Source organism: Oncorhynchus gorbuscha, linkage group LG24 (genome assembly GCF_021184085.1).
Source record: "Oncorhynchus gorbuscha isolate QuinsamMale2020 ecotype Even-year linkage group LG24, OgorEven_v1.0, whole genome shotgun sequence".
Lineage (NCBI taxonomy): Eukaryota > Metazoa > Chordata > Actinopteri > Salmoniformes > Salmonidae > Oncorhynchus > Oncorhynchus gorbuscha.
Genome location: NC_060196.1, coordinates 41,805,513 through 41,877,601, shown reverse-complemented (window position 1 = coordinate 41,877,601; position 72,089 = coordinate 41,805,513). Strand labels below are relative to the sequence as shown.

The window sequence follows — 72,089 nt, the reverse complement described above, 5'->3', positions numbered from 1 at the left end:
CCTTCTCTCTTTCTTTCTCTCTCTCGGAGGACCTGAGCCCTAGAACCATGCCCCAGGACTACCTGACATGATGACTCCTTGCTGTCCCCAGTCCACCTGGCCATGCTGCTGCTCCAGTTTCAACTGGCCTGGGCCCTAGGACCATGTCCCAGGACTACCTGACATGAGGACTCCTTGCTGTCCCCAGTCCACCTGGCCATGCTCCTGCTCCAGTTTCAACTGTTCTGCCTTACTATTATTCAACCATGCTGGTCATTTATGAACATTTGAACATCTTGGCCACGTTCTGTTATAATCTCCACCCGGCACAGCCAGAAGAGGACTGGCCACCCCACATATGCTCTCTCTAATTCTCTCTTTCTTTCTCTCTCTCGGAGGACCTGAGCCCTAGGACCGTGCCCCAGGACTACCTGACATGATGGCTCCTTGCTGTCCCCAGTCCACCTGACTGTGCTGCTGCTCCAGTTTCAACTGTTCTGCCTTATTATTATTTGACCATGCTGGTCATTTATGAACATTTGAACATCTTGGTCATGTTCTGTTATAATCTCTACCCGGCACAGCCAGAAGAGGACTGGCCACCCCACATAGCCCGGTTCCTCTCTAGGTTTCTTCCTAGGTTTTGGCCTTTCTAGGGAGTTTTTCCTAGCCACCGTGCTTTTACACCTGCATTGTTTGCTGTTTGGGGTTTTAGGCTGGGTTTCTGTACAGCACTTTGAGATATCAGCTGATGTACGAAGGGCTATATAAATAAATTTGATTTTGATTTGACAGCCCACTTGGAATTTGCCAAAAGGCACCTAAAGGACTCTCAGACCATGAGAAACAAGATTCTCTGGTCTAATGAAACAACGTTTGAACTCTTTGGCCTGAATGCCAAGCGTCATGTGAAACGTCTGGATGAAACCTGGCACCATCCCTACGGTGAAGCATGGTGATGGCAGAATCATGCTGTGGGGATGTTTTTCAGCAGCAGGGACTGGGAGACTGGACAGGATCGAGGGAAAGATTAACAGAATAAAGTACAGAGAGATCCGTGATGAAAACCTGCTCCAGAGCGCTCAGGACCTCAGAATTTGGCCAAGGTTTATATTCCAAAAGGACAATGACCCTAAGCACACAGCCAAGACAACGTAGGAGTGGCTTCGAGACAAGTCTCTGAATGTCCTTGAGTGGCCCAGCCAGAACCCGGACTTGAACCAGATCGAACATCTCTGGACAGACCTGAAAATAGCTGTGCAGCGACGCTCCCCATCCAACCTGACAGAGGATCTGCAGATAAGAATGGGTGAAACTCCCCAAATACAGGTGTGCCAAGCTTGTTGCGTCATACCCGAGAAGACTCAAGGCTGTAATCACTGCCAAAGGTGCTTCAACAAAATACTGAGTAAAGGTTATGAATACTTACTTGATATTTCAGGTTTTAATTTTTTATAGATTTGCAAAAATGTCTAAAAAACTGTTTTTGCTTTGTCCTTCTGGGTTATTGTGTGGAGATTAATGATGGAAAAAATTGAATTCATCAATTTTAGAATAAGGCTGTAACGTAACAAAGTGCGGAAAAAGTCAAGGGGTCTGAATACTTCCCGAATGCACTGTACATGTAGATACACCAAGAGCCCTTAGTGGTGGTCAAGAAATATCTAACTGAACATTCCTAGATAACCTCTACTTAGATGGTGATGGTTATTATCCCTCACTTAGGCTTTTTTTCTAGAATGGCTGTAAAATTCTGTCTACAAATGTGTAATAGAATGCGATTCTATGGGGCCTCCCGAGTGGCGCAACGGTCTGAAGCCCTTCATTGAAGTGCTTGAGACGTCACTGCAGACCTGGGTGTGATCCCAGGTTCTGTCACAATCAGCTGTGACTGGGAGTCCTATCAGGCGGAGCACAATTGGCCCAGCATCGTCCGGTTTAGGGGAGGGTTTGGCTGGGGGGACTTTACTTGGTTCATCGCTCTCTAGTGACTCCTTGTGGCGGGTTAGGCGCCTGCAGGCTGACTTTGGTTGTCAGTTGAACAGTGTTAATTAAGGAGCGTGATTTGGCGGATCATGTTTCGGAGGATGCATGACTCAACCTTCACCTCTCCCAAGCTCGTTGGGAAGTTGCAGCAAAATAATTCATTCTCATTCCTTATACCATGGCATTATTGAATACTAATTTCTGATTGGATTGAATGGCATTCTAGAGTGTGCATTATTTCCTTATAAAGCATTGGTATATTTGCACGGTATAATTCAATGACTATAGTTCATTTTTACAGGTTTTGTTTGAGCTGCTTTAAAAAGCAAAATATGAATTGAAACCTGGACTGGAGTATGGACCTCAGTTCATCTTTCAATCACCCATGTGGGTATATGCTCCTAAAAACCATTGAGGAAATGGCATGTGGGTATTTGCTCCTAAAAACCAATGAGGAGATGGGAGAGGCGGGATTTGCAGCGTCAGGCGCCACATAGAACCAAGTTGTAACATGCTGACCACATCACTCGTGTCGAGTTGCAAAATAAATGAACACACATATTATTCAATCATTGCACCCACATTGCTCGTGCGCGTCAATGCGGTTCTATTAGTTTTACTCGTGAATCTTGATGTGCTGCAAGTCCCACCTCTCCCATCTCATTAGATTTTAGGCGCATATGCCAATGTGGGTGATTGAAAGATGAACTGAGGTTCACACTCCAGCCCAGTTGGTGGTGGTAATGTACCTTAAAGTTGGTTGCCAACCACCATATAAAGTCCAAAGAAGAAGAAGAAGCCTGAAGGAGGAGAGATTACTAGAAATTAACTCGTTTTACCCTTTTATCTGTGGATTAATTGTCTGAGTAGAGGACCTTGTGCATTTCAGGTAAAATAACAACCCAATGTTTATATCCCAGGACAAATGAGCTAGCAACAGCAAGCTAGCTAGCTAAATTGCCATTAAATGTTTAATGCTTTTTGATGTATCCCCAAATTAATTTAGTTGGTTTAGTGTTCATTTTGATATTTCAACCTTCGTGTCTTGATCATGTCTGGTGTAGGTGGACAAAATCAACATGTGTGCGATGGCGCACGTGGATGAGCTGTCTGGTCAGCATGTAAGGAAGAATTTAACATCCTTCTCCAACTGTTTTAGAAATGGGCAGGGTGAGCAGTACAGCATAAGTAGCTACCTGGCACTCCGGAGTGGGCTGAACCAGTTTCTAACTGACCCACCCATCGGTCACAGCTGGTGCCTTATGAAGGACACTGAATTTACCACCTCGAATCATGTATTTCTGGGAAAAATCAAACAGCTAAGAAGGCAAGGAAAATATGTCACAAACAGCCACCCTCCCATCACCGATAAGGACATGGCCCAGCTCCAAAACTCTCAGGCTCTGAATCCCGCAACACCAAGGGGTCTGGCCCAGAAAGTGTGGTTAGACCTCCAGTTACATCTGGGTCAAAGAGGGTAACAGACAACTAAAGCCCAACTCGTTCCTGGTAAAAAAAGATGAGAACGGTCTAAGGTATGTTGTTCATAGCCTGTTTGTGTTATTTCTAAGTTGCACTCATAATGAGGCTACTAGAAAACTATATTATAACAATGCATTCGCTCTCAGATACATCACTTTCCCATATAACAAGGCCACAATGAATCATCTGGACCCAAGGGGAGAGGGCACAGGGAGTCCAAGAGGGGATTCTGGTTTGAGCAGCCAGGGGAACCCACTATGCCCGGTTGCATCACTGGGGAAATATCTATCGAAATGCCTGGAGAACGCCCTTGCATTTTATCTCCACCCAAGGAGAGGGGATCGAGGACTCGATCTGGTACACGTCAGAGCCAATGTGCGTGAACTATCTGGCAGCACTATTACCCAAGATCTGCAGGAACAACTATATACACAAATCACAGCATCAGGAACATGACAGTCCAGAAACTGGCCAATGTTGGTTTAGAAGCGAGGGAGATTATGTCAGTGAGTGGGCATCGGTCCATAGCTACTGGTCTCCCTCAGTTATAGACAGAAAATCCTGGAGCAACATCCTGGCCGAAAACAGAGTATACTGCAGCACCATCAACACCCAAAAGGCTGAAATCAAATCAAATTGTATTTGTCACATACACATGGTTAGCAGATGTTAATGTGAGTGTAGCGAAATGCTTTTGCTTCTAGTTCCGACCATGCAGTAATATCTGCAACAAGTAATCTAACAATTTCGCAACAACTACCTTATACACACAAGTGTAAAGGAATGAATAAGAATATGTAGATAAAAAGATATGGATGAGCGATGGCCGAACGGCATAGCAAGATGGTATAGAATACAGTATATACTGTATGAGATGAGTAATGTAGGGTATGTAAACATTATATAAAGTGGCATTGTTTAAAGTGGCTAGTGATACATTTATTATTAAAGTGGCTAGAGAGTTGGCAGCAGCCACTCAATGTTAGTGATGGCTGTTTAACAGTCTGATGGCCTTGAGATAGAAGCTGTTTTTCAGTCTCTCGGTCCCCGCTTTGATGCACCTGTACTGACCTCGCCTTCTGGATGATAGCGGGGTGAACAGGCAGTGGCTCGGGTGGTTGTTGTCCTTGATGATCTTTTGGCCTTCCTGTGACTTTGGGTGGTGTAGGTGTCCTGGAGGGCAGGTAGTTTCCCCCTGGATTGTCTTAATTTTGTCTGAACAGTGTCTGGACAAGAGAGCACATTTTCTCTGCATGGCAAAATCGCTCATCATAAGCTCATTGATATACATGTATCCACATAAATCTAACTAGGAAATAGCTACTTTGCTGTTATTCTGTCTGCACTGTTTGACGTGACTGTAAGTTAGCCGTAGTTGCATAAATAGCAAGCAGGGAATAAGGATGTCAGCCAGTATGGCAATGGAATATTTAGAACAAACAACTCGGTCGCGTCCATAGATATAGTATATATGTCATCTATAGAGGAAGAATGATTTATTCAACAATGATGCTTATGTAGCGCCCTATGGTGTAGATGATGGATTGGGCCTTGGCACACCTCAGTTATCCTGGACCAAAGTCTAAACAATATTTTATATATTTTTTTAATGCATTGGGAGTCCTAACTTAGTCACACGAGTATACATCCTATTTATTTTTAATGCACTGGGCCGTGATCTCACTCGCAAAAGAACACAGACAATCTTTTTTTTTCTTCATGTAAATGGTTTCACTACACTGAACAAAAATATAAATGCAACATGTAAAGTGCTGGTTTTATGTTTCTTGAGCTGAAATAAAAGATCCCAGAAATGTTCCATATGCACAAAAAGCTTATTTCCGCAAAGATGTTCCTCCTGACAGGTGTGGCATATCAAGATGCTGAATAAACAGCATGATCATTACACAAGTGCACCTTGTGCTGGGACAATAAAAGGCCACCCTAAAATGTGCAGTTTTGACACACACCACAATGCCACGGATGTCTCAAGTGTTGAGGGAGCGGCCAATTGGCATGCTGACTGCAGGAATGTCCACCAGAGCTGTTGCCAGAGAATTGCATGTTCAATTCTCTACTATTAGCCCCCTCCAACGTCAGAGGATTAGGAGTATTTCTGGCTGTAATAAAGCACTTTTCTGGGGAAAACAAATTCTGATTGGCTGGACCTGGCTCCCCAATGGGTTAGCCTGTCTCCCAAGTGGGTGGGTCTATGCCCTCCCAGGCCCACCCATGGCTGCCTAATGAATTACTTTAAATTGACTGATTTCCTTACAGGCTGACTACAGCGCTCGCATCGCAAAAAAAAATTTGAAATCTATATTATTCAATTATTGCACCCACACTGCTCGCATTCTTCAACGAGCGTCTGGGTTGCCAAGGGCTAAAATAGAAGTCAGTTTTATTTCTGACGCAGATCGCGCTGCAAGTCCTGCCTCTCCCATCTCCTCCTTGGTTATACCCATGTGGTTGACTGAAAGACGAAATAGGTCGGTGGCGGTAATGCACGTAATTTATGAAAGTTGCCAATCGCAATGTAAAGTCAAGAGAAGAAAAATCCTGGAAGGAGGAGAGATGACTAGAAACAATTCGGTTGACTGTGTTATGTGTGGATTAATTGGTGGAGTTGAGGACCTTGTGCATTTCAGGTAAAATAACAACTCAATGTTTATATCCCAGGACAAATTAGCTAGCAACAGCAAATTAGCTAAATAGGGCAAATTAGCTAGCAAGTGCAAGCTAGCTAGCTAAATTTCCATAAATGTTTAATGCTATTCGACCTGTCCCCAAATTAATATAATTGCTTCAGAGTTTGTTTTGATATTTTAACCTGCGTGTCGTGATCGCGTTTGGGGTGGGGGGACAAAATACAATTATGCACGATGGCGCACGCGCGCGTGCAGCCGGTTTGGGATCCGTGTTATATAAACTGTAACTAAGCAAAATCTTTGAAGTTGTTGCATGTTGTGTTTATATTTTTGTTCAGTATAAACAATAATTTACTGGTATTCATGTAACTTTTTATCATGTATTATGTCATTCAGAATGAATTGTAAAAGTCTGAAATGGTTATGGATGTAGACTACCTGACCAAAAGCATGTGGACACCTTCTCATCCTACAACTCATTCCAAAATCATGTACTTTAATATGGACTTGGGCCCCCCTTTGCTGCTGTAACAGCCTCCACTCTTCTGGGAAGGCTTTGGAACAATGCTGCGGGGACTTGCATACATTCAGCCACAAGAGCATTAGTGAGGTCAGGCACTGATTTTGGACAATTACACCTGGCTCTGAGTCTGCGTTCCCATTCATCCCAAAGGTTTTCGATTGAGTTGAAGTCAGGGCTCTGTGCAGGCCAGTCAAGTTCTTACACATCAATCTCGACAAACCATTTCTGTATGGACCTCGCTTTGTGCACTGTGGCATTGTCATGCTGAAACAGGAAAGGGCATTCCCCAAACTGTTGCTACAAAGTTGGAAGCACAGAATCGTCTAGAATGTCATTGTACAGTGTCCATCCCCCTTGGCGTTTTTCCTATTTTGTTGCATTACAACCTGTAATTGAAATTAATTTTTATTTGGATTTAATGTAATGGACAAACACAAAAGAGTCCAAATTGGTGATGTGAAATTAAAAAACTAACTTGTTTAAAAAAACATGTAAAAAAAAAAAACGTAAAAGCGGTGCATGCATATGTATTCACTCCTTTTCTATACAGAGCCTTTTCTATACAGAGCCTTTTCTATACAGAGCCTTTTCTATACAGAGCCTTTTCTATACAGAGCCTTTTCTATACAGAGCCTTTTCTATACAGAGCCTTTTCTATACAGAGCCTTTTCTATACAGAGCCTTTTCTATACAGAGCCTTTTCTATACAGAGCCTTTTCTATACAGAGCCTTTTCTATACAGAGCCTTTTCTATACAGAGCCTACAGACCTGGTGCAATCAATTACCTTCAGAAGTCACATAATTAGTTCAATAAAGTCCACCTGTGTGCAATCTAAGTGTCATAAGAGCTGTCACAGGAAATCAGTATATACAGTTGAAGTCGGAAGTTTACATACACTAAGGTTGGAGTCATTGAAACTTGTTTTTCAACCACTCCACAAATTTCTTGTTAATAAATTACAGTTTTGGCAAGTCAGTTAGGACATCTACTTTGTGCATGACACAAGTAATTTTTCCAACAATTGTTTACAGACAGATTATTTCACTTATAATTCACTGTATCACAATTCCAGTGGGTCAGAACTTTACGTACACTAAGTTGACAGTGCCTTAAAAACAGCTTGGAAAATTCCAGAATATGATGTCATTGCTTTAGAAGCTTCTGATCGGCTAATTGACATCATTTGAGTCAATTGGAGGTGTACCTGTGGATGTATTTCAAGGCCTATCTTCAAACTCAGTGCCTCTTTGCTTGACATCATGGGAAGAATCAAAAGAAATCAGCCAAGACTTCAGAAAAAAATTGTCCACCTCCACAAGTCTGATTCATCCTTGAGAGCAATTTCCAAATGCCGGAAGGTATGACATTCGTCTGTACAAACAATAGTACACAAGTATAAACACTATGGGGTCATGCGGCCATCATTCCGCCCAGGAAGGAGACGCGTTCTGTCTTCTAGAGATGAAAGTACTTTGGTGCGAAAAGTGCAAATCAATCCCAGAACAACAGCAAAGGACCTTGTGAAAATGCTGGAGGAAACAGGTACAAAAGTATCTATATCCACAGTAAAATAAATCCTATATCGACATAACCTGAATGGCTGCTCAGCAAGGAAGATGCCACTGCTCCCAAACCGCCATAAAAAAGCCAGACTACGGTTTGCAACTGCACATGGGGACAAAGATCGTCCTTTTTGGAAAAATGTCCTCTGGTCTGATGAAACAAAAATAGAACAGTTTGGCCATAATGACCATCGTTATGTTTGGAGGAAAAAGGGGGAGGCTTGCAAGTCGAAAAACACCATCCCAACCGTGAAGCATGGGGGTGGCAGCATCATTTTGTGAGGGTGCTTTGCTGCAGGAGGAACTGGTGCACTTTACAAAATAGATGGCATTATGATGGAGGAAAATTATGTGGATATATTAAAGCAACATTTCAAGACATCAGTCAGGAAGTTAAAGCTTGGTCGCAAATGGGTCTTCCAAATGGACAATGACCCCAAGCATACTTCCACATTTGTGACAACAGCTTAAGGACAACAAAGTCAAGGTATTGGAGTGGCCATCGCAAAGCCCTGACCTCAATCCTGTAGAAAATGTGTGGGCAGAACTGAAAAAGTGTGCGAGCAAGGAGGCCTACAAACCTGACTCAGTTACACCAGCTCTGTCAGGAGGAATGGGCCAAAATTCACCCAACTTATTCTGGGAGGCTTTTGGGAGGCTACCCGAAACATTTGACCCAAGTTAAACAATTTAAAGGCAATGCTACCAAATATTAATTGAGTGTATGCAAACTTCTGACCCACTGGGAATGTGATGAAAGAAATAATAGCTGAAATAAATCACTCTCTACTATTATTCTGACATTTCACATTCTTAAAATAAAGTGGTGATCCTAACGGACCTAAGATAGGGAATTTTTACTCGGATTAAATGTCAGCAATTGTGAAAAACTGAATTTAAATGTATTTGGCTAAGGTGTATGTTAACTTCCAACTTCAACTGTATACAATTGTTCTGAAAGGCCCCAGAGTCTTCAACACCACTAAGCAAGTGGCACCATGAATACCAAGGAGCTCTCCAAACAGATCAGGGTTGGGTTATAAAAAAATATAGGAAACTTTTAACATTCCACGGAGCACCATTAAACACATGATTTAAAAATGGAAAGAATATGGCACCACAACAAACCTGCCAAGAGAGGGCCGCCCACTTAACCACACAAACTAGGCAAGGAGGGCATTAATCATAGAGTCAACAAAAAGACCAAAGATAACCCTGAAGGAGCTGCAAAGCTCCACGGCGGAGATTGGAGTATCTGACTCTGTATCTGACTCTGGTCAGATGAGACTAAAATTGAGCTTTTTGGCCATCAAGGAAAACACTATGTCTGGCATAAACCCAACACCTTTCATCACCCAGAGAACACCATCTCACTATCCCCACAACACCATGCTGTGGGGATGTTTTTCATCGGCAGGGACTGGGAGGGATACTTCTTGAGGAAAATCTGTTTTAGTCTTCCAGAGATTTGAGACTGGGGCGGAGGTTCCCGTTCCAGCAGAACAATGACCCTAAGCTTACCGCTAAAGCAACACTCGAGTGGTTTAATGGGGAACATCTAAATGTCTTGGAATGGCCTAGTCAAAGCCCAGACCTCAATTCAATTGAGAATCTGTGGTCTGACTTAAAGATTGCTCTACACCAGTGGAACCCATTCAACTTGAAGGAGATGGACTAGTTTTGTCTTGAAGAATGGTCAAAAATCCCAGCGGCTAGATGTGCCAAGCTTATAGAGATATGCCCCAAGAGACTTGCAGCCGTAATTGCTGCAGAAGGTGGCTCTACAGAGTATTGACATTGGGGGAAGGGGGGGGTGAAGAGTTATACATGTTTCTGTTTTCTGTTTTTTTGTCTTATTTCTTATTTCTATTTTGCATCTTCAAAGTGGCAGACATGTTGTTTAAATCAAATGGTACAAACCCCCCCCAAAAATCAATTTTCATTCCAGGTTGTAAGGCAACAGAAAATGAAAAATGCCAAGGGGGGTGAATAATTTCGCAAGCCATTGTATGCTATAGTGTTAAGATTTCCCATCACTGTAACTAAGGGGCCTAGCCCGAACCATGAAAAACAGCCCAAGATCTCCTCCACCAAACTTTACAGTTGACACTATGCATTCGGGCAGGGAAACTTTTTCTGCATCTGCTGAACCCAGATTCGTCCTTCTGACCTGCCAGATGGTGAAGCGTGATTCATCACTTCAGAGAACACATTTCCACTGCTCCATTGTACAATGGCGGTGAGCTTTACACCACTACAGCTGACATTTGCCATTACACATGGTGATCTTAGGCTTGTGTGCGGCTGCTCGGCGATTTCATGAAGCTCCCGATGAACAGTTCTTGTTGCTTCCAGAGGCAGTTTGGAACTCGGTAGTGAGTGTTGCATCCGAGGACAGACAATTTTTACACGCTACTCGCTTCATCACTCGGCGGCTTACCACTTTGCGGCTGAGCTGTTGTTTCTCCTAGACGTTTCCACTTCACGATAACGACGCTTACAGTTAACCAGGGCAGCTCTAGCAGGGCAGAAATTTGACTAACTGACTTGTTGAAAAGGTGGCATCCGATGACGATGCCACATTGAATGTCACTGAGATCTTCAGTAAGGCCATTCTACTGCCAATGTTTGTCTCTGGCGATTGCATGGAGGTGTGCTCGATTTTATACACCTGTCAGCAACGTGTGTGGCTGAAATAGCCAAATCCACTCACATGAAGGCGTGGCCACATACTTTGTATAAATAGTGATATTTTAGTTATAGTGTGATGACAGAAGTCTACATGATATGTATATAGTGACATTGAGAGAGTGAGAGGCTAGTGTTTTTAATATTCCTAGGAGGTTTCTAGGCTTTCTCGGTTTAACATCTCCAGATGTTCTTCACAAATTCCAGAGCTCTGAAATATTCTATTGTATTCTATTCATTTGTACTTTTTTCTATTATTTTCTATTCAGATGACATGTGACAGGTACATGTGAGATGTACCCTCTCTACTGTAAGTGACTTGGCTGTATGTGTACCCGTAAATGATGATATTAAATCAACCAATAAATATAATCAATCGACCACTTCCTCTCTGCTGAGCCAATCCAACCTGGCACAGCTGGCTGTGAAGGACTCTGGGAAATCTCATCAGCAGTCTATGGATAAACAGTGAAGTCACTCAGCTAGTCACATGTAGTATAGCTAATGCTATTCTGATAGGGGTTGCCTTCTCTCTCTTTCTCTCTATATTTCTATCTCACTCCCTACATATATATCTCTCACTCCCTTTCTCTCAATCTGTTTCTCTATCCTTCTCTCTCTCTGTCTCTCTCGCTCTCGCTCTCTCTCTCGCTCTCTGTCTCTCTGTCTCTCTGTCTCTGTCTCTCTCTCTGTTGTTGTTGTTTTCTATGGTTCTTGTGTCAAGGTAACCTTCAGGGGCTTGTTCCTTGTCTTTGACATTTTAGTGCCTTGGTGTGCATCACAGTGTGTGTGTGTGTGTGTGTGTGTGTGTGTGTGTGTGTGTGTGTGTGTGTGTGTGTGTGTGTGTGTGTGTGTGTGTGTGTGTGTGTGTGTGTGTGTGTGTGTGTGTGTGTGTTTTGTCCTGTTGTGAGAGAGCCACTGCCCAAACAGAGACACAGCTCGGGCGGACACTATTAACTGCTGTGTAGAATAATATAATAATATCACAATAATATGATAATCAAGTCTTATAGCTGATTGCTAATTTGTTGTTTCCTCTTTAGTGAGCACAGTGTGTTGTCATACAATACAGCTGCTCTCCTTTCCCTCTCTCTCTCTCTCTTTTCTCTGTCTCTCTCGTTCTTCTCTGTCTATCTGTTTGTCTGTCTCTCTCTCTTTTCCCTCTGTCTCTCTGTCTGTCTTTCCACACTATATTTCTCTCTCTGTATTTCCCCTCTGTCTCTCTATATATAATTGGGTGATGATAGAGAGACAGAAACAAGTGTGCCCATGGATCAATTAAAGGTTTGTGTGTGTGTCCTTCTGCAGCTAATGAAGGTGACTATGTCACTGTTCACTCTCCTGACACTATCAGTTAGACCGTGATGTGCTGAACTTGTGTAGCCCACAAATGAGTCACACACGCACGCACGCACGCACACGCACGCACGCACGCACACACACACACACACACACACACACACACACACACACACACACACACACACACACACACACACACACACACACACACACACACACACACACACACACACACACACACACACACACACACTTGAAGGCACTCTAACACCAGCAGTCCTTGAGATATAGTCATCCATTCCACATAGTCATCCATAAATGATGTGTTAGTGCAGTATGAAGCTATTACTCATCCACTACGTGCAAAACTATCTCCCTGTGCTGCACCATGTCCTCCTGTTTTCAACTTCCCTAACTGAGCACCCTATCAGTCCACTGGGGCAGCTATAAACCTGAGCTGCTTCACTGTTTGTGTATGTGTACTGCATTTTTGGTATGACACCATCACCTAAAAAGGCATACACAAGACCCTTAGATAGAGAACCACTGAGCAACTGCAATATTTCATTGTATGCCTTGGAACGTTTTATTTGATTTTTATCCCTAATTACTCGTTCCTTCTTGACTTTTCTGGGTCATGGTTATTGACAGTACTTCTTTGTGTTGTGTTGGTGTGTAGACGGTTGGGAGTTGCTGCCCAGATTGGGATGGAAACTCCACTCTCTGACATGTATTTGAGAGGATGAAGTAGTATGACAGGTAGCCTAGTGGTTAGAGCGTTGGGCCAGTAACCGGAAGGCTGCTGGATCGAATCCCTGAGCTGACAAGGTAAAAATATGTCCTTCTGCCCCTGAGCAAGACAGTTAACCCACTGTTCCCTGGGCGCTTTGGATGTCGATGAAGGCAGCCCCCTGCACCTCTCTGATTCAGAGGGGATGGGTTAAATTTAGAGGACACATTTCAGTTGAATACAGTCAGTTGGACAACTGACTATTAATAGCTGAGCGACTGTAGAAACATAGCGTGCTAGCCTAGTGGGTTAATACACACACACAGAGGATGAAAGCTCATAGAAGACATTCTGTTCTGATACCACTTGAACCAGACCTGGTGACTCTTCAGATAGCAGAGACAAAAGATGAATTTAGCTAAGCTCTGAGACAATGGAGAAAGATCCTGTGTTTCAATATAAAACTGGAGTACAACGGAGACCAAAGTGGGTCTAAAGTGGGTCAAGAAAATGTGTGCAGCAGTATGTAAGCTTATCTCTTCAGGAATAACTTTTCCCTCTGAAAAACAGGTGAAAACTTGGTAAGTCAATGCTTAGTACATTTTTGGTAGAGATCCTAACATTGGACGCTGTTGGCTGTGCCTCCACTATTCAATGTACCATAACTACTCCGGAATAGCTCTAAAGAAAAACAAAGATCTTGGACAGTGAAGAGATAATGATTCACATGGTCATGATGACATAAAAATCATCAACAAAGATCTTGAATAGAGAAGAGATCAATAGATAAATGTTTGTGTATCATGTGAGTGAATACAAAACAAAACCAGGTCCATTCATCAGTTTCAATAAGCTGTAACTTTTATTGCACATTCCTGTTTGGTCTTGCAACGACCTTTCACCTTTTGAACTTTTGACCTCGGCCTGGACTAGACACTTCAATCGGGAGTAGGGTGAAGTTGCCCCAAGAAGCTGATCTAGGGGCAGATGTGCGTATTCCATTGTAATCGTGAAGGTTAGAATTTAGGCAGGGTAAGCTGATCCTAGATCTGTGCCTAAGGGCAACTTCTACCCGAGCAGTACCGAAGTCTGGAACCAGGAAAAGAAGGATGGACATCAGTGATATCACAGAAGGGAGTAGGGAGCAGAGAATCCCGATTGATCCTTCAGTTCCAGTGGGTTCCATAGAGTTCTGCTCCCAGTGAGATGAGTTCCTGGAGAATGTTGACATCATTGTCTAGTCCTTCTTAATCTGGTTCTTTGAAAGTCCCCTACAAAATATACAACTGAACACCCTCCTTCTGACACAGATAAGCATCATCATTCTTAGTTCGGATTTATTTATCTTTTTCTGTGACAATACCTGCGACATGCTTCAACATCTTCATTTTGGCAAACCACAAGTAAATTAAAACACAGACATTCAAAGAACATAACGTGAAAGTATTTGTTCGGAAGTCGGAATGAAAAATATAAATAGAGAAAACGGAGAACAAGAGAAGAGAAGCATTTTGCTGTTCGTTTTTTACCCCGTCGTCCTTTTTCCCGTTGTTTTTCTTGAAAAAAAGATCGCTGGCTACCGATCACTTACCACATGCAGATATAATACAACACAACTGATTCACCCAGTTAGTGTCTGCAAACTAACGATCTAAACTATATCACAAAATGATTCTCTTTAAACCAGCAAACACCCAATTTGGAGATATTTTGTCTTATATTAATTCTTAATTTTACAGTCGTTTTCTCATCTCATCGTAAGCACAGAGAAACGCCCACAGCCCACAGCCACAGAGAAACGCCCACAGCCAACCCTGACCTGACTGTCCCCAACAGAAAAGGAAGAAGACCGTCAGCACTGACTTAGGCCTCATCCCATTGGCACCCTATTTCCTACATAGGGCTCTGGTCACAAGTAGTGCACTAGATGGGTAATACAGTAGGGTACCATTTTAAAACATACCCTTTCTCATGATTAGATACCAGATGGGGATGTCTTTAACTGTGTCCAAGAGACCGTCACACACGAGACAACCACTATCACACACATATCATCCCCCTGATGATGAACATAGTCTATAAGGATGTACTGTATAAACATTGCTTTACACACAATGTAAAACAAAAAGTGAGTTTGTCTAGAACCCCCCGACCCAGCAGTGCAGGATGTGTGTGTGTGTGTGTGTGTGTGTGTGTGTGTGTGTGTGTGTGTGTGTGTGTGTGTGTGTGTGTGTGTGTGTGTGTGTGTGTGTGTGTGTGTGTGTGTGTGTGTGTGTGTGTGTGTGTGTGTGTGTGTGTGTGTGTGTGTGTGTGTGTGTGTGTGTGTGTGTGAGAGAGAAGGAGGTGTGATGTCATCACTCTCACTAGTTATTAATCTGACAACTCTCTGGTCAAATGTCACAGCAATTAGCAACTAGCTCCTTGTGGTGCTCATTCCCAGCCACACATATACTGTACAGCATAACAAGAGGGATGTGGAAGCTACAGTGTGTGTGTGTGTGTGTGTGTTTGTACACACACACATGCTTTTTTTCAGCCATTCTGGATTCCAGCTGACATTTCGAGGAGCTGGCGGTAAACATCAACGTTTGCATCCCTCTATTCCTCCCTCTCTTCCTCCCTCTCTTCCTCCCTCTCTCCTTCCCTCTCTTCCTCCCCCTCTCCTTCCCTCTCTCCTTCCCTCTCTCCTCCCTCTCTCCTTCCCTCTCTCCTTCCCTCTCTTCCTCCCTATCTTCCTCCCTCTATTCCTCCCTCTCTCCTTCCCTCTCTCTCCTTCCCTCTCTCCTTCCCTCTCTTCCTCCCTCTCTCCTTCCCTCTCTCCTTCCCTCTCTTCCTCCATCTCTCCTTCCCTCTCTTCTTCCCTCTCTTCCTCCCTCTCTTCCTCCCTCTCTTCCTCCCTCTATTCCTCCCTCTCTCCTTCCCTCTCTCTCCTTCCCTCTCTTCCTCCCTCTCTCCTTCCCTCTCTTCCTCCATCTCTCCTTCCCTCTCTTCCTCCCTCTCTCCTTCCCTCTCTTCCTCCCTCTTTTCCTCCCTCTCTCCTTCCCCCTCTCCCCTCCCCTCTCTCCCTCCCTCCTCTCCTCCCCTCTCTCCCTTCCCCCTCTCCCTCCCTCTCTCCTTCCCTCTCTCCCTCCCTCTCTCTCCTTCCCTCTCTCCCTCCCTCTCTCCCTCCCTATCTCCCTCCCTCCAGACATTAATCAGGAGCTCACTGAGACACAGGGCACTTGTTTATTATTCCACCACTCCATCCTCGCCAGAGTTCTGCTCTGTCCATCCTAATTTAGGGGTGTTATCATCACACACAGCCACGCTGGCAGGTGTGTGCGCGCGAGCCAACGCTAAATGCTGAGTGTGCATGTGATGTGCCAATGCACACACCTTTCAGGGGCCTGATTATTAGCTTGACCATCTGGTACCTAAATCATGGATTATGAATTATAGCTGCTGGTCTTCATCTATACATGATAATGTGACCAGAGAGAGAGAGAGAGAGAGGAGAGAGAGAGAGGAGAGAGAGAGAGAGAGAGAGAGAGAGAGAGAGAGAGAGAGAGAGAGAGAGAGAGAGAGAGAGAGAGAGAGAGAGAGAGAGAGAGGAGCAGAGAGAGAGAGAGAGAGGAGAGCGATTGCTGTGGTTGACTGTCATTCTATTAATCGTACAGTCTCTGCATATAAAGCAAGTGATTTTCTTTCTCGTTAGAAATCAATAACCGTCTAACACACTGAGGTCTAAATTTAGCCACAAAGAGAGAGAGAGGAGAATTAACGATAGAAAGCGAGATGGAGAGAGAGCACAGCTCTAACATACATTACAATCTTCATGTTGCGTTGAACTGTGAAAAAGAAAAGCACAGTCAAAAGAAAAGAACAGAGGAGAGAAGAATCAAACAAAAAAGAAGGGGTGAATGAATGAGCTGCCGTCCTGCACTGCCTGTCTATTAAACATCAACAGCCTGGTCAGGATTTAAATGATCAGGCAGACTGGATGGACTTCAGTTCAGTGCATTGTAGTGTCAGCTTAGAGAGAGCGATGAGGGATAAGAGGAAGGAAGGTGAGATGAGAGGGTGGGACAAAAGAGGAGAGGAAGGAAGGTGAGATGGGAGGATGGGACAAAAGAGGAGAGGAAGGAAGGTCAGATGGGAGGGTGGGACAAAAGAGGAGAGGAAGGAAGGTGAGATGGGAGGATGGGACAAAAGAGGAGAGGAAGGAAGGTGAGATGGGAGGGTGGGACAAAAGAGGAGAGGAAGGAAGGTGAGATGGGAGGGTGGGACAAAAGAGGAGAGGAAGGAAGGTGAGATGGGAGGGTGGGACAAAAGAGGAGAGGAAGGAAGGTGAGATGGGAGGGTGGGACAAAAGAGGAGAGGAAGGAAGGTGAGATGGGAGGGTGGGACAAAAGAGGAGAGGAAGGAAGGTGAGATGGGAGGGTGGGACAAAAGAAGAGAGGTGATACATCTCCCTCTTCTCAGTAGTCTTTCACAGTCTTTCTACAGATCCCTACACAGTCAGTGTGTGTGTGTGGTTGGTGTGTGGTTGGTGTGTGTGTGCGTGTGTCGGAAACCCAATCCATCAACCGCTGTGACAAATACTCCGCTGACACACACACACACACACTTTCCTGAATAAGTCAGTTCACGCACATCCCGCAGAACCTTCTACTCAGCCGACGGAGGGATGAACGCAGAGAGAGAGAGAGGAGGGAGGGAGGAGTGCAGTGCAGGAGGGAGGCTTGATGATGACGAGATTATGACGATTATCGGCAAAGTGAAGACGAAGTAGGCGAGCGTTCCTTTATTTGTTCCTTCTGAAGTCTCAGTGAGCTGATGAAGACAACAACAAGAAAAAACCCAAAGCAACCGAAAACAACTGGAGCGGTGGAGTGGTATGGTCAAGGAGGAGGAGTCGAGTTAGCGTGGTGTGTCATGGTTAGCATGGCTAGCTAGCGTCATGGCCGGGCCGTCACCTCAGCCGTCAGACACAGGGGGGGAGACCCAGCCGTACTTCTCGTGGGTCTTCACCAGACTCTTAAAGGTGGCCTCCGCCTCTTTGCGGCTAAACGCCTTCTTGGACTTCCCTGATTTTCTGCAGATACGCCCCTACGGAAAGAGAGAGAGAAAGAGAGGGAGGGAGAGAAGGAGAGAGAGATGATTAGTAGGGAATTGACGTCATTGATACGTTGAAAACACACCCACACAGAAAGAGAGCGAGAGGAGGGAGTGAGAATGAGTACAGTATCACCTGCATTCTACACCCCACTGAGTCAATTATTGCTGAGAAAAGAGAGACCCACAACCATCAACCATCCTTCCACAAGCTCCCTTGGTCCAACTCCCCAAGGTGACTGACTACTAAGTCAGCTCTTTACATTAAAAAAAACTTCCTTGTCACAGATATTCGACACCCTTATGTCACCAGTACTGCATCAAAAGGATGAATATCCTCATAAGGATGAATGGTAAAAGTATTTTACAGGTGAATAATAACATACACTACATGACCAAAAATGTGTGGACAGCTGCTCATCGAACATCTCATTCCAAAATCATGGGCATTAATATGGAGTTGATCCCCCCTTTGCTGCTATAACAGCCTCCACTCTTCCAGGAAGGCTTTCCAATAGATGTTGGAACATTGCTGCGGGGACTTACTTCCATTCAGCCACAAGAGGTCAGGCACTGATGTTGGGTGATTAGGCCTGGCTCACAGTCGGTGTTCCAATTCATCCCAAAGGTGTTCGATGGGGTCGAGGTCAGGGCTCTGTGCAGGCCAGTCAAGTTCTTCCACACTGATCTCAACGCTGATCCCCACACTGATCTCAAAGGAATCCCAACTCTGATCTTTTGCCAATTATTTGTCATATTTGATATGTATAAACAGCAACAACAACAAAAAACATCTGATCTTTTGAGTTCTGATTTGTACCACATCTGTATGTGCTTCCCAATGATACGTTACGCAACCTCAGTCTGGAGGCAGATTTTTTTTTCCACACGACTTGCTGTTACCAAAACAACCACCCAAAATGTAATGGAACAGTGACAGAAAATGGACCGCCAAAAAGATCAGACATGAAGAACAGAAATGAAATTGGGTTTCTTACGGCGCTGCTATATATCAGCCATCAGGGGAACGCCTTTAAACAATGTTATGGAAGCTGCTACGCTGCTCGCATTGCGATGCGTCCAAGCTCAAGAATCAGCCAGCTTTAATTCTCAATGCCTGACACGCACTTTCAGTCTATCTTGTGACTTGAAATAATGAAAAATAAAGTTGATTTTGGTTGTTTTCTGTGTAGCAGGTAGAATGTCACATTGAGTGACATGTGTAGTGTAGTGCTAGGGCGGATGTGTAAACAACATCTTTCACTCTCTTGATTGGGGAAAGACGTGCTATTATCTAATCAAATGTGATAAAATAAACAAGCCATCCAATGTTTTTATTAATAAAAAATATACAAAATATTATTATTTACAAATTCTGTATGGATCTTGCATTGTGAACAGGGGCATTGTCATGCTGAAACAGGAAAGGGCCTTCCCAGACCATTATTCCTCCTCCACCAAAACTTTACAGTTGGCACTATGCATTGGGGCAGGTAGCGTTCTCCTGGCATCCGTCAAACACAGATTCATCCATCGGACCGCCAGATGGTGAAGCGTAATTCATAACTCCAGAGAACACGTTTCCACTGCTCTAGAGTCCAATGGCGGTGAGCTTTACACCACTTCAGCTGACGCTTGGCATTGCGCATGGTGATCTTAGGCTTGTGTGCGGCTGCTCGGCCATGAAAACCCATTTCATGAAGCTCCCGATGAACAGTTCTTGTGCTGATGTTGCTTCCAGCAGTTTGGAACTCGGTAGTGAGTGTTGCAACTGAGGACAGATGATTATTATGACCAATGTGCTTCAGCACTCAGTGGTCCCGTTCCGTGAGACTGTGTAGCCTACCACTTCGCGGCTGAGCCGTTGTTGCTCCTAGACATTTCCACTTCACAATAACATTTCTCTAGCAGGGCAGAAATGTGACAAGCTGACTAGTTGGAAAGGTGGCATCCGATGGCGGTGCCACGTTGAAAGTAACTGAGTGCTTCACTAAGACCATTCTACTGCCAATGTTTGTCTATGGAGATTGCAACCTGTCAGCAATGGGTGTGGCTAAAATAGCAGAATAAACTCATTTGAAGTGGCGTCCATACACTTTTGTATATATAGTGTATACATGACCACGGTTTTGGTGGTGAAAGCTTTGGATGCTGTTGCAACATTAGATTAATGTTGAAGGAAAGAGAAAGGAGAGAAAAACCCAAGATGTCACTCTCGATTGCCAGAGAGAAGGAGCTACTCTGGAGACTAGATCCTCTTCTCAGATCCAACAATGAAACATTTCAACATCACAAATATGAAGAAAAAAAAATATGGGAGATAATATTCTTGCGATGGCTGCAAAAGGCGTCCCACAAACAATTGAGTTAGTCAAAGAAGCAATTCCATCCAAACAAAATCTCCCATCTTGGTAAAAAAAAACAATAACAACTGTATTTCCTACACACACAAAGGCTAATAATATACAGTATGTGGGAGAGGAGGAAAGAAGTGAGTGTAGGCGTTGCATGTGACGCTAAAGCTGGGATGATCTCTTAGCAACAGTGGCTCAGTCTTCTCTAAAGAGGATTGTGTGGGTGGGAGAACAAAATGACAAAACAAAAAAGCCCGGACTTTATCTTCAAAATATTAATATTTAGCCTCAGAGCCACAATAAGAGGCATACTAAAGCTAATATAAGATGCATGGCTGATTCTGCTTTTGGAGGCGTCGTGTGTTGTCTTAAATGACATCATCTAATTTATGATTCACCTCTGGAGCATAATGCTTTGAAGAGTCAACTCACACACACACACACACACACACACACACACACACACACACACACACACACACACACACACACACACACACACACACACACACACACACACACACACACACACACACACACACACACACACACACACACACACACACACACACACACACACACACACACACACACACACACACACAGAGAAAGTGAGAGAGATAGAGATAGAGATAGAGGGAGGGGGAGGAAGAGAGACACAGAGCAAGAGTAAGAGAGAAAGAGAGGGAGGGAGAGAGGGAAAGAGATAGAGAAAGCGAGAGAGAAAAAGCGAGAGAGAGACAGAGAGAGAGAGAGAGAGAGAGAGAGAGAGAGAGAGAGAGAGAGAGAGAGAGAGAGAGAGAGAGAGAGAGTGAGAACACAGGCCAGAATGGCTCCTTGCCACCACCGCAGTAAATCAGTTTCCATTGGTCACACTCAAACCACATTAAAGGGTAATGTATTAAACGAGCGGTTAGTGTGTCTGTACGGTCATTTTGTGTCAAAGGGATCAACCAAATCTCAGTAAGGCTCTGGTCAAATGTTGTGCACGATGCTGATGCTATCTGCAAATCAAATCCAAGTTTATTTGTCAAGTGCGCCGAATACAACAGGTGTAGACCTTACAGTGAAATGCTTACCTACAGGCTCTAACAAATAGTGCAAAAAAGGTATTAGGTGAACAATAGGTAGGTAAAGAAATTAAACAACAGTAAAAAGACTGGCTATATACAGTAGCAAGGCTATAAAAGTAGCGAGGCTACCAGTTAGTCAGGCTTATTGAGGTAGTATGTACATGTAGATATGGTTAAAGTTAAAGTGACTATACATATATGATGAACCGAAAGTAGCAATAGCGTAAAAGCATCTGAAATAGCACCCTATTCCTTATATTGTGCATTATCTTAGGATGCAATTTCAGAACCATTCTTTGTCTGGTCAAAAGTAGTGCACTACGTGTGGAACAGGGTGTCAATTGAGACTCTGTTTCAGATTCCGCCATTTTGTGTCAAATGGCAGGCTTGTGTGTCTGGTCGGACATTTTGTGTCTTAAAGATTCTGGGGATGAGTAGGATGGGGTCATAATGCTGAGTGGTCAGGTGATTAGGAACACAGTTTCCATGTCTAAATGCGCTGGTTAATGAGACTCAGTGACTAAGACAGACTAGAACAGGAACATAATAAGAACAGGAGGATCATCAGCTCAGAAGTTGGGACCTTTCTCCTGTCTCACAGAGGAGAGACAGGAGAAACTGTCAAAGATGTACAAAAAAGTCTGCAAACAAGCAAACACCGGCCACCAGCGATATGTTTACAATACCGCGTTGGTAATAAAGCATAATTTGTTCAACCGCAACTTCTGGGGTAGCTAACTTTAGCTTGGTACCTAGCTGTCACCAATACTACCAGCCTGAAAACAGACTTATTAGCAATTAGCATTTATTTTTATTTCACATTTATTTAACCAGGTAGGCTAGTTGAGAACAAGTTCTCATTTGCAACTGCGACCTGGCCAAGATGAAGCATAGCAGTGTGAACAGACAACACAGAGTTACACATGGAGTAAACAATTAACAAGTCAATAACACAGTAGAAAAAAAGGGGAGTCTATATACAATGTGTGCAAAAGGCATGAGGAGGTAGATGAATAAATTACAATTTTGCAGATTAACACTGGAGTGATAAATGATCAGATGGTCATGTACAGGTAGAGATATTGGTGTGCAAAAGAGCAGAAAAGTAAATAAATAAAAACAGTATGGGGATGAGGTAGGTGAAAATGGGTGGGCTATTTACCAATAGACTACGTACAGCTGCAGCGATCGTTTAGCTGCTCAGATAGCTGATGTTTGAAGTTGGTGAGGGAGATAAAAGTCTCCAACTTCAGCGATTTTTGCAATTCGTTCCAGTCACAGGCAGCAGAGTACTGGAATGAAAGGCGGCCAAATGAGATGTTGGCTTTAGGGATGATCAGTGAGATACACCTGCTGGAGCGCGTGCTACGGATGGGTGTTGCCATTGTGACCAGTGAACTGAGATAAGGCGGAGCTTTACTTAGCATGGACTTGTAGATGACCTGGAGCCAGTGGGTCTGGCGACGAATATGTAGCGAGGGCCAGCCGACTAGAGCATACAAGTCGCAGTGGTGGGTGGTATAAGGTGTTTTAGTGACAAAACGGATGGCACTGTGATAAACTGCATCCAGTTTGCTGAGTAGTGTTGGAAGCCATTTTGTAGATGACATCGCCGAAGTCGAGGATCGGTAGGATAGTCAGTTTTACTAGGGTAAGCTTGGCGGTGTGAGTGAAGGAGGCTTTGTTGCGGAATAGAAAGCTGACTCTTGATTTGATTTTCGATTGGATATGTTTGATATGAGTCTGGAAGGAGAGTTTGCAGTCTAGCCAGACACCTAAGTACTTATAGATGTCCACATATTCAAGGACGGAACCATCCAGGGTGGTGATGCTAGTCGGGCATGCGGGTGCAGGCAGCGATCGGTTGAAAAGCATGCATTTGGTTTTACTAGCGTTTAAGAGCAGTTGGAGGCCACGGAAGGAGTGTTGTATGGCATTGAAGCTCGTTTGGAGGTTAGATAGCACAGTATCCAATGACGGGCCGGAAGTATATAGAATGGTGTTGTCTGCGTAGAGGTGGATCAGGGAATCGCCCGCAGCAAGAGCAATATCATTGATATATACAGAGAAAAGAGTCAGCCCGAGAATTGAACCCTGTGGCACCCCCATAGAGACTGCCAGAGGACCGGACAGCATGCCCTCTGATTTGACACACTGAACTCTGTCTGCAAAGTAATTGGTGAACCAGGCAAGGCAGTCATCCGAAAAACCGAGGCTACTGAGTCTGCCGATAAGAAAATGGTGATTGACAGAGTCGAAAGCCTTGGCAAGGTCGATGAAGACGGCTGCACAGTACTGTCTTTTATCGATGGCGGTTATGATATCGTTTAGTACCTTGAGTGTGGCTGAGGTGCACCCGTGACCGGCTCGGAAACCAGATTGCACAGCGGAGAAGGTCAAATCAAATCAAATCAAATCAAATCAAATTTTATTTGTCACATACACATGGTTAGCAGATGTTAATGCGAGTGTAGCGAAATGCTTGTGCTTCTAGTTCCGACAATGCAGTGATAACCAACAAGTAATCTAACTAACAATTCCAAAACTACAGTCTTATACACAGTGTAAGGGGATAAGGAACATGTACATAAGGATATATGAATGAGTGATGGTACAGAGCAGCATACAGTAGATGGTATCGAGTACAGTATATACATATGAGATGAGTGTGTAGACAAAGTAAACAAAGTGGCATAGTTAAAGTGGCTAGTGATACATGTGTTACATAAGGATGCAGTCGATGTTGTAGAGTACAGTATATACATATGTATATGAGATGAATAATGTAGGGTAAGTAACATTATATAAGGTAGCATTGTTTAAAGTGGCTAGTGATATATTTACATCATTTCCCATCAATTCCCATTATTAAAATGGCTGGAGTTGGGTCAGTGTCAATGACAGTGTGTTGGCAGCAGCCACTCAATGTTAGTGGTGGCTATTTAACAGTCTGATGGCCTTGAGATAGAAGCTGTTTTTCAGTCTCTCGGTCCCAGCTTTGATGCACCTGTACTGACCTCGCCTTCTGGATGATAGCGGGGTGAACAGGCAGTGGTTCGGGTGGTTGATGTCCTTGATGATCTTTATGGCCTTCCTGTAACAACGGGTGGTGTAGGTGTCCTGGAGGGCAGGTAGTTTGCCCCCGGTGATGCGTTGTGCAGTCCTCACTACCCTCTGGAGAGCCTTACGGTTGAGGGCGGAGCAGTTGCCGTACCAGGCGGTGATACAGCCCGCCAGGATGCTCTCGATTGTGCATCTGTAGAAGTTTGTGAGTGCTTTTGGTGACAAGCCGAATTTCTTCAGCCTCCTGAGGTTGAATAGGCGCTGCTGCGCCTTCTTCACGACGCTGTCAGTGTGAGTGGACCAATTCAGTTTGTCTGTGATGTGTATGCCGAGGAACTTAAAACTAGCTACCCTCTCCACTACTGTTCCATCGATGTGGATAGGGGGTGTTCCCTCTGCTGTTTCCTGAAGTCCACAATCATCTCCTTAGTTTTGTTGACGTTGAGTGTGAGGTTATTTTCCTGACACCACACTCCAAGGGCCCTCACCTCCTCCCTGTAGGCCGTCTCGTCGTTGTTGGTAATCAAGCCTACCACTGTTGTGTCGTCCGCAAACATGATGATTGAGTTGGAGGCGTGCGTGGCCACGCAGTCGTGGGTGAACAGGGAGTACAGGAGAGGGCTCAGAACGCACCCTTGTGGGGCCCCCGTGTTGAGGATCAGCGGGGAGGAGATGTTGTTGCCTACCCTCACCACCTGGGGGCGGCCCGTCAGGAAGTCCAGTACCCAGTTGCACAGGGCGGGGTCGAGACCCAGGGTCTCGAGCTTGATGACGAGCTTGGAGGGTACTATGGTGTTGAATGCCGAGCTGTAGTCGATGAACAGCATTCTCACATAGGTATTCCTCTTGTCCAGGTGGGTTAGGGCAGTGTGCAGTGTGGTTGAGATTGCATCGTCTGTGGACCTATTTGGGCGGTAAGCAAATTGGAGTGGGTCTAGGGTGTCAGGTAGGGTGGAGGTGATATGGTCCTTGACTAGTCTCTCAAAGCACTTCATGATGACGGAAGTGAGTGCTACGGGCGGTAGTCGTTTAGCTCAGTTACCTTAGCTTTCTTGGGAACAGGAACAATGGTGGCCCTCTTGAAGCATGTGGGAACAGCAGACTGGTATAGGGATTGATTGAATATGTCCGTAAACACACCGGCCAGCTGGTCTGCGCATGCTCGGAGGGCGCGGCTGGGGATGCCGTCTGGGCCTGCAGCCTTGCGAGGGTTAACACGTTTAAATGTCTTAATCACCTCGGCTGCAGTGAAGGAGAGACTGCATGTTTCCGTTGCAGGCCGTGTCAGTGGCACTGTATTGTCCTCAAAGCGGGCAAAAAGTTATTTAGTCTGCCTGGGAGCAAGACATCCTGGTCCGTGACTGGGCTGGGTTCCTTCTTGTAGTCCGTGATTGACTGTAGACCCTGCCACATGCCTCTTGTGTCTGAGCCATTGAATTGAGATTCCACTTTGTCTCTGTACTGACGCTTAGCTTGTTTGATAGCCTTACGGAGGGAATAGCTGCACTGTTTGTATTCAGTCATGTTGCCAGACACCTTGCCCTGATTAAAAGCAGTGGTTCGCGCTTTCAGTTTCACGCGAATGCTGCCATCAATCCACGGTTTCTGGTTAGGGAATGTTTTTATCGTTGCTATGGGAACGACATCTTCGACGCACGTTCTAATGAACTCGCACACCGAATCAGCGTATTCGTCAATATTCCCATCTGACGCAATACGAAACATGTCCCAGTCCACGTGATGGAAGCAGTCTTGGAGTGTAGAGTCAGCTTGGTCTGACCAGCGTTGGACAGACCTCAGCGTGGGAGCCTCTTGTTTTAATTTCTGCCTGTAGGCAGGGATCAGCAAAATGGAGTCGTGGTCAGCTTTTCCGAAAGGGGGCGGGGCAGGGCCTTATATGCGTCGCGGAAGTTAGAGTAACAGTGATCCAAGGTTTTACCACCCCTGGTTGCGCAATCGATATGCTGATAAAATTTAGGGAGTCTTGTTTTCAGATTGGCTTTGTTAAAATCCCCAGCTACAATGAATGCAGCCTCCGGATAAATGTTTTCCAGTTTGCAAAGAGTTAAATAAAGTTCGTTCAGAGCCATCGATGTGTCTGCTTGGGGGGGATATATACGGCTGTGATTATAATCGAAGAGAATTCTCTTGGAAGATAATGCGGTCTACATTTGATTGTGAGGAATTCTAAATCAGGTGAACAGAAGGATTTGAGTTCCTGTATGTTTCCTTCATCACACCATGTCCCGTTAGTCATGAGGCATACGCCCCCTCCACTCTTCTTACCAGAGAGATGTTTGTTTCTGTCGGCGCGATGCGTGGAGAAACCCGTTGGCTGTACCGCCCTGGATAGCGTTTTCCCAGTAAGCCATGTCTCCGTAAAGCAGAGAACGTTGCAGTCTCTGATATCCCTCTGGAATGCCACTCTTGCTCGGATTTCATCAACCTTGTTGTCGAGAGACTGGACATTGGCAAGAAGAATACTGGGAAGTGGTGCGCGATGTGCCCTTTTCGGAGTCTGACCAGAACACCGCCGCGTTTCCCTCTTTTTCGGAGTCGTTTCATTGGGTCGCTGCATGCGATCCATTCCGTTGTCCTGTTTGTAAGGCAGAACACAGGATCCGCGTCGCGGAAAACATATTCTTGGTCGTACTGATGGTGAGTTGACGCTGATCTTATATTCAGTAGTTCTTCTCGACTGTATGTAATGAAACCTAAGATGACCTGGGGTACTAATGTAAGAAATAACACGTAAAAAAACAAAAACTGCATAGTTTCCTAGGAACGCGAAGCGAGGCGGCCATCTCAGTCGGCGCCGGTGGGATTCGAGATGGTCAGTGACCTGTTTGTTGACTTGGCTTTCGAAGACCTTAGATAGGCAGGGCAGGATGGATATAGGTCTGTAACAGTTTGGGTCCAGGGTGTCTCCCCCTTTGAAGAGGGGGATGACTGCGGCAGCTTTCCAATCCTTGGGGATCTCAGACAATATGAAAGAGAGGTTGAACAGGCTGGTAATAGGGGTTGCGACAATGGCGGTGGATAGTTTCAGAAATAGAGGGTCCAGATTGTCAAGCCCAGCTGATTTATACGGGTCCAGGTTTTGCAGCTCTTTCAGAACATCTGCTATCTGGATTTGGGTAAAGGAGAACCTGGAGAGGCTTGGGCGAGGAGCTGCGGGGGGGCCGGAGCTGTTGGCCGAGGTAGGAGTAGCCAGGCGGAAGGCATGGCCAGCCGTTGAGAAATGCTTGTTGAAGTTTTCGATAATCATGGATTTATCGGTGGTGACCGTGTTCCCTAGCCTCAGTGCAGTGGGCAGCTGGGAGGTGGTGCTCTTGTTCTCCATGGACTTCACAGTGTCCCAGAACTTTTTGGAGTTGGAGCTACAGGATGCAAACTTCTGCCTGAAGAAGCTGGCCTTAGCTTTTCTGACTGACTGCGTGTATTGGTTCCTGACTTCCCTGAACAGTTGCATATTGCGGGAACTATTCCATGCTATTGCAGTCTGCCACAGGATGTTTTTGTGCTGGTCGAGGGCAGTCAGGTCTGGAGTGAACCAAGGGCTGTATCTGTTCTTAGTTCTGCATTTTTGAACGGAGCATGCTTATCTAAAATGGTGAGGAAGTTACTTTTAAAGAATGACCAGGCATCCTCAACTGAAGGGATGAGGTCAATGTCCTTCCAGGATACCCGGGCCAGGTCAATTAGAAAGGCCTGCTCACAGAAGTGTTTTAGGGAGCGTTTGACAGTGATGAGGGGTGGTCGTTTGACTGCGGCTCCGTAGCGGATACAGGCAATGAGGCAGTGATCATTGAGATCCTGGTTGAAGACAGCGGAGGTATATTTGGAGGGCCAGTTGGTCAGCATGACGTCTATGAGGGTGCCCTTGTTTACAGAGTTAGGGTTGTACCTGGTGGGTTCCTTGATGATTTGTGTGAGATTGAGGGCATCTAGCTTAGATTGTAGGACTGCCGGGGTGTTAAGCATATCCCAGTTTAGGTCACCTAACAGAACAAACTCTGAAGCTAGATGGGGGGGCGATCAATTCATAAATGGTGTCCAGGGCACAGCTGGGAGCTGAGGGGGGTCGGTAGCAGGCGGCAACAGTGAGAGACTTATTTCTGGAGAGAGTAATTTTCAAAATGAGTAGTTCGAACTGTTTGGGTATGGACCTGGAAAGTATGACATTACTTTGCAGGCTATCTCTGCAGTAGACTACAACTCCTCCCCCTTTGGCAGTTCTATCTTGACGGAAGATGTTATAGTTGGGTATGGAAATCTCTGAATTTTTGGTGGCCTTCCTGAGCCAGGATTCAGACACGGCAAGGACATCAGGGTTAGCGGAGTGTGCTAAAGCAGGGAGGAGGCTTCTGATGTTGACATGCATGAAACCAAGGCTTTTTCGATCACAGAAGTCAACAAATGAGGGTGCCTGGGGACATGCAGGGCCTGGGAGAAGGAGTAGTATGAGGGTGCGGCTAAAGGCTATCAAAACTGGTCGCCTAGAGCGTTGGGGACAGAGAATAAGAGGAGCAGGTTTCTGGGCATGGTAGAATATATTCAGGGCATAATGCGCAGACAGGGGTATGGTGGGGTGCGGGTACAGCGGAGGTAAGCCCAGGCACTGGGTGATGATGAAAGAGGTTGTATCTCTGGACATGCTGGTTGTAATGGGTGAGGTCACCGCATGTGTGGGAGGTGGGACAAAGGAGGTATCAGGGGTATGAAGAGTGGAACTAGGGGCTCCATTGTGAACTAAAACAATGATAACTAACCTGAACAACAGTATACAAGGCATATTGACATTTGAGAGAGACATACAGCGAGGCATACAGTAATCACAGGTGTTGAATTGGGAAAGCTAGCTAAAACAGTAGGTGAGACAACAACAGCTAATCAGCTAGCACAACAACAGCAGGTAAAATGGCGTTGACTAGGCAACGGGGCCGACAGATAAAACAAACAAGCAGAATGGAGTACTGTGATTAATGGACAGTCCAGCGTGCATCAGCTATGTAGCCAAGAGATCAGTGTCCAGGGGGCAGCGGTGGATGGGGCAGGGAAGCTGGACTGGCGAGTGTTATCCAGGTTTTAAAAAACTAACAATGACTAAATAGCTTGTAGCTAGTTAGCTGGTTAGCTTCTGGAGGTTCTTGAGTGTGTTCTAAAAATTTAAAATAATAGTGATTCCGTATCACATTGGGTGAGGCAGGTTTCCGGAAGGTATAAACAAATTAAAAATCTAAAACAGATAGAAAGTAAATATGGGTCCAGTGAGTGTTTGGGACGTGGCGATTCAGACGGTTAGCAGGCCTGTGCTAACAAGCTAACAGTTCGTAGGCCAGGGCTAAACAAGGTAGCAGTTAGCGGACTGGAGCTAAACAAGCTAGCAGTTAGCAGGCCGAATTAGCAAGCAAGGAGATAGCAAGGGCTAGAGAGTTAGCCTTTGGGGGACGTCGCGATGGGGTGAGTCTGTTTATTCCTCTTCATGCGGTGACATCGATAGACCGGTCGTGGGCCCGGGTATTGTAGCCCAGGAGTATGCTATGGTGGTAGCATAGCTGGTGGTTAGCTGGCTAGCTTCAGTTGAGGGGTTCCGGTTCCGAAGTAAATATAAATACTTTAGGAAAAGTAGCTACATTGGGTGAGGCGGGTTGCAGGAGAGTATTTGGAAGCTTAGGTTTAGCAAAATGTTTTTAAAGAGATATGCGAAGAAAAATATGTAAAAACGAAAAAGAAACGATATATACAAGGGACACGACACGACAGGACGACTTACTGCTACGCCATCTTGGAACTAAGATGAGTCATTGTGACATATGAAATACGATTGATAATGTAATCAATGTGTAATAACTACATATAAAATGTATGAATGCGTTATATAATTATGTGACGTGCAGTCATATCCAGGTCCTGATTGGTAAACAAACTTATTTGACACATAAAATAGTGTTAAATAGTAAGTGAAAGAAATATGTTTTGATTATGTTTTAATGGTAATGGGGACATACGTAAATGCCAACAAAATAACTTTTTGTTCAGTCTGTGTCTATGTGTGTGTGTAACCTTTATTTAACTAGGCAAATCAGTTAACAACAAATTCTTATTTACAATGACGGCCTAACCCAGCCAAATCCAGACGATGCTGGGCCAACTGTGCACCGCCCAATGGAACTCCCAATTACGGCTGGATATGATACAGCCTGGATTCGAAACAGGGACTATAGTGACGCCTCTTGCACTGAGATGCAGTGTCTTAGACCGCTGCGTCCATGTGTGTGTGTTAACTATTTAACTGTTCTAGAATGTTCAAAAGGCTGCAAAAATGGTCAATATCGGTTATCGGTATCGGTATTGTTTTTTTTTGTCAATCAAAATATTGGATATCGGTATCGGCCAAAAATTTCATATCCGTGCATCACTAATCTCAATAGTCTATGGGAGAATCTCAATTGCATACTCCTCACGTCCCCTCTCTCCTTGCCTCTTTCTCAAACCCATTGGATAAGAAAGCCAAAGGTCCCTTCTCTCTAACCTTAACCTCCAATGGGTTTTGAGAAGGAGGTGAGGAGAGAGTAGGCCTGCTACTACTCTGACTATTGAGATACAGCCTTAATGTCTGTGTGTCTCCTCTGTGAGACAGGAGAAAGGTCCCTTCTCTCTAACCTTAACCTCCAATGGGTTTTGAGAAGGAGATGAGGAGAGAGTAGGCCTACTACTACTCTGACTATTGAGATACAGCCTTAATGTCTGTGTCTCTCCTCTGTGAGACAGGAGAAAGGTCCCTTCTCTCTAACCTTAACCTCCAATGGGTTTTGAGAAGGAGGTGAGGAGAGAGTAGGCCTACTACTACTCTGACTATTGAGATACAGCCTTAATGTCTGTGTGTCTCCTCTGTGAGACAGGAGAAAGGTCCCTTCTCTCTAACCTTAACCTCCAATGGGTTTTGAATTCCATTATCTTGGCTTTAATGGATTTCACCTTTGAGTTGTCTTGCTGAAATTTTGTTACTTTTTCAAATGACTGCTTGACTTGTTGACTGCTTGACCCACACAGCAGATATTGTGGGCTAAATTGGGAATTCTGTGTTGCACGTACAGCGCAAAATTTTACATGGCGTCATGGCGTCATGTACCTATGTTATATAGGTATGGACATCAGCTTTGACATCGGTTTTGCACATCAGTGTTAAACTAGACTTCCGATATGTTCACCTAAATATCGTGCATCTCTAATTGAGATGCTCAATAAAGACACTGTGTCAGCAGTAATGGCCACCCTTTCTCAAAACCACTAAAATGAGTTGAAAAGTGAGAGAAATGTCTTGCTATTTTACCAGGCAAAATAATCAAATGAAGACTTATGACTTCGAGACAGACAAAGCCTCTTATCAATAACTCATTGAATTCCTGAAAACCCGGACCCATTCCAGAGAGGTGACAGCCCAACTGGGCGAGACTGTTTAGCTTGCCTAACTAATCGTTACCTTGGTATAATCATGTCTGTGTTTTAATAATGTGCCAGTTGACTCTGTTACAACCACTGATTTATATATCCACTAGATAACTGGCAGGGGGCACAGTTTTGAAGCCACTGTGCCTTCATCTCGGCACTCCCCCACCGTAGTAAAAAAAATATTTTGAAAGCTATAGAAATGCTTTTATTAATGTCTACATTCGTTTTTGACAAATGTATTTTATTATAGACACCTTAATGCAGACTTTTAAATTATATTATATGAGTCAAACATTTTTTTTTATTATATAAAATCATTACCCTTAAAGTATAGTTTTTGGAGATTACTATTGTTACTGCCCCCACTACAACAAAAAATACTTGAAACATTAAATTGAAATACTATAGCATTCCATTAATTCCTATGTAGGACTGCTCCTACTAGGGAGTGCAAATATGGTGGCTTCAAAGCCTCTCAATGGCTAATGCATAGCATAAAAAAATCCAGGGTTTATATACATCATTGGTTACAGCCCGACAAGGTTTGTGGCCATCTTTGCCATGGAGAGAGGTTGCCAGGGCGATCGAGAAGAGTCATTACCTTGGTGGTTAATACCAGAGGACGACTGGCCAGTGGCCACTGGTTTAAAACACAACCATTATTAGAACAATTTCAATACACACACGCATGCACAGCTAAATTCATCAACCTCATCAATTATGACCAATTAAACAATTAACAAATGACATTCAAAACAATTTCCTGAATTGTCTTGCACTGATTTAATTAAACTGGATATCACAGCCATTTGAGAGCTAAGCCTTATTTCCCCTAATCAACATTGCCTGGAAGAGAGCAATGTAGAGACTGACTACCGCATTGTTTACATTACATCAATCAACAATATCACTCCACCGGCCAGCACACTCCATTAACGTGTGACGATTATGTCTGTCCCCCTCGCCACTGCACAGCGATTATTTCCTTCCCCTTGGCTGTGTGACGATTATTTCCGTCCCGTCTGCCCTGTGCAATTGGTATTTCCTTCCTTTCTATGTGTGTGTGTGCGTGCGTGTGTGTGTGTGCGTGTGGACAAAATAGGGACTGAAATAACTTGTTCCAGCCCCAGGCATGTCCGGGCTGACTGACGCTTAACAAGACTGAAATAACAGAGAGAGCGAGAGAGAGATAGAAAGAGAGAGAGACAGAGAGAGAGGGTGAGAGATGGAGGGAGAGAGGGAGAGAGGAAGAGAAAGAAGGAGCAAGAGAGATGGGGAAGAGAGGGAGAGAGAGAGAGAGAGAGAGAGAGAGAGAGAGAGAGAGAGAGAGAGAGAGAGAGAGAGAGAGAGAGAGAGAGAGAAAGGTGTGTTTGTGTTTGTGTGTGTGTTACATCCAGAGTGTGCTTGAGGCTGTACAATACAGTTGTCTATCATTGTTAATCTAGTTCACTTAAGCCTTCCCTTCCTTGCTTGCTCACATCCACAGGGACACACACTAGTACGTTGTGTGAAGTGAAGTGGTTGATGGGTAATCTTGTGAATGGAGATCAATGGGCTGGGCGGCGGGCACTCCGATCAGGGCCCCAGTGTATCTTGGTAAGAGGCTTTGGGCTTGGGATTATTGCGTAACACCTAGCTGCATGTGCCAGAGAATCGGATCAAGCTAGAGAAACATGCTATGGTACTGGAGAGCTGGGGATATTGTCAACACATCACTGAATACTTGTTGACTGTGGAAATGCATGTGTAATATGCAAATAGTTGTGGGTTTAGTGATGTCTGACTGTGTGTAACACGCAAGTAGATATAGCACCAGTCAAAAGTTTGGACACACCTACTCATTCAATGTTTTTTCTTTATTTTGACTTATCTACATTGTAGAATAATAGTGAAGACATCAAAACTATGAAATAACACATATGGAATTATGTAGTAACCAAAACAGCATTATCTCAACCAGCTTCACCTGGAATGCTTTTCCAACAGTCTTGAAGGAGTTCCCACATATGCTGAGCACTTGTTGGCTGCTTTTCCTTCAGTCTGCGGTCCAACTCATCCCAAACCATCTCAATTGGGTTGACGTCGGGGGATTCTGGAGGCCAGGTCATCTGATACAGCACACCATCACTCTCCATCTTGGTCAATAGCCCTTACACAGTCTGGAGGTATGTTTGGTCATTTTCCTGTTGAAAAACAAATGATAGGCCCACTAAGCGCAAACCAGATGGTATGGCACCTCAGTACCTCCAGGCTCTGATCAGGCCCTACACCCAAACAAGGGCACTGCGTTCATCCACCTCTGGCCTGCTCGCCTCCCTACCACTGAGGAAGTACAGTTCCCGCTCAGCCCAGTCAAAACTGTTCGCTGCTCTGGCCCCCCAATGGTGGAACAAACTCCCTCACGACGCCAGGACAGCGGAGTCAATCACCACCTTCCGGAGACACCTGAAACCCCACCTCTTTAAGGAATACCTAGGATAGGATAAGTAATCCTTCTCACCCCCCCTTTAAGATTTAGATGCACTATTGTAAAGTGACTGTTCTACTGGATGTCATAAGGTGAATGCACCAATTTGTAAGTCGCTCTGGATAAGAGCGTCTGCTAAATGACTTAAATGTAAATGTAAATGTAATGGCGTATCACAGCCAAATGCTGTGGTAGCCATGCTGGTTAAGTGTGCCTTGAATTCTAAATAAATCACAGACAGTGTCAACAGCAAAGCACACCCACACTATAACACCTCCTCCATGCTCCATGCTTCATTGTTTCTTGGCCCAAGAATGTTTCTTCATATTATTGGTGTCCTTTAGTAGTGGTTTCTTTGCAACAAATCGACCATGAAGGCCTGAGTCGCGCGGTCTCCTCTGAAAACTTGATGTTGAGATGTGTCTGTTACTTGAACTCTGTGAAACATTTATTTGCGCTGCAATCTGGAGTACAGTTAACTCTAATTAATTTATCGTCTGCAGCAGTGCTAAGTCTGGGTCTTCCTTTCCTGTGGCGGTCCTCATGAGAGACAGTTTCATCATAGCGCTTGATGGTTGTTGCGACTGCACTTGAAATTGACTGACCTTCATATCTTAAAGTAATGATGGACTGTTGTTTCTCTTTGCTTATTTGAGCCGCTCTTGCCATAATATGGACTTGGTCTTTTACCAAATAGGGCTATATTCTGTATACTACCCCTACATTGTCACAATACAAATGATTGGCTCAAATGCATTAAGAAGGAAAGAAATTCCACAAATTTAACAAGGCACACCTGTGAATTTAAATGCATTCCAGGTGACTACCTCATGAAGCTTGGTGAGATAATGCCAAGAGCGTGCAAAGCTCTCTTCAAGCAAGGTGGCAACTTTGAATCTAAAATATATTTTGATTTGATTAACAATTTTTTGGTTACTACATGATTCCGTATGTGTAATTTAATAGTTTTGATGTCTTGACTATTATTCTACAATGTAGAAAATAGTTTAAAAAAAATAAAAAACTTGGAATGAGTGGGTGTGTCCAAACTTTTGACTGGTACTGAATATAAAGGGTGTAGGGGTTCTAGACTTTTAATAATCTCTTCCTGGTAAAAGATGAAGTGTAAAAAAGCAAAACATTTGAGAGTGAATTTGGTCTTTATTCAACAAAGGTTCTCTCTGGATGTGGTGATGTTCATGGCCGTCATGACCACTGACCTAAATAGCTGTGATAACGTGTGATAACGTGTACTCCGAGCATGCGCTGACTAACTGGCAAGTGTCTTCACTGACATTTTCAACCTCTCCCTGCCTGAATCTGTAATACCAACATGTTTCAAGCAGACCACCATAGTCCCTGTGCCCAAGAACACTAAGGTAACCTGCCTAAATGACTACCGACCCGTAGCACTCACGTCTGTAGCCATGAAATGCTTTGAAAGGCTGGTCATGGCTCACATCAAGATCATTATCCCAGAAACCCTAGACTTACTTCAATTTGCATACTGCACCAACAGATCTGTATATAGCAATGATTTCGCTCTTGCTGCTGATGATTCTCTGATCCACCTCTACGCAGACAACACCATTCTGTATACCCCTGGCCCTTCTTTGGACACTGTGCTAACAAACCTCCAAATGAGCTTCAATGCCATACAACACTCCTTCCAACTGATTTTAAATGCAAGTACAACTAAGTGCATGCTCTTCAACCGATTGCTGCCCACACCTGCCCGCCCGTCTAGCATCTCTACTCTGGACAGTTCTGACTTAGAATATGTGGACAACTACAAATACCTAGGTGTCTGGTTAGACTGTAAACTCTCCTTCTAGACTCACATTAAGCATTTCCAATCCAAAATTAAATCTAGACTCAGCTTCATATTTCGCAACAAAGCCTCCATCACTCATGCTGCCAAACATACCCTCGTAAAACTGACCATCCTACCGATTCTTGACTTCGGTGATGTCATTTACAAAATAGACTCCAACACTCTACTCAGCAAACTGGATGTAGTCTATCACAGTGTCATCCATTTTGACACCAAAGCCCCATACACTACCCACCACTGCGACCTGTATGCTCTCATTTGCTGGCCCTCACTACATATTCCTCGCCAAACCCACTGGCTCCAGGTCATCTATAAGTCTATGCTAAGTAAAGCCCCGCCTTATCTCAGCTTACTGGTCACCATTGCAACACCCACCCATAGCACAAGCTCCAGCAGGTATATTTCACAGGTCACCCCCAAAGCCAACACTTACTTTGGCCACATTTCCTTCCAGTTCTCTGCTGCCAATGACTGGAATGAATTGCAAAAATCACAGAAGCTGGAGTCATATCTCTCTCTCTCTAACTTTAAGCTTCAGCTGTCAGAGCAGCTCACAGATCACTGTACCTGTACACAGCCCATCTGTAAATAGCACACCCAACTACCTCATCTTCATATTATTACTCATCCTCTTGCTCTTTTGCACCCCAGTATCTCTATTCTCTACTTGCACATCATAATCTGCACATCTATCACTCCAGTGTTAATGCTAATTTCGCCTCCATGGCCTATTTATTGCCTTACCTCCCTACTCTTCTACATTTGCACACACTGTACATTTTTCTATTCTGTTGACTGTACATTTGTTTATGTGTAACTCTGTGTTGTTGTTTCTGTCGCACTGCTTTAACTTGGCCAGGTCGCAGTTTTTTTTTTTTTTTTACCTTTATTTTACTAGGCAAGTCAGTTAAGAACAAGTTCTTATTTTCAATGACGGCCTAGGAACAGTGGGTTAACTGCCTGTTCAAGGGCAGAACGACAGATTTTGTACCTTGTCAGCTCAGGGATTTGAACTTACAACCTTTCGGTTACCAGTCCAATGCTCTAACCACTAGGCTACCCTGCCGCCCCAGTTGTAAATGACAACTTGTTCTCAACTAGCCTACCTGGTTAAATAAAGATGAAATAAAAAATAAAAAAATAAAAAATCCACAGCTGAAGAAATCTCTATTGCACTCCACATTGCCCTTTCACACCTGGACAAAAGGAACACCTATTTGAGAATGCTATTCATTGACTACATCTCAGCGTTCAACACCATAGTGCCCTCAAAGCTCATCACTAAGCTAAGGACCCTGAGACTAAACACCTCCCTCTGCAACTGGATCCTGGACTTCCTGACAGGCCGCCCCCAGGTGGTAAGGGTAGGTAACAACACATCCTCACACTGATCTTCAACACAGGGGCCCCTCAGGGGTGCGTCCTCAGTCCCCTCCTGTACTCCCTGTTCACTCATGACTGTACTGGCAGGCACAACTCCAACACCATCATTAAGTTTGCTGATGACACAACAGTGGTAGGCCTGATCACCGACAACGATGAGACAGCCTATAGGAAGGAGGTCACAGACCTGACTGTGTGGTGCCAGGACAACAACCTCTCCCTCAATGTGATCAAGACAAAGAAGATGATTGTGGACTACAGGAAAAGGAGGACCGAGCACACCCCCATTCTCATCGACAGGGCTGTAGTGAAGCAGGTTGAGAGCTTCAAGTTCCTTGGCGTCCACATCACCAACAAACTAACATGGTCCAAGCACACCATGCCAGTCGTTAAGAGGGCACGACAGTCTCCCTTAGGAGACTGGAAAGATTTGGCATGGGTCCTCAGATCCTCAAAAGGTTTTACAGCTGCCCCATCAAGAGCATCCTGACTGGTTGCATCACTGCCTGGTATGGCAACAGCTCGGCCTCCTATCGCAAGGGCCAATTTCAAGTTTTCATAACAATCGGTAATCTACATTTTTGTATGCCGATTATGGCCGATTACATTGCAATCCACGAAAAGAATGCGTGGCAGGCTGACCACCTGTTATGCGAGTGCAGCAAGGAGCCATGGTAGTTGTGAGTTAGCATTAAACTTATCTTATAAAAAACAATCAATCTTAACATAATCACTAGTTAACTACACATGGTTGATGATATTACTAGTTTAACTAGCTTAACTAGTTTAACTAGCTTGAAATTGTGTCACTTCTCTTGCGTTCTGTGCAAGCAGAGTCAGGGTATATGCAGCAGTTTTGGCCACCTGGCTCGTTGCGAACTGTGAGAAGACCATTTCTTCCTAACAAAGACCGGAATTAATTTGCCAGAATTGTACATAATTAGGACATAACATTGAAGGTTGTGCAATGTAACAGCAATTTATAGACTTAGGGTTGCCACCCGTTCGAATACATATGTAAAGGTTCCGTATATCACTGAAAGAATAAACGTTTTGTTTTCGAAATGATCGTTTCCAGATCTGACCATATTAATTACTTAAGGCTTGTATTTCTGTGCGTTTACTATATTATAATTAAGTCTATGATTTGATATTTGATAGAGCAGTCTGACTGAGCGGTGGTAGGCAGCAGCAGGCTCGTAAGCATTCATTCAAACACCACTTTCCTGCATTTGCCAGCAGCTCTTAGCAATGCTTGAAGCACAGCTCTGTTTATGACTTCAAGCCTATGAACTCATAAGATTTGCCTGGCAATACTAAAGTGCCTACAAGAACATCCAATAGTCAAAGGTATATGAAATACACATTGTATAGAGAGAAATAGTCCTATAATTTCTATAATAACAACAACCTAAAACTTCTTAACTGGGAATATTGAAGACTCATGTTAAAAGGAACCACCAGCTTTCATATGTTCTCATGTTCTGAGCAACGAACTTAAACGTTAGTTTTTTTTACATAGCACATTTTGCACTTTTACTTTCTTCATTATTTCAAATATTTATATATTTATAAAAATCGGCCCGATTAACCGCTATCGGCTTTTTTTTGGTCCTCCAATAATCAGTATAGGTGTTGAAAAATCATGATCGATCGACCTCTACTACAGAGGGTAGTGCGTACTGCACAGTACATCACCGGGGCCAAGCTTCCTGCCATCCAGGACCTCTATACCTGGCGGTGTCAGAGGAAGGCCATAAAAATAGTCAAAGACTCCAGCCACACTAATCATAGACTGTTCTCTCTTCTACTGCACGGCAAGAGGTACTGGAGCACCAAGTCAAGGTCCAAGAGGCTTCTAAACAGTTTCTACCCCCAAGCCATAAGACTCCTGAACATCTAGTCAAATGGCCACCCAGACTATTTGCAATGCCCCTCTTGTACGCTGCTACTACTCTCTGTTATTATCTAAGCAGTGTCACTTTACCTACATGTACATATGACCTCAATTACCTTGACACCGGTACCCCCTGTATATAGCCCCGCTATTATTATTTACTGCTGTTTAATTATTTGTTATTCTTATCTCTTACTTTTTGGGGGTCTTTTCTTAAAATTGCATTTTTGGTTAAGGGCTTGTAAGTAAGCATTTCACTGTAAGGTCCTACTACACCTGTCGTATTCGGCGCAGACAAATGAAAATGTATTTGATTTGATAATGCTGATAATCACCCACGGTCAAACAACTTCTAAAAAACATTCAGTGCTTCAATTGGAGCGGTGCAGCTCGCATGTTCTACAGCTTGAGTGCCACTTATAGAATATTCACTCTAAGATATGAACTCTGGTACTGTCAAATTAAAGAACCAGCACCTTTTTAATTGGTCTTCAATCTGAAAACCTAGTCTTCTTCTGCTACCCTGGGGTCTGGTACACATCCATGGGGAAACCATAGGAATCTATTGTCTTTCAACTCAGTAATTACATCATCGTCCCATTCAGGAGATGGTTGTTATTGGAGGTGATCATTTCTATCACAAGCAGAACCACCACAGGGAACCACAGAGTAGCAGTACTAGTGGCACTAGAGGAGGAATTCCTTTGTGTTAGTTTCACATTCAGGATGTGGCAAACCAATCACATGGGAAATCAGGAAACACACATACAGAGATGCACCATCAAAGACACATGCGCATGCACACGCACACACTTGCATAATTAATCAATATTGTTTTCATTAGCAAACTGGAGGAGGAAGGCACTGGGAAGTTAATTAGTGTATACTGACTGCAGAGCTTCTCTCTCTCTCTCATTCTCTCTCTCTCTCACTCTCTCTCTCTCCCTCTCTCTCTCTTTTCTCCCTCTCTCTCTCTCTCTCTCTCTCTCTCTCTCTCTCTCTCTCTCTCTCTCTCTCTCTCTCTCTCTCTCTCTCTCTCTCTCTCTCTCTCTCTCTCTCTCTCTCTTACTATCTCCCCATCAGAGTGTAATCAGAGAGATAAGATGGAAAAACCAACCGACTAATCCAGATAATGACAAAAGGTCTTCACTCTCATGAGTCATTTCTAGAACCTTGTGATGTTCTGTCTTGACTGATACTGAAAAATAAAATAAAATGGTGTACTCTGTGTGTGTGTGTGTGTGTGTGTGTGTGTGTGTGTGTGTGTGTGTGTGTGTGTGTGTGTGTGTGTGTGTGTGTGCGTGCGTGCGTGCGTGCGTGCGTGCGTGCGTGCGTGCGTGCGTGCGTGCGTGCGTGCGTGCGTGCGTGCGTGCGTGCGTGCGTGTGTGCAATTTTAAGGCCTCAACCAGTGGGATGGAGATGAGAACCACTACGTTCACAGCTGCTTCTGCTCACAATGCATCATTAAGATCTAATTGGCTCGTAATACATTATAAATGTATTAAGTGTAAATGAAATACTTGAGACGACGTGTACATCACCAATCTATATTATTGATGTCTTTGCTATGGATCCTTTTGGGTGGTTTTCCTTACATTGCCCATATATTTACGATTGTGACCACATATTATGTGTCAATGTACCTGAATTATTTGAAGTGATATACACGATATCAATGCATAATATTGAAAACAGAACCACCACACATACCTTTGTTTTACATTATCCATTAGACTAAGCATATATTTCTTCCTCTCTAATAATTCATACATTTAATAGACCTATAATAACACCTGCATGACCCAATGTCAACTGAAATTCCGTTACATCATCAAAGGGAAAAGGGAAAAACTACCACTCTTAGGTCACTGGAGGGAAATCTGGTGACATGCTTACATAAATCCCTCCTGTCATAACGCTGTCATAACAATGACGTCACATGTGACGGGCAAACCCGAACCGTCAGTCAAAGCAGCTAGAAAATGTAATTCAAGGAATGACAAGCAATAACGTTCTAATGCATGAAATGCTCTACTTGTTCATGTGGTGTATTTCATGCATCAGCGTACTGATTGAATAGGATCAGGTCAACAAACATGATAAATGACAGGGAAATGATCATATTTGATGACAGAGGGGGTGAGAATGTTGCAGCGTCTTTTACATAAGTTCTGCTCAGTCTGTCTCTGTCAAAGAGGACAGGACAGGCGAGAGCACAGAGGAGAGACAAGCTACTGACTGACTGGATGATGCTTGGTCAATGTGATTCCAATGACTTCATAGGCTACCTGCAGTAGTTTAATTACATTTTTTAGTACATTTTTTACATATATGATTTCAAATCATTCCTGTAGGCTTGAGGAAATGAAACCCCATGCACATGTATTCTATATCTGGCCAATAATTAGATGATCTGGAGTGACCTTGTCATTTCTATGGTAGACATTTTTTCCCCCCTTAATGGTGAGGATTTCTGGAGGTGATAAAAGATGATGCATTCCAATGAGGAGATAGGAGGAGGAATATACATCTCACACAGAATAGAGAACATTCAGAGCACAGCAGCGAAATGGCGGCTGTAATGTCACAGCTAAAGATTAATCACTTCTAAGATGGGGAGATGGATTCCTGCCTCTCTCTTTCTCCCTTTCAGAGCTCGGGGAGAGATTTAGGTCTCACTAAATGAGATCTGTATCACAGTAAAACACCATTCTGATTCTGCTCAGTTTGGCAGATATGGCAATGGCAAGCTGCAACTAACTCTCACAGTCTCATGACAGAATTAGACGTTCATCCAAGTTTCTCAAGCATCAAATTTCGAAATTGTTGCAAAGATCGAATTTCAAAGAATTAAAGTTAAGTTAAGGCTTTAACTCCGCAATCCTAAAGTACATTAACTCCGCAATCCTAAAGTACATTAACTCCGCAATCCTAAAGTACATTAACTCCGCAATCCTAAAGTACATTAACTCCGCAATCCTAAAGTACATTAACTCCGCAATCCTAAAGTACATTAACTCCGCAATCCTAAAGTACATTACCTCCGCAGTCCTAAAGTACATTAACTCCGCAATCCTAAAGTACATTAACTCCGCAATCCTAAAGTACATTACCTCCGCAATCCTAAAGTACATTAACTCCGCAATCCTAAAGTACATTAACTCCGCAATCCTAAAGTACATTAACTCCGCAATCCTAAAGTACATTACCTCCGCAGTCCTAAAGTACATTAACTCCGCAATCCTAAAGTACATTAACTCCGCAATCCTAAAGTACATTACCTCCGCAATCCTAAAGTACATTAACTCCGCAATCCTAAAGTACATTAACTCCGCAATCCTAAAGTACATTAACTCCGCAATCCTAAAGTACATTACCTCCGCAGTCCTAAAGTACATTACCTCCGCAATCCTAAAGTACATTAACTCCGCAATCCTAAAGTACATTAACTCCGCAATCCTAAAGTACATTACCTCCGCAATCCTAAAGTACATTAACTCCGCAATCCTAAAGTACATTACCTCCGCAATCCTAAAGTACATTAACTCCGCAATCCTAAAGTACATTAACTCCGCAATCCTAAAGTACATTAACTCCGCAATCCTAAAGTACATTAACTCCGCAGTCCTAAAGTACATTAACTCCGCAGTCCTAAAGTACATTAAATCCGCAGTCCTAAAGTACAGGCTGACGTTTGGGATAGGGTTCAAACAAAAATATCAAAAACAACTTTCTATTACTGGATTCCATCTTGCAACCTTTGGAATCAGAGGCAGGTTTTTTTGCACATCCGTGTCCACAATGCAGTAGAAAAAGAGAAACCTACTTGAAAGTAACAGTGCTCAGACATGGATGGACGTCGAATACTGACTTGTAATCATGGGTGACCTAGCTGCAACTACTTCGTATTGACAGGTTTTATGAGGTATGGGTTCACTAAATTAACATTATGCATGTTGCATGAGTGTCAGGTATGAACATTCAACACTAAATATTCAGCGTCTGCAGGGTCTAATGTTTCAAAACACACACGGGAAGAATGCATTAATAAAACAAATATCCTCACCTGTCCTTTTACCAGACTTGCCGCAAATTGTCTCATCACGGCTTCCACTGTGTAGGCGCTGGACCATCCGCGGGGGGTTAACAACTCCATACATATCGCTCCACCGTCCAGAACGTACCCGTTTTCCAACCGGGGGGTGAGCACCCGCATGAATGGCGGAGAGAAGGGGAAATTGTCGGGGAAAGAGACATTCAGCAGAATGAACTCGGTGTTTGTTTCTTTCATGTCCTGCCACAGCGCCGAGTCTTTGTCCACCTGGTGGAGCTTGACGTTCCAGTCAAATAGATTGTCGTCGACCAGCTCGACCGTTATAAAGTTGTCTCCCAACCGCCGGATCTCCTGGAGTTCCTTCATAAGTCTCCTCGTCCGGACTTGGGTGCAGTGCTGCCGGTGAGGGGCTAGTGGTGGTATTGAGGCACTGGTCGCTGATTTTCCAACCCCGATCCCACCTCCTCCTCCGCCTCCCATCTGCTGTTTCTCATTGGCGTCCTTGCCCTGTTGCTTATCCTTTACGGACGGTTTGTCATTGCTGTTGTGCTGGTCCAGCTTCTTCGCTTTGATCTCGGGGGTGCTGAGGATGTTGTTCGTCTCGTTGGTGGTCTGACAGTGCTGCTTAGTGCTCTTCGTGTTCCCCTTGGTCCCCTTTAGTGAGCCCTGGTGATGCTTGGGGTCCTCTGTGTCCCGGTCGTGAAGACGAATCAGACCGATTTTCCGCAGAAGAGTGGCCATTATGTTTTCGCCGAGCGCAGGGCGATCGAAATTCACGATTCTCCCTTTACAGACAACCACTGACGTTAGACTGTGGAACCGTAAAAAAAACGTCAACAGTGTGCCGCAATCGCTCAGCTATACTGCAGCCTCTGGACAGACGCTTGCATGTAGCCTAGTCTTTCTTCAGTGCATCATTCCGATGAGGTCCGACTGAAAAAACACACAAGCCCATGAATACACTGATGAACTGCTGTCTAATCGATTTGCAGTCTAATAAATCTGCCACTGAATGTAAAAAATAATCATATTCAATAGTAGCCTAGTGGACTGACTGTGTTGTGGCTATTGACTGCATTCCTAGTTGCAATGGCTGCTTAATATCTCTGCTATTATCCAAAAGGCTACAAAGCGCACCGAATAAATAGATAGCTGCTTTGAAATAAGCCTATACACTATTATGTATGTTAGAAACGAATATAGTTAACACATAGAACACCAGCTTCTCTATTTTAATATAGCCAACACGTCGACTTACCATTTATAAGTCCGTTCGGAAAAATGTAGCCTTTGCGACGAAAAGGCGAATCTGCAGCAGCTATTACAGTAGAGAGGGATATCAAACGGTTACTATCCAGCACCGTTCGCGTTGATGTGACCTGGAAGAGCGAGCTAAAGCCTTTGATGTAACTGCAGCTGCCGCGACACTATCTACTGAGGACAAACCAACTCCACTAATCCTTGGCGAGGACTCACACAATCCTCGTTAGCTCGCTGCGCTCACACACATATAGCAGTAGCGGAACGGAACGACCGGCCAGACGTGGGTTGGCTTTGGCCGCTCTACCTTGTTGGAATGGATAATGCTGTGGACTGGAGTGAGAGCGATAGATGTGGACGGAAGAGGAGAGCGTGAAAGTGGGCTGGGCTTTTTAGCCAATGTCATCCTATCAGCCGATACATACGGTCGTTTTCCCCACTCCCCTATAGATCTCCCCTTTGCAGGCCTATATGTCTCAGGGTGGGGTTCAATTTCCTTCAATTCCAGTCAAGTCAGAAAGTAGGGTGATGTCAGCATTAGTGGGACATCAGGTGTTGTGGTACATTTGTGTTTGAGGGTACTGTTCTGTGTTGATTTTGCAACCCAATCACACTAAATGTTATTGGGCTGTTGGTGAATCAATTAAAATGTTATTTGGCATTGCTTCGTAAACAACAGGCATACTAACAGTAGGGTTGGGTAGGTTACTTTCTAAATGTAATCTGTTACAGTAACTACTTACCTGTCCAAAATTATAATCAGTCACATAACTTTTGGATTACCCAAACTCAGCAACGTAATCTGATTACATTCAATTACTTGTAGATTACTTTCCCTTTATGAGGCATTAAAAGAAGACAAAAAGGGTATGTTACCACTTGAACGACATCTACTGCAGGATAAATCAATGTTAAAGTTTACATAGCTGGCCATATAGGGATATTACATTTGACTTTATGGGTTAAATTATATCTTTATATTAAAAACCAAGGTCTATCAGATTCCAGTCATTCCAATAAATGTTATACCCCTTGATCTTCAAGAATAGGACCTGGAAATATGGAAGTATGGATTGGCCAAATTGTTCTCCCTGAGCATAACCCCAAAACAGAGGACTTATTAGCCAGCTTTACTCTGTTGTTTATGATTTTGTTGTCATGGAGGACTGATTGGGCTCATTAATAAATGCTGTCCTCATAGAATGCCATGCTTTAAGCACCACTGAAAAGTGCTATTTACATGTGAAAAATAAATGCTGTATGCTGAATTTGCTGTTGGCCTATTGTTTACCTTTTTGATGGTGACACTTTGATATCATGTTAATATGCAGCTGTTTAAATCCACAGAAGAAACAATAACAAAATGGTTGCCACGCCTCTGTTTTGGTTAAAAGCTGAGGGATGGGTCTGTAAAAATGAAACCACTCTCAGATGAATAGACAGAGCTATGGATGCAAGGACGGACCATCCATGATATCAAAAGTATTGTTTTAACCATGTTATGAGGTTATACAGTGTTTGTTTACAGTTATGATGTTTACAAACATTGGAGATATACAATCTTATATTTGGGGTTTTCATGGAGTGTGACTAAATTCATGAGGCATTTATTTATAAGTTATATTCTTCAAGAATCAATGGATATATATAGTACCAGTCAAAAGTTTTTAATCACCTGCTCATTTAATGATTTTTCTTTATTTGTACTATTTTCTACATTGTAATAATAGTGAAAACATCAAAACTATGAAATAACACATTTGGAATCATGTAGTAACCCAAAAAGTGTTTTTTTTTTAAAGAGATTCTTCAAATCGCCACCCTTTGCCTTGATGACAGCTTTGCACACTCTTGGCATTCTCTCAACCAACTTCACAAGGATACATTTAAAAGAACAGGTGTGTCTTCTTAAAAGTTCATCTGTGGAATTTATTTCCTTAATGCATTTGAGCCAATCAGGTGTTGTGACAAGGTTGGAGGGTATACCGAATATAGCCCTATTTGGTAAAAGACCAAGTCCATATTATGGCAAGAACAGCTCAAATAAGCAATAAGAAAAAACAGTCCATTACTTTAAGACATCAAGGTTATTCAATATGGAACATTTCAAGAACTTTGACAGTTTCTTCAAGTGCTGTCAAAAAACTATGAAGCGCTATGATGAAACTGGCTCTCATGAAGACTGCCACAGGAATGAAAGACCCAGAGTTACTTCTGCTGCAGAGGATAAGTTCATTAGAGTTACCAGCCTCAGAAATTGCAGCCCAAATAAATGCTTCACAGAGTTCAAGTAACAGACACATCTCAACATAAACTGTTCAGAGAAGATTGTGAATCAGGTCTTCATGGTCCAATTACTGCAAAGAAACCACAACTAAATGACGCCAATAATAAGAAGAGAAACACGAGCAATGGACACGAGCAATGGACATTAGACCAGTGGGCATTTGAGATGGTTTGGGATTAGTTGGACCGCAGAGTGAAGGAAAAGCAGCCAACAAGTGCCCAGCATATTAGGGAACTCCTTCAAAGCTGTTGGAAAAGCATTCCAATCTGGTTGAGAGAATGCCAAGAGTGTGCAAAGCAGTCATCATGGTTACGACATGATTCCATACGTGTTTTTTCATAGTTTTGATGTATTCACTATTATTCTACAATGTAGAAAATAGTAAAAATAAAGAAAAACACTTGAATGAGTAGGTGTTCTAAAACGTTGGACCGGTAGTGTATGTTGGGTGAATTCAGAAAAACGGGGACACTTTTTGCATCTCCTTTTTCTGTAACCTCTTTCGACATATATCCAACATACAGTATTAGCCCAACACATGATACATTGACATGTCTGAAATCGTCAACAGAGTCTAAACCATGTTCAGTTTACATTTGGTAGACTGGGACAGCAGGTTAGATAAATTGGGACAACATTGTTAAAGTCCTAATTGTACTCCAATGACAATTCAATTCAATGTTGTATGATTAGGAAACTTCTGAGGATTTCAGAAATGTATCATGTGTTCGGCTAATATGTTGGGCATACACTATGTTTACAAAACATTAAGAACACCTTCATAGCATTGAGTTGCCCTCCCTCAGAACAGCCTCAATTCGTCGGGGCATGGACTCTATAAGGTGTTGAAAATATTCCACAGGGATGCTGGCCCATATGGACTCCAATGCTTCCCACAGTTGTATCAGATCGGCTGGTGGTCCTTTGGCTGGTGGACCATTCTTGATACACAAGGGAAATTGTTGAGTGTGAAAAATCCAGCAGTGTTGCAGTTCTTGACACAAACCTAGGCAACATGATAGATAATAAACAGTAGCATCAGCATATGTGATCTGTCAAAAGTGTCAATGCAGATAGTCAGGGTAGCTATTGCTTAACTATTGAACTAACTATTTAGCAGTCTAATGGCTTGGGCGTAGAAGCTGTTCAGGGTCCTGTTGGTTTCAGACTTGGTACGGCTTGCATGTGCATTAGCAGAGAGAACAGTCTAATGGCTTGGGCGTAGAAGCTGTTCAGGGTCCTGTTGGTTTCAGACTTGGTGCATTGGTACGGCTTGCATGTGCGTTAGCAGAGAGAACAGTCTATGGCTTGGGTGGCTGGAGTCTGACAATTTTTAGGACCTTCCTCTGACACAACCTGGGATAGAGGATCTGGATGGCTGGGAACTCGGTCCCGGGGATGTATGCACTACCCTCTGTAGTGCCTTGTGTCAGATGCCAAGCATTTGCCATACCAAGCGAGGATGCAGCCAGTCAAAATGCTGTCAACGGTGCAGCTGTAGTCCTTTTTGAGGATCAGAGGGCCCATGACAAATCTTTTCAGCCTCCTGAGGGGCTGAATATGTTCTGTGCATTAACCATTTTTGAAAGTTAGTCTGTTCTGGCTTCCTAGATGTGACATGTTGAAACTCATGAAAACCCACCATGTGAAACCTTCAAAATAAAGCTTTCATTCTATCAATTATAATTCAACAATATCACTTTTGGTGTTAAAATGAGTAGTTATTGGTAGTGTTTTAAAATATAATAACTAGTCATGTAAACAGTTGTTATATTTTATGAAATCAGATTTATAGCACTGTTCCACTTCCCCTGAATGGTGTTTGAATGGTGGGACAGGGACCTTTTCCGCTATAAAAATGCACAAAATGAACCTTTAATAAATGTAAATGTATTTTCCTTCATTAGATGTTGTATAATACATTGACATATGTTGTTTTAGTTGTTCATAACATCTCTGAATCGATGTATTTGTTAAATAGAAAATACAGCATAGGATGACGGTGGAAGGAATTAGAGGGAAATAATAAGATAGGAAAGAAAGGAAGCACATGATGTGCAATAAAGGGGGATAGAAAAGAGGCTACATTCATGAAAGGGGGCAGAATTTTGGGAAAGTAGAGGTGTTTCAGGATCAAGTAATAGATGTGCAGACTCCTTTAGTTAGATTTTCACCAAGAGCCTGGAAGGTCCCCAAATCGATTTTCCAAAGGCATGGAGAGGGTTTTGTAGAAAGGTTATTGTCACATATTGGTAAAAAAACAAGTTTGTTATCGGATAGATATCTACAGGCTTCTACAAAGTCTTATTGATGAATTCATAACAAGTGTGAGGTGAAGTGGGACACTAGGGTAAGGTTATTATATTACAAAGTGGCATTCAACCAGCTGTCCTAAGTAGCCTACAAAGTATTTGACTATATTTTACTATAGTTGTATTGCTTTATTGCACTGCTTTTATGAATTGAAAACACTTATAAAACACTGTCCATCAATATATAAACACATGCTTTCAAATGACCTGTATTAAAAATGCATGGTGATGATGATACATTCTAACAATCAATTTTACAAGTTTATAAGACCTTGTACAAATAGCAAGTTGCAACAATGTGTCTCTGACTATTTCAGAGCACGACGCTTTGCAGCAATCTGGAGCTGCAGACGGCAGGCTGTCGCTACGGCAACTACACATTCGCCAATGATTGGTTCTTACCCTTCGGGAAAGCAGTGTAGTACTATGGGAGTCTGGATAGCGACTGAAATTGTGATGAATTGACAAAAGGCTTTGTTTGTCTTTTTACATTTCATGTTTATGAGAACTGAAGACATAGATAACATTTTGTTTGAGACATGGCTGAGAAATTTGATAACCTCGAGGAGCATCTCGAAAAGTTTGTTGAAAATATTCGACAAATGGGAATCATCGTTAGCGACTTCCAACCTAGCAGTCAAACAGGACTCAACCAAAAACTGTAAGTTTTGCCAGTTGGCTAGCTAGCTAGGTGTTTCTAGAATTACTAGCCATCATAGCTAGTCCCTTAAATATGTGACTGCCAACTCCCCGTTATCAATACACCACAGTTGTGTAAAAAAGACAAACTGGTTAGTCAATGCTAACTAGCTTCCACATAGCGAGCTAGCTAGTACAGTCAATACATGTTATAGACACACAGCATGGTATAAAATACTTAACATAATATTAATGACCTGATTTAATTGCTGACTAACTATCAGTAATGTTGAGGTAGTTCGTTGTATGGTAGTTGTATATTTTGCCTGCTAACGTTAGTTGTTGAAATGTCTATCCTCGATTCTGTGCCTTTCAGAAACTACATGATCACGGGACTGCAGGACATTGAGAAATGTCGCCAGCAGCTACATGAGATCAACGTTCCTCTCGAGGCATTTGAGTGAGTAGCTGTACCTACCAACTTGTACACACACCTGACATTTCTAGCTGTAGTTTGTGAGCCTCGGAAGCCCTGGCTTCTCGTGCAACTTTTGAAAGCCTGGGGAAGCCTAACTAAACCAATGTAATGTTTTGCCTCATGTTGTCAGATACATAGACCAGGGGCGTAACCCCCAGCTGTACACTAAGGAGTGTCTGGAAAGGGCCCTGGCCAAGAACGAGCAGGTCAAAGGCAAGATTGACACCATGACGGTAAGTGGCAGTAGATTCAAGCCTAATAAAGACATGTAAATAGATTCAAGAAGTTACTTAATGACAAGTAGTCATGGTTACACTTTACTCAGTCTGCTGGTATAATGCCTTAGGATTGTAAGACTTGTCATAAGAATATATAATCCTCTTATATTGTCTTATTACCATTAAGGCCATAATGGTTCTTACTAAATAACAGTAAATAAACTTTAGCTTCAAACTCTGACCCCTCTGTTCTGTCTCTGGTTGCAGAAGTTTAAGAGCCTGCTGATCTCTGAGCTGGGCAAGGTTTTTCCAGAGGAGATGACCAAGTACAAGGCTATCCATGGAGATGACCCCCCATCATAGTGACCCCAGAACTTTATCCCTGACCCCTAACCCCCCTACTCAAAGCCACAGTGAGGTTTCACAGGGCAGGATCAATTAGTCAGCCAGATGACGTGTATTCATATTCAGGGTTTATGAATGGGAAAGTGGGTTGTTGACATTGATCAATCACCTAGTCTGAGATAATGAGACAGCTGTAGAGGTAGTTGGAGGAGAAATTATTTGATGTGGGGAGAGTAATGTGGCAGGAATTTTCCATGGAAGGGTACAAAATATTGGACAAAAACAAAACAAAAAAAAAATAATCACAAATGAGCTAGAGCTGAGGATTGGATAGTAAGAACTGGCAGCCAAGAACCTATTGACTTTTCAACTATCTTTTTGTTGTACTGGAAATATGTAATTTACTCAGAATGTGATATCTGGCTAACTGTTTCCTCCTGCTGTGTGAGATCCCACCTAGAACATGTATATAATGTTTCTACTTATACAGAACCTTTTTGTAAAGACTAAAGATCATTGTACAACACTGAAGATCTGGACTGGGACTCTGTTTTGTATCAAGCTCAAGTATCTAAATGCATCTTGTACATGATCAACAAATTAGATCAGAGATTTACAACACACATTTTGTGTTTTGATTGAATCTTGTTTGTTTTGCTTTTTGTTTTATATTGCAAATAAATGGTCTTGTGATTGGAAGATTAGTGTGGTATTTACTCCCATGTTAGCGCCTTGTAGACTACAATTCATAAACAGGATCTTGATTTATAACAGGTATAAGTGGTAAAGGCCTCAATGTCCCATTCTTTCATCCAAAGGTCAATCACTATGGACATTACATTATAAGAGGTTGTGTTCAGTGGGTATTAAAGAAGGAAATGGAAGAAAATGTTTTTTTTTTACCCACCTACCAATAGGTGCCCTTTGCAAGGCATTGGAAAACCTCTTTGGTCTTTGTGGTTGAATCTGTTAGAAATGCACTGCTTGACTGAGGGATCTTACTATGTGTGAGGTACAGAGATGAGGTAGTCATTCAAAAATCATGTTGAATTATTATTGCACACACGGTGAGGTCATGCAACATTATGTGACTCGTTAAGCACATTTTTACCCCTGAGCTTATTTAGGCTTGCCATAACAAAGGGGTTGAATACTTATTGACTCAAAACATTTCAGCTTTAAATTTTGAATTAATAAAAAAACAACACATGAATCCACTGATGTTATGGGGTATTGTGTGTAAACCAGTGATACAAACTCAATTGAATCCATTTTCAATTCAGGCTGTAACAACTAAATGTGCATAATGTCAAGTGGTGTGAATACTTTCTGAAGACACTGCAGGTATCGACTTCTCAGCCGATGAGGCTGCCATCAACCTTCACAATGCCCTGAGGTCGCAGTTGATTAATTCCACTTAGGTTCTCCACAATGCAGGTGTGTGTGCTCCCTGGATGACTGGTTGCTTAGTAATTGGCGCGTTAATGACAGAGCCCTCAGTGCTCTTTAGTGACGCACAGACGTGACAATGCAACCTGTCCTCAGGGGAAACGGGTGACGTCATATGTATGTGTGCAGGGTACAGGTAGGTGGCGGATGTCATCAAACGGACACTATTCTCAGTGCTTTTGTTTTCTTATCTTCCTTCTCTTTTTCCTCATCTCTCTTCCTCCCCTACTTGTCTTTGTCCTTTACTTGTACTGTGCTGTCAACATCTTATCTCCTCTTCCGGTGTATTTTCATCACCTGCTAACCTCTCCCATTTCTCAATGAGTTTTGAAGGAATTGTCAGTGACAATGCATCATAGGTCAGGGGTAGACCTTTCAGTCACCAGAAACACAGCGAAAGGCTTTTGATGTAAATGTACTTTGGATGTTTTTGTCCAGTTTATTGTTATTCACTTTTTATTCGGTTTGCGTACGTAGATGAGAATGGCTGTGGCATTTCTCTAGCTGAATGTGTGTGTGTGTGTGTGTGTGTGTGAGAATTACTTCTTGTGAGGTACGTTTGACTTCCTCTATTTACCTCGTCCTCCTCATGTGCTCTCAGGCTAGTCGCCTCCAACGCGAACATCCTCGGCCGTTACCTAGGTTACCTACCTTCTCTATTTTATGATGGCCACATTCTTTTTATTTGATTTATTTTTTTGTCTTCAGAATTCCTCCCAGGAGTGAGACAGAAAGAGAGGGGGGATGTGGGGTTTCTTGATTGAAATAGTCTTGCTGCTAGAGGTGGATCCTCTTGCTCTTTGTTATATGCAGTTCCTGGCCTTGAGTAGTGTTTATGACACTGAATGCTATCTAGTTCAATGAGGGTACTGGAAAAAAATAATTTTAGTTCCTAACAGTTACTTTTATTAGTTAAAGTGATGTCGTATTCCTATTGTAAACTATAGATGGTAAATGTATGAAGTTGTGTACATTAATGCAACATAATTAACATAGTTAAGGCTCCTGTGTAGAGCATGGCACTTGCAGTGCAGGGTTGTGGGTTCAATTCCCACGGGGGTCCAGTATGAAGAAAATGTCATTTCACAAGTGTAAGTCACTTACGCAACAGCAATCTCTTCCTTGATAAGGGTCAGAAGACAGTCCTTCTGTCGCTCCTGTTACTATGGTAACACCCCTCCCCGGTACCTGGCTAGATGCAGAGACAATTGCCCATGCCATGTGTGTGTTTAATTGCATATTAAGTGAGAAGGCAGTAGGTGTGTGTGTTTGTTATTCATATTAGAGCCCTAGAGGACAATAAAGGCAGCCAATAGAATCCGCTTTGATGAGACCGACACACACACACACACCAGCCTTAGAACAGAAGGTCCTCAGGTCACCAGAGAGGCATTGACGATCTCTAGGATCACTTTACTTATTCAGTTACCTGTAGTAGAGACGGATAGAATGACTGTTACCTAGTACGTCTATGGTTCCTCAAGGTCCATTTACACACTTGCTGTTAACATGAATCACCAAGGAAAAAGACACCTCTACCCTTGCACCATTCTGAAATATCCCTGCTTAGAGGAGAGGGAGATGAGAGAGGGAGAAATAGTCAAAGAGAGAGAAGATGAGAGGGGGGAGAAATAGTCAAAGAGAGAGAAGAGGAGAGGGGGGAGAAACATTCACAGAGAGAGAATAGGGGGAGAAACATTCAGAGAGAGAGAAGAGGAGAGGGGGAGAAACATTCACAGAGAGAGAAGAGGAGTGGGGGAGAAACATTCAGAGAGAGAGAGAAGAGGAGAGGGGGGAGAAACATTCACAGAGAGAGAAGAGGAGAGGGGGAGAAACATTCAGAGAGAGAGAAGAGGAGAGGGGGAGAAACATTCACAGAGAGAGTAGAGGAGTGGGGGAGAAACATTCACAGAGAGGGAAGAGGAGAGGGGGAGAAACATTCACAGAGGGAGAAGAGGAGTGGGGGAGAAACATTCAGAGAGAGAGGAAAGGGGGAGAAACATTCAGAGAGAGAGTAGAGGAGAGGGGGAGAAACATTCACAGAGAGAGAAGAGGAGAGGGGAGAAACATTCAGAGAGAGAGAAGAGGAGAGGGGGAGAAACATTCACAGAGAGAGTAGAGGAGTGGGGGAGAAACATTCACAGAGAGGGAAGAGGAGAGGGGGAGAAACATTCACAGAGAGAGAAGAGGAGAGGGGGAGAAACATGCAGAGAGAGAGAAGAGGAGAGGGGGAGAAACATTCAGAGAGAGAAGAGGAGAGGGGGAGAAACATTCAGAGAGAGAGAAGAGGAGAGGGGGGAGAAACATTCAGAGAGAGAAGAAGAGGAGAGGGGAGAAACATTCAGAGAGAAGAGGAGAGGGGGAGAAACATTCAGAGAGAGAGAAGAGGAGAGGGGGAGAAACATGCAGAGAGAGAGAAGAGGAGAGGGGGAGAAACATTCACAGAGAGAGAAGAGGAGAGGGGGGAGAAACATTCACAGAGAGAGAAGAGGAGAGGGGGAGAAACATTCAGAGAGAGAGAAGAGGAGTGGGGGGAGAAACATTCAGAAACATTCAGAGAGAGAGAGGAGTGGGGGAGAAACATTCAGAGAGAGAGAAGAGGAGAGGGGGAGAAACATTCACAGAGAGAATAGAGGAGTGGGTGGAGAAACATTCAGAGAGAGAGAAGAGGAGAGGGGGAGAAACATTCACAGAGAGAGTAGAGGAGTGGGGGAGAAACATTCAGAGAGAGAGAAGAGGAGAGGGGGAGAAACATTCAGAGAGAGAGAGAAGAGGAGAGGGGGAGAAACATTCACAGAGAGAGTAGAAGAGTGGGGGAGAAACATTCACAGAGGGAGAAGAGGAGTGGGGGAGAAACATTCAGAGAGAGAGGAAAGGGGGAGAAACATTCAGAGAGAGAGTAGAGGAGTGGGGGAGAAACATTCAGAGAGAGGAAGAGGAGAGGGGGAGAAACATTCACAGAGAGAGAAGAGGAGAGGGGGAGAAACATGCAGAGAGAGAGAAGAGGAGAGGGGGAGAAACATTCAGATAGAGGGGAGAGGGGGAAAACATTCAGAGAGAGAGAAGAGGAGAGGGGGAGAAACATTCAGAGAGAGAGAAGAGGAGAGGGGGAGAAACATTCAGAGAGAAGAGGAGAGGGGGAGAAAGAGAGGGGAGAAACATTCAGAGAGAGAGAAGAGGAGAGGGGGAGAAACATGCAGAGAGAGAGAAGAGGAGAGGGGGAGAAAACATTCACAGAGAGAGAAGAGGAAACATTCAGAGAGGAGGGGAGAAAACATTCACAGAGAGAGAAGAGGAGGGGGGAGAAACATTCAGAGAGAGAGAGGAGGAGAAACATTCACAGGGGGGAGAAAACATTCAGAGAGAGAGAAGAGGAGAGGGGGAGAAACATTCACAGAGAGAGTAGAGGAGTGGGGGGAGAAACATTCAGAGAGAGAGAAGAGGAGAGGGGGAGAAACATTCAGAGAGAGAGAGAAGAGGAGAGGGGGGAGAAACATTCAGAGAGAGAGAAGAGGAGAGATGAGAAATAGAGGGTGATTGAGAGAGGAGATAGATGGTTGAGAGAGAAATGAGAGGAGACAGATGAGAAAAAAGGGAAATAGAGTGTGATTGAGAGAGAAAGGAGAGAAGAGAGATGGGAAAGAGGGAAATAGATGGGGATTGAGAGAGACAGAGTCGAGAGAAAGGGGGAGAGAGATACTACGCCCAGGGGTGTAGTATTGTCCAGTGAGGAGGATGGGACACTAAACGTTAAATGAAACCTATAAATGACCAGTTAGTTGTTGTCTGCACACCCAGACTCCACTGATAAATCACATTACTGAGTAGGAGAAAGTGACTGATTGCACCTTTATTGTTACAAATGGTACTAATACATGGAAGGATATCTTTATTTCAGGATTATGCCTGCTCTATCAGTATTTTTAACCATTTTCTCCACTCCTCCACTCCTCTCCTCTCTCTCCTTGACATCCCTCTCTCACTCCCCCATCCCTCTCTCCACCTTGCAGTGGAGCAGTGTGTGCAGGGAGAACCAGAGGGAGCAGGAGGGAAAGACAGACAGACAGACAGACAGACAGACAGACAGACAGACAGACAGACAGACAGACAGACAGACAGACAGACAGACAGACAGACAGACAGACAGACAGACAGACAGACAGACAGACAGACAGACAGACAGACAGACAGACAGACAGACAGACAGACAGACAGACAGACAGACAGACAGACAGACAGACAGACAGACAGACAGACAGACAGACAGAGGGAGAGATTGTAAAATGAGAGAGAAAGAGAATGTATAAAAGGATTCTATAATTTCCCCCTGGTTTAATTATCTACCTTTGTAGACAGCTCTGCTCTCTCCCTATCAGTGTTAAATGTGTGTGTGCAATTGTGTGTGTGTGTGTGCAAGCGTGTGTGTAGATGTTAGGACACTGCTCCCCGTCTCAGCATTAAGTCATAACACACACACACACACACATAACACACACACACACACACACACACACACACACACACACACACACACACACACACACACACACACGCACGCACGCACGCACGCACGCACGCACACACGCACGCACGCAAACACACACACACACACACACACACACACACACACACACACACACACACACACACACACACACACACACACACACACACACACACACACACACACACACACACACACACACACACAGACACTACTAGATGAATGGAGGGAATAGATCACTGTCATGTTTCTCCAGCACTTTGTGTTGTTGTGATCAGATATGTCATTACAATCATTTTGATGATGTGATCATGTATCTGTATTATGTCTGGGAAAAGTGGCAGGTATGCATACATTCCACAAGCTTAAATAACGGCTGTGAATGATACCAACAATGATTCTCACGTTCTATTCATTATTTTGTCTTCAGACATTTAGCCTCAGGCTGTTTTGACCTGACTGCAGAGGGAATTTAGGAATGTGGTTGTACACTGAGTAAGTATACCAAACATTAGGAACACCTTCCTAATATTGAGTTGAACCCCCTCCTACCTTTTGCCCTCAATTTATTGGGGCATTGATTCTTATTGGCCCGTGATACACGTCAGTATTCGACATCCATCCATGTCTGAGGTTGGGAGATGATGTAGAAAACGCCCACTAGGGGCAACAGTGAGCGATGTTACCTTCAAGTAGGTTTCGGTTTTGTTAGTGCGTTGAGGACGGCGATGGCGGATGGACGTAAGCATCGGATTCCAAAGGTTGCAAGTTCAAATCCAACAATAGAGAGTTGCTTTCTATACTTTTGTTTTAAGCCTATCCCAAACCATAACCCTTTCCTTAACCATTCAGAGTTAATGCCTAACCTTCAAAATTCAGTTAATGCCTAAACTTAATTAACCTTAAACACTTTGAAATATGACGTTTGGAACAACTTTGAAATATGACGTTTGGAACAACTTTGAAATATGACGTTTGGAACAACTTTGAAATATGACGTTTGGAACAACTTTGAAATATGACGTTTGGAACAACTTTGAAATATGACGTTTGGAACAACTTTGAAATATGACGTTTGGAACAACTTTGAAATATGACGTTTGGAACAACTTTGAAATATGACGAACTTTGAAATATGACGTTTGGAACAACTTTGAAATATGACGTTTGGAACAACTTTGAAATATGACGTTTGGAACAACTTTGAAATATGACGTTTGGAACAACTTTGAAATATGACGTTTGGAACAACTTTGAAATATGACGTTTGGAACAACTTTGAAATATGACGTTTGGAACAACTTTGAAATATGACGTTTGAGAAACATGGCTGAACATCTCATTTTGACGGGAGACTGTGAGAGATGGCAGGGACTCCACAAGGTCTCTAAAGCGTTCCACGGGGATGCTGGCCCATGTTGACTCCAATGCTTCCCGCAGTTGTGTCAAATTGGCCAGATGTCCTTTGGATGGTTGAGCGTGAAAAACCCAGCAGTGTTGAATTTCTTGACACAATCCAATGTGGGATCATAGGTTTCACCTGGATTCACCTCGTCAGTCTATGTCATGGAAATAGCAGGTGTTCTTAATGATTTGTATACTCAGTGTATGTGGTTCCTTTTGGGGAAAAAGGCCTCTGCTTTGCTCCGTAGGCAACCTCCCCAGGAACAGAAGGGGTGAGTAGAGACGTGTCCCAAATGGATGAATAAAATGTACATTTGTCTCCTCTATAGTCAGCTGTTAGGCCCGCTCACTATTGTCCTCCGAGACAACACACACACACACACACACACACACACACACACACACACACACACACACACACACACACACACACACACACACACACACACACACACACACACACACACACACACACACACACACACACACACACACACACACACACACACACACAGTCAGGCCTCATGAAACTGCCCACCACACCCAGGCTTTGTCTGGCCATGTGGCCCACACTGCTGTGCTCATATGTGGTCCTTGGTAGGGACATCACATGCATGCTCAAACTCACACACACACCCCACAGACTGCAACACACAGGCACATGCATGCACATTTCGCCATGAGCCAACCCTCTCCCAAAGAGCCAAGAGAAGGAAAGACAGGACAGAGAGAGAGAGGGAGAGGGGAGAGACCACTGTTGTCTGGGGTGTGTGCTAGCAGTAAGGTTGGGGTTGGATGTAGGCCACTAAGAGTGGGAGGTGGGGTGAGGGTCATGCAAGTGTTCAGGGACGTCACACACCTCGCCATCGGCTGTTAGAGACCAAGGACAACGGGGGTGGGGGCATGTAGAGTGTGTATAGGTCATGTCAGGGTTTTGTGTGTGTGTGAGGGGGAGGTTGACCCCCTGATATAATGGGGTTGAGATGGCCATATTGTTTCCGGCTCGTGCTGAGGTCTGGCCCTGTCAGCAGATGTGGTGTTACACACAACATAATGAATCACTGTCTGCTGTGTGTGTGTGTGTGTGTGTGTGTGTGTGTGTGTGTGTGTGTGTGTGTGTGTGTGTGTGTGTGTGTGTGTGTGTGTGTGTGTGTGTGTGTGTGTGTGTGTGTGTGTGTGTGTGTGTGTGTGTGTGTGTGGCTAGATGGGTGTCTGTTGATGTCCATTTGTTATGTCAGTTATATGTGTGTAAGCAGTTTTTGATGATGAAGTGTGTGACTCACTAAGATCAGTTAATATCACCCTAGGGACTGATGGGGTATAACAGGGGCCAACAGTCTAATTTAAATCATAGCTATGGGGCTATTGTGACCCCATCTTTATAACACACACACACACACACACACACACACACACACACACACACACACACACACACACACACACACACACACACACACACACACACACACACACACACACACACACACACACACACACACACACACACACACACACACACACACACAAATGCTCATAAAAGGCACAGGAGGGTCATTACTGGTCTGCAACACTGTCCCCCCCTCCTCTTCTCTCTCCCCCTCCCCCCTCCTCCTTTTCTCTCTCCTCCTCTCTCCCTCTCCCCATCTCCTCCCCCAGTCATTATCTCTTTATCAACCATTTACCATGCCATGTAGGTGCCACCACCACACCTTCAGTCACTAATAACACACATACTGTATCTGTGCTAGTTTCCACCACCACACCTTCAGTCACTAATAACACACATACTGTATCTGTGCTAGTTTCCACCACCACACTTTCAGTCACTAATAACACACATACTGTATCTGTGCTAGTTTCCACCACCACACTTTCAGTCACTAATAACACACATACTGTATCTGTGCTAGTTTCCACCACCACACTTTCAGTCACTAATAACACACATACTGTATCTGTGCTAGTTTCCACCACCAAGCCTTCAGTCACTAATAACACACATACTGTATCTGTGCTAGTTTCCACCACCACACCTTCAGTCACTAATAACACACATACTGTATCTGTGCTAGTTTCCACCACCAAGCCTTCAGTCACTAATAACACACATACTGTATCTGTGCTAGTTTCCACCACCACACCTTCAGTCACTAATAACACACATAATGTATCTGTGCTAGTTTCCACCACCACACCTTCAGTCACTAATAACACACATACTGTATCTGTGCTAGTTTCCACCACCACACCTTCAGTCACTAATAACACACATACTGTATCTGTGCTAGTTTCCACCACCACACTTTCAGTCACTAATCAGTCACTTCAGTCACTAATAACACACATACTGTATCTGTGCTAGTTTCCACCACCACACCTTCAGTCACTAATAACACACATACTGTATCTGTGCTAGTTTCCACCACCACACCTTCAGTCACTAATAACACACATACTGTATCTGTGCTAGTTTCCACCACCAACCTTCAGTCACTAATAACACACATACTGTATCTGTGCTAGTTTCCACTACCACACCTTCAGTCACTAATAACACACATACTGTATCTGTGCTAGTTTCCACCACCACACCTTCAGTCACTAATAACACACATACTGTATCTGTGCTAGTTTCCACCACCAAGCCTTCAGTCACTAATAACACACATACTGTATCTGTGCTAGTTTCCACCACCACACCTTCAGTCACTAATAACACACATACTGTATCTGTGCTAGTTTCCACCACCAAGCCTTCAGTCACTAATAACACACATAATGTATCTGTGCTAGTTTCCACCACCACACCTTCAGTCACTAATAACACACATACTGTATCTGTGCTAGTTTCCACCACCACACCTTCAGTCACTAATAACACACATACTGTATCTGTGCTAGTTTCCACCACCACACCTTCAGTCACTAATAACACACATACTGTATCTGTGCTAGTTTCCACCACCACACCTTCAGTCACTAATAACACACATACTGTATCTGTGCTAGTTTCCACCACCACACCTTCAGTCACTAATAACACACATAATGTATCTGTGCTAGTTTCCACCACCAAGCCTTCATAAAGGTTTATATGTGTGACATATGTAGGGATACTTTGCAAAACGCACATCACTACTGTGCACTGGTGATGGAACATTGAAAAGGGCATGAAAACAAACAGCTAGCTGACAAAGGATTGACCTTTTAGGAGCAGGAATCTTTTTGTCTTCTCATGGTTAACATACTGTAGAGATAGAAATCCACTCTTAGTGAAACAGATGCTGTCCCCATAGGAGAACCGCTTGAAGTACCCTTTTTGGCTCCAGGTAGAACCATTTTAGTTACAGGTAAACCTCTTTTGGGTTACATGTAGAATCCTTTCCACAGAGGGTTCTACCTGGAACCAAAAAAGGCTCTCCTATGGTGAAGGAAAGCTTCTGAAACCCTTTTTCTAAGAAGTTACATTTGAACCTTTTTATGTAACTTCTGGTCTATTTTGGGAGATTGGTGAGATACAATAGACTACCATCTAGTCACTGCAATGCCCACTGATTCCAACCCACGCAGGGCTGTATACTGGAGTTGTGATACAATATATACTACTCAAACCTATTTTTACAGAAGATGATGAAAAAGGTGTCCACATGATTGATGTCAAACCCACATACCTTATCGGCCTACATGTTCTTCTTATGTCTCATTCTCCTACATATACATATCTCCCTTCCTCTCTACCTAGCTCCCATCTCTCTCTCTACCTAGCTCCCATCTATCTCTCTACCTAGCTCCCATCTCTCTCTCTACCTAGCTCCCATCTCTCTCTCTCTACCTAGCTCCCATCTCTCTCTCTCTACCTAGCTCCCATCTCTCTCTCTCTACCTAGCTCCCATCTCTCTCTCTACCTAGCTCCCATCTCTCTCTCTCTACCTAGCTCCCATCTCTCTCTCTCTACCTAGCTCCCATCTCTCTCTCTCTACCTAGCTCCCATCTCTCTCTCTACCTAGGTCCCATCTCTCTCTCTCTACCTAGCTCCCATCTCTCTCTCTACCTAGCTCCCATCTCTCTCTCTACCTAGCTCCCATCTCTCTCACTACCTAGCTCCCATCTCTCTCTCTACCTAGCTCCCATCTCTCTCTCTACCTAGCTCCCATCTCTCTCTCTACCTAGCTCACATCTCTCTCTCTACCTAGCTCACATCTCTCTCTCTCTACCTAGCTCCCATCTCTCTCTCTACCTAGCTCCCATCTCTCTCTCTCTCTACCTAGCTCACATCTCTCTCTCTACCTAGCTCCCATATCTCTCTCTACCTAGCTCACATCTCTCTCTCTCTCTCTCTCTCTCTCTCTCTCTCTCTCTCTCTCTCTCTCTCTCTCTCCTCTCTTCCCTCTCTCTCTACCTAGCTCCCATCTCTCTCTCTTCCTCTCTCTCCCCCTTCCCCCTCTCTCTACCTCGCTCCCATGTCTCTCCATTCCCTCTCTCTCTACCTAGCTCCAATCTCTCTCTCTCTCCCTTCTCACTCTCTCTACCTAGCTCCCATCTATCTCTCTCTTCCTCTCTCTCTCTCTTCCTCTCTCTCTCCCTTCCCTCTCTCTGTACCTAGCTCCCATCTCACTCTCCCTTCCTCTCTCTCTCTCCCTTCCCTCTCTCTCTACCTCGCTCCCATCTCTCTCTCTTCCTCTTTCTCTCTCTCTCTCTCTCTCTCTCTCTCTCTCTCTCTCTCTCTCTCTCTCTCTCTCTCTCTCTCTCTCTTCTCTCTCTCTTCTCTCTCTCCCTTCCCCTCTCTTCCCCCTCTACCTTGCTCCCATGTCTCTCTCCATTCCCTCTCTCTCTACCTAGCTCCAATCTCTCTCTCTCCCTTCTCACTCTCTCTACCCCGCTCCCATCTCTCTCTCTCTTCCTCTCTCTCTCTCTCTCTCTCTCTCTCTCTCTCTCTCTCTCTCTCTCTCTCTCTCTCTCTCTCTCTCTCTCTCTCTCTCTCTCTCCTCTCTCCCCTTCCCTCTCTCTCTACCTAGCTCCCATCTCTCTCTCTCTCTTCCTCTCTCTCTCCCTTCCCACTCTCTCTACCTCGCTCCCATGTCTCTCTCCATTCCCTCTCTCTCTACCTAGCTCCAATCTCTCTCTCTCCCTTCTCACTCTCTCTACCTAGCTCCCATCTATCTCTCTCTTCCTCTCTCACTCTCTTCCTCTCTCTCTCCCTTCCCTCTCTCTCTACCTAGCTCCCATCTCACTCTCCCTTCCTCTCCCTTCCTCTCCCTTCCCTCTACCTAGCTCCCATCTCTCTCTCTTCCTCTCTCTCCCTTCCTCTCTCTCTCCCCTCTCTCTCTACCTAGCTCCCATCTCTCTCTCTTCCTCTCTCTCTCCTTTCTGTCTCTCTCTACCTAGCTCCCATCTCTCTCTCTCTCTTCCTCTCTCTCTCTCCCTTCTCACTCTCTCTACCTAGCTCCCATCTCTCTCTCTCTTCCTCTCTCTCTCCATTCCCCCTCTCTCTCTCTCTCTCTCTCTCTCTCTCTCTCTCTCTCTCTCTCTCTCTCTCTCTCTCTCTCTCTCTCTCTCTCTCTCTCTCTCTCTCTCTCTCTCCCTTCCCTCTCTCTCTACCTAGCTCCCATCTGTCTCCCTTCCCTCTCTCTACCTAGCTCCCATCTGTCTCCCTTCCCTCTCTCTACCTAGCTCCCATCTCTCTCTCTCACCCTCTCTCTCTCCCTTCTATCTCTCTCTCTACCTAGCTCCCATCTCTCCCTCTCTCTCTCTCTCTCTCTCTCTCTCTCTCTCTCTCTCTCTCTCTCTCTCTCTCTCTCTCTCTCTCTCTCTCTCTCTCTCTCTCTCTCTCTCTCCTCTCCCCTCTCTCGCTCTCTCTCTCTCTCTCTCTCTCTCTCTCTCTCTCTCTCTCTCTCTCTCTCTCTCTCTCTCTCTCTCTCTCTCTCTCACTCTCTCACTCTCTCTTTCATGTCTGCTTAAATCCTATGGAGATGATGGTGATGTTTTCCCAGGTCTGTGTAATGAGTATTGATTCAGTTATTCTACCAGAACTAATTACAATACTGTTGATTCTTGGTTTCCTACAGATGACATATACTAAAGCACCATACACTGTAGTGTCTGTCTGTCTGCACCATACACTGCAGTGTGTGTGTGTATGTGTGTGTGTCCCGGCCGGCCGTCCGTCCCCATCTACCTTATTGTATTCTTACCAAGAGCAGCATTGCTACAATACATTCACACTGACCTAAGACTGAAGAGGTGTGTCTGGAAATAGCCTCCTGTTGACAGCTTTGTCCCTTGTTCTAGGTAGGACACACACACACGTCTAATGGAGGAGCTTAGGGGGAGGATGATGCTTGTGTCAGCATGTCACGTAATAGATTTTATCATTCGTCCAAAAGAGCATCGAGCCAAACCATCTCTCACACAAACCCCACTGTGAACACCTTCAAGGTCATGCCGACCTGCTGCTAGACACACACACACACACACACACACACACACACACACACACACACACACACACACACACACACACACACACACACACACACACACACACACACACACACACACACACACACACACACACACACACACACACACACACACACACACACACACACACACACACACACACACAATATAAACATAACAGATCAAGGCGTCTTTTGAGACAGTTGCTTCAGGTGTGTGTGTATCAGATGGTATCTTTAGCCCTTATTAAGCTGTGTTGTAAGGGTAATGAGCTTAATTGCCAGTCCTGGCTAGCAGGATGCTCAGTCTGCAGAGGCAGGGGGAATTATATAAAACGATTTACAGTTTTTTCCAATTGCTAACACACTATAATGACATGCACAGGACAATTATTTAAACACACAGAGAGCAAAACCTCTTCTCAAGTCTCCGAAAGTCTAAACACATTTTCTGCTTTACACACATTTTGCAATTCAAAATGGCACTTTTTAAATGCACTGCACACGGTTCTCTGCATAAGACACAACAATCTGACATAAAGTCACATGTTTGCCATTTCAAAACACTGCCATTCTAAATGACACTACATGAGCTAATTGGCCAATACATGTGCCACTTGGCCAAACACCTCAATGGTTAAATGTTACCACTTCAATCAGGAAGTAAGCACTATGAAAAGACCACAGGTGACCGACCACCTTTTGTTTTACAGCAACAATGGAAGCCGTTGCAGAGAGAGGAAGAGGGAGGGTGAGAATGAGAGGGGGAGGAAGAGTGAGAGGTAGGGGCAGAGCTTGTAGAGGAGTTCATGACCAAAGAAGACAACAAATTTCAAATGAAATCAGAGCAACCTTAGTTGATCATGTCATCAACCATGGGGCTGACAATGTGAGAGGCTGGACAGAGAGTGAAATCAGAGCAACCTTAGTTGATCATGTCATCAACCATGGGCTGACAATGTGAGAGGCTGGACAGAGAGTGAAATCAGAGCAACCTTAGTTGATCATGTCATCAACCATGGGCTGACAATGTGAGAGGCTGGACATAGAGTGCAGCCCAACCTGAGCCGTTTTACTGTCGCCTGTGTCATCCGGACATTGAGACTGGAGTACAGGTATGTAACCAACATTTCTTTCACACTATGTAATACACCCCATGTCATAGTGTATCAGTTGGGTGACACCTGTTTACTTCATGAATGGCTGATGTCATACATTAACTGCACAAATGTCCTGTAGAATTTACTCTACTGTGGTGGAAATATCTTTAGGCTGCATTGTCCAGCCCTATATTTGAGTTTTTGAGTTTTTCTAAAGGACTGAGAGATGCAACCATGGTGGAAGGGGACACATGTTTACCGGGGTACAGGAAGCGAACCTTGTAAACTTGGTTTCAGAAAATAATGAAATCAGATTATGAGAAATTCAAAGCCACATCATCCAAGACAACACCATATTCAACAGCATTCAACGAGTCAGTCTGTCCATATTGGTTCGCATTCTCACGCCAAACCAAATCAGAATGAGAGAAACTCAGATTGAGAGAAACTCTCAAAGAAACAAAGAGGTCAGACGACCATATGTGGATGTAAGTACAATATTGACTGCAGTACACTACACGCAACATTGTTTCCCAGTGTACTGGATAACACCATATTGACTGCAGTACACTACACACAACATTGTTTCCCAGTGTACTGGATAACACCATATTGACTGCAGTACACTACACACAACATTGTTTCCCAGTGTACTGGATAACACCATATTGACTGCTTTTGTTCTTTGTTTTCAGGAAGTACAGGAAATGGATCCAATCCCACATGAGTTCATCTTTATAGATGAGGCTGGGTTCAACCTAGCAGAGACCAGAAGAAGTGGGAGAAATGTCATTGGCCACAGAGCCATTATAGATGAGGCTGGGTTCAACCTAGCAGAGACCAGAAGAAGTGGGAGAAACGTTATTGGCCACAGAGCCATTATAGATGAGGCTGGGTTCAACCTAGCAGAGACCAGAAGAAGTGGGAGAAACGTTATTGGCCACAGAGCCATTATAGATGAGGCTGGGTTCAACCTAGCAGAGACCAGAAGAAGTGGGAGAAATGTCATTGGCCACAGAGCCATTATAGATGAAGCTGGGTTCAACCTAGCAGAGACCAGAAGAAGTGGGAGAAACGTTATTGGCCACAGAGCCATTATAGATGAGGCTGGGTTCAACCTAGCAGAGACCAGAAGAAGTGGGAGAAACGTCATTGGCCACAGAGCCATTATAGATGTTCCTGTCCAACGTGGTGGGAACATCACACTGTGCGCTGCCATCTCCAATATGCATGGTGTCCTCCACCGTCATGCCAACCTTGGACCATACAACACAGCCCATATTCTCACATTTCTGGACAGACTCCACAACATTCTCATACCACCAGAGCTGAATGATGCAGACCATCAAAGAACCCGGTACGTTGTAGTATGGGACAACGTGAGCTTTCATCATGCAGCCCGTCCAAAACTGGTTTGCTGACCACCAACCATTTCTGGTGCAATACCTCCCACCATACTCAACGTTTCTGAACGTTTCTGAACTGAAAGATGCTGCCTAATTCTTTTTCTTGCCTCTTTTTTTCTATGTATTCTTTCTGCAATTTTCTTTTTCCGTTTACTGTTTTTTTGTGAGCATATTTTTGTTCAGTCCAATATAAATATATCTGCTGTGCATATGTTGCACTGACTTGTTTGGTGAAAAATACAAAATAAAATGTTTCAACAGCATGTGTGTGTGTGTGTGTGTATCTGCAAATATTTCTGTGCATCTGAAGAACTATTTTAGTATTATGGCAAAGCATACCAAAGATGAGAGTGCTTTTCATTATGCCCAACAGCGTGTAGTTGGTTAGACAAAAACCTGGTAATATGAATGAAGTGTGTGCCATTTGATTTTGATAATGCTATATGTAGTTTTGGTTGCAGTGCTTCATTTTGCAGGATATAAGAGGTATTTTGCAGTTTGGGCGTGTGGTTTTGTGAATTGTGTTAAGTATTTTGATAAAACTGGCCTAGTTTGCAAAATTATGTTTTAGCAATTGGGAAAAATTGTAACGGAAGACCTGAGCAGAGAGAGTTTAACAGGAATACTGTCACTTCACGACACAGACCAAAACAAAATCTGCTGCTGCCTTCACCATTCTGGACCATGATAAATGTTTTTATCTGAGATCTGCACGCTGAAGAATATTTTTTTTCAGTGACGTCAATGAATGTGTGTGTTTGTCCGTATATGTGCATGTCCTGTGTGTATGTATGTGCTGGTATAGAAGTGATGGCAGTATATTACTGAGTCAGTGGAAAGAGCAACAACACCTGTTCAAGGAAATGATGGATGCAGGACCCTATTCTCCTTGACAAGCCTAGGCCTCGATCTCTCCATGCCTGCCTGTACCACTTTCTAAAAGGCACAGACGAGGAAATACAGGAGTTGTTTCGAGAGAGAGAGGGGGAGTGTGTGTGTGTGTGTGTGTGTGCAATTTATATACTGTATAGATATACACTGAGTGTAAAAACATGAAGAACTCTTTCCATGACATAGATTATCCAGGTGAAAGCTAATATCTCTTATTGATGCCACTTGTTAAATCTCCTTCCATCAGGGTCGATGAAGGGGGGGAGACAGGTTAAAGAACCATGTTTAAGCGTTGAGACAAAGATTGTGTACGGGTGACATTCAGAGGGTGAAAGGGCAAGACAAGAAACGTAAGTGCCTTTGAACGGGGTCTGATAGTAGGTGCCAGGAGCACCGGTTTGTGTCAAGAAATGCAACACTGCTGGGTTTTTCCACACCCGTGTGTATCAACAATGGTCCACCACCCAAAGGACATCCAGCCAACTTGACACAACTGTGGGAAGCATTGGAGTCCACATGAACCAGCATCCCTGTGGAATGCTTCTGACAGCTTGTAGAGTCTATGCCCTGACGGAGGGGTGCAACTCATTATTAGGAAGCTGTTCTGTGTAGATCTGCGTGCATGTGTTTGTATTTGCTTGTCGATAATGTTACATCATAAACTACGCAAGAGGAAATAAATAATTATTGCTTAGGCCAGTTCTTAGTCCCAAGTGTACCTACTACTACTTAGGAGGGGGTGAGGAGGGGGGTAGTTCCAAGTGCAGCGAAGCCGGACAAATTTAGATTGGCGTAAAAGTGCTGACATTCCTACGCAGTCAGCACTTTGTGTTCTGTGGAGACGTGCTGAAATTAAGAGGTGAGTAAAACAAGTCCATAAAGAGAGGAAAATGAGAAATGAGGGTGAGCAGGTACAGCAGGACTATCTCCTCTTAGTGCAGAACATGTCTCTAACTCCTCTAACTCAGCAGAACCTGAAACTAATGGAACTCTAGGTCTATTTATATTTTACTTATGCAATGGTGCAGGTTAACATCATCAGTCTCCCTCTCTTCTCTCCATCCACCCTCCATTTATATCTTTCCCTCTACTTTCTTTCCTCTTCCTCTGTCACTCCCCTCTCCCCTCATTTACTCTATCGCTCCACCTGTTCACCCCTCTTAATTCTTATCTACAATGGCGGCCTACCCTGGCCAAACTTGGACGATGCTGGGCCAATTTTTTGCCGCCCTATGGGACTCCCAAATAAAGGCCGGATGTGATAGGGCCTGGATGGAGGCTGATGACAGACAGATCTCAGTAGGAAGATGGAGACTGATGACTGACAGATCTCAGTAGGAAGATGGAGGCTGATGACTGACAGATCTCAGTAGGAAGATGGAGACTGATGACTGACAGATCTCAGTAGGAAGATGGAGGCTGATGACTGACAGATCTCAGTAGGAAGATGGAGGCTGATAACTGACAGATCTCAGTAGGAGGATGACAGACAGATCTCAGTAGGAAGATGGAGGCTGATGACTGATAGATCTCAGTAGGAAGATGGAGGCTGATGACAGACAGATCTCAGTAGGAAGATGACAGACAGATCTCAGTAGGAAGATGGAGGCTGATAACTGACAGATCTCAGTAGGAAGATGACAGACAGATCTCAGTAGGAAGATGACTGACAGATCTCAGTAGGAAGATGGAGGCTGATAACTGACAGATCTCAGTAGGAAGATGACAGACAGATCTCAGTAGGAAGATGGAGGCTGATGACAGACAGATCTCAGTAGGAAGATGGAGGCCGATGACTGACAGATCTCAGTAGGAAGATGGAGGCTGATGACAGACAGATCTCAGTAGGAAGATGACAGACAGATCTCAGTAGGAAGATGACAGACAGATCTCAGTAGGGAGATGGAGGCTGATAACTGACAGATCTCAGTAGGAAGATGACAGACAGATCTCAGTAGGAAGATGACTGACAGATCTCAGTAGGAAGATGGAGGCTGATAACTGACAGATCTCAGTAGGAAGATGACAGACAGATCTCAGTAGGAAGATGGAGGCTGATGACAGACAGATCTCAGTAGGAAGATGGAGGCCGATGACTGACAGATCTCAGTAGGAAGATGGAGGCTGATGACAGACAGATCTCAGTAGGAAGATGACAGACAGATCTCAGTAGGAAGATGACAGACAGATCTCAGTAGGGAGATGGAGGCTGATGACAGATAGATCTCAGTAGGAAGATGGAGGCTGATGACAAGCATGTTTCAGTGCTATCTCATCCCTGACATACTCAAGCATAAGCCTGTCTTTGTTTCTTGTCACGCCCAGACCTTAGAGATCCTTTATTCTCTATTTTGGTTAGGTCGGGGTGTGACTAGGGTGGGCGTTCTAGTTTCTTTATTTCTAGGTTGGCTTGGTATGGTTCCCAATCAGAGGCAGCTGTTTATCGTTGTCTCTGATTGGGGATCATATTTAGGCAGCCTTTTCCCACCTGTTTGTTGTGGGATCTTGTTTTTGTGTAGTGCCTGCGAGCACTGCATTTGCGTCACGTTTCATTACTCTTTATTGTTTTTGTGAGTTTCATTGAATAATCATGTGGAACTCTACGCTCGCTGCGCCTTGGTCCATTTATTCCAACGATCGTGACATTTCTAGGGGTTCAGTGTAAGGCTTGGGTCAGTTCCATTTCAACTAATTCAGTTCAATTGCTCAATCATGGTTGGGGTCAATTCCAAGTCAATTAATTCAGTCCATTTTAGTTCATTCAACTCCACCATAGATTGAGAGTAACCAAAGAGCTTTACAATACACTGCTTCACAGAAATATCACTCATGTCCCATTCATCCCTGTAGTCTGCGTTTCGCCTTCACCTTTCTGTTCAGACAGACTGTATAATCTTCTTTGCTGTGAATGGGAACACACTCATACATATACAGTTGAAGTCGGAATTTTACATACACTTAGGTTGGAGTCATTAAAACTTGTTTTTCAACCACTCCACAAATTTCTTGTTAACAAACGGTCAGGACATCTACTTTGTGCATGACACAAGTAATTGTTCCACCAAATGTTCACAGACAGATTATTTCACTTATAATTAACTATATCACAATTCCAGTGGGTCAGAAGTTTATATACACTAAGTTGACTTTGCCTTTAAACAGCTTGGAAAATTCCAGAAAATGATGTCATGGCTTTAGAAGCTTCTGATAGGCTAATTGACATAATTTGAGTCAATTGGAGGTGTACCAGTGGATGTATTTCAAGGCCTATCTTCAAACTCAGTGCCTCTTTCCTTGACATCATGGAAAAATCAAAGGAAATCAGCCAAGACCTCAGAAAAGAATTGTGGACCTCCACAAGTCTGGTTCATCCTTAGGAGCAATTTCCAAATTCCTGAAGGTACCACGTTCATCTGTACTAAAAATTGTACGCAAGTATAAACACCATGGGACCACGCAGCCGGCATACCGCTCAGGAAGGAGATGCGTTCTGTCTCCTAGAGATGAACGTACTTTGGTGCGAAAAGTGCAAATCAATCCCAGTACAACAGTAAAGGACCTTGTGAAGATGCTGGAGGAAACAGGTACAAAAGTATCTATTTCCACAGGAAAACGAGTCCTATATCGACATAACCTGAAAGGCCGCTCAGCAAGAAAGAAGTCGCTGCTCCAAAACCGGCATAAAAAAGCCAGACTACGGTTTGCAACTGCACATGGGGACAAAGATTGTACAATTTGGAGAATTGTCCTCTGGTCTGA

At 43.9% G+C, this 72,089-nt stretch overlaps 2 protein-coding genes across 2 annotated transcripts; one reads left to right on the top strand and one right to left on the bottom strand.

Moving 5' to 3' along the window:
* Positions 1-17,192: 17,192 nt before the first annotated feature.
* LOC124012881 (ubiquitin-conjugating enzyme E2Q-like protein 1) lies at positions 17,193-45,225 on the bottom strand. The gene is made up of 3 exons (XM_046326899.1): positions 44,835-45,225; positions 43,589-44,509; positions 17,193-17,990 (listed from the first exon to the last, which is right to left on the bottom strand). Exons 2-3 carry the CDS (start codon positions 44,315-44,317, stop codon positions 17,859-17,861), a joined length of 861 nt encoding a protein of 286 aa, XP_046182855.1. The 5' UTR covers positions 44,318-44,509; positions 44,835-45,225; the 3' UTR covers positions 17,193-17,858.
* A 4,594-nt stretch (positions 45,226-49,819) lies between these two features.
* LOC124012827 (mediator of RNA polymerase II transcription subunit 10) lies at positions 49,820-51,814 on the top strand. Its single transcript, XM_046326816.1, has 4 exons — positions 49,820-50,096; positions 50,451-50,534; positions 50,683-50,785; positions 51,038-51,814. The coding sequence occupies exons 1-4, from the start codon at positions 49,975-49,977 to the stop codon at positions 51,131-51,133; spliced, it is 405 nt and encodes a 134-aa protein (XP_046182772.1). The 5' UTR covers positions 49,820-49,974; the 3' UTR covers positions 51,134-51,814.
* Positions 51,815-72,089: the final 20,275 nt, after the last annotated feature.

Bases quoted from the DNA above. Each gene is read 5' to 3' on its own strand.
- LOC124012881 (XM_046326899.1), bottom strand. From the start codon at position 44,317: ATGGCCACTCTTCTGCGGAAAATCGGTCTGATTCGTCTTCACGACCGG. The intron at 17,991-43,588 runs GTGAGGATATTT...CTCTTTCCGTAG, and splicing joins CAAGTCTGGTAAAAGGACAG to GGGCGTATCTGCAGAAAATC.
- LOC124012827 (XM_046326816.1), top strand. From the start codon at position 49,975: ATGGCTGAGAAATTTGATAACCTCGAGGAGCATCTCGAAAAGTTTGTT. The intron at 50,097-50,450 runs GTAAGTTTTGCC...TGTGCCTTTCAG, and splicing joins ACAGGACTCAACCAAAAACT to AAACTACATGATCACGGGAC. The intron at 50,535-50,682 runs GTGAGTAGCTGT...TCATGTTGTCAG, and splicing joins GTTCCTCTCGAGGCATTTGA to ATACATAGACCAGGGGCGTA.